We start from the raw sequence: 71,780 nt of genomic DNA on the forward strand, positions 1-71,780 counted from the left end.
GAAGCATGGTGCTAAGTAAAAATATACATTAATAGGCTTAGTTATTTCCTATGAAATAGACGACATCTTACCATTTCTAGTCCAAGCAGATGTGCCTTATCTCCTTGGCAGCAGATGTGTGCATGTCTATTGTGTCTATTGTGGGATATATTTGTTTTCCTGAACAGTTGTATACAATATGATCATGCCCACTTCCCATGCCATCCTATCCCTCCCCTGGAGTGTTTTCAATACTTAAGTTTTGCAAGTTCTGCTGATGCTAATGCCCAGAAACTGAATCACACTAACCCTATTCGTTGACATGCACCCCAGGAGCACAAGCATTGCAGTTAGGCATATGTGCTTGTGTAGAGAGCACCATCAGTTTGCGCTCCTCATAACACCCTATGGAAGTTGCTCCTTCTTGCTTCACAAAGTGTGGATCTCCATCCTGCACAGGTGCTCTAAGGGAGAGGAATGAACTGAATTGAGAAATGAGTTGAAGCTCCCTCCACTTTGCAAAGGCTCGTTAGGCTTTCACTGGATGACCTGCTGCACAACACACAGCCTGACGAGTTTCTGCTGTCTGCTGGGCTGTGTGGCATGGCTTGCTGCACTTCTTTGGCCTGGCCAAGCATGCAGCATCCAGCAAAATAACTGCCTTTTGGCTGCCTAGCATCAGCTTGAAATCAAATCAGCATGCAGGGAAAACATTGTGCTTGTGGCTCTAGTGATTTTAGTAGAAATAGGGTCCCTAGAGCATGGGTGGATTGGAGCAATCGGTTGTCTGTTTTCCCCCATGACTTCTGTGGAAAAGTGTTTGTCAATCAGTGGCTCTACCAGTTTTATGGAAATACATGAGAAGTGTATGATATTACCTATGCTTAAGCAGAATTAAGTGAATGTAATGTAGATACAGGCATCCAGGGATAGCTACAGGGAGAAGTTATCTACTACATTTCGTACATCACTGACTGTCTGCTAATTGTTACATATGCAACCCCCATTTGTCCATTCTACAGGTTGTTTTAGGGCACTTCGAAATCCAGGACACTGCTCAGGAAGACCTTAATTTTCACACGTAGTGACAGCAGACTCTGCATCATGTGTGCCTCAAACTGTTAGGTACTGTCTTGCAGCTCGCTGACAGGGGGATGTTGGGCATCTTCCTTCTCTTAAGCCTTTCTAAGGCTGCTGGCTGCAAGGGTGAGTGTGGTTTGTGGCACCCAGTGACAGCAGCCCTGCTGTGAACCAGCTCTGGGTAAGCCAAAGGCCAGATGAGCGTCCTCACTATTGACCTGGAATAACTTACTTCTTCAGCTGGGTTTCACATAGGGTCTCGTCTCATGCTGTGCAATCCTAGCGGGCTAGGCAGTGAGGTGTGTATAGGTGAGAGTCTCATTAGTACTTAAATGTGAAAGTAGCTACTTTGTGGTATCAAGGCACAATCTGAACTAGACCTTTTCAGCAGGAGTTTCTAGGTGTGCGGGCTTTTCTGCCAGCAAGAATACACTTGCTGCCAGCAGGAACTCACAACATCATGGGATGAGGTGAGAAAGAAGTAGGGATTTGAGGAGTGGGGTTCCAGATGGAGGCACTCAATGCAGCAGCACTGGTAGATTAATTTTATGGATACAGAAACACAGTACATTGGAGACGTAAGAGGGAGAAATTTCAGCCCTGTTGAAGTGAATGTCCTAGATGTCCTTGTTTTCAGTGGGTTATCGTGTTCCCCTGGAGAACAGGACTTGGTGCCAGACACCTCTCTCTTCATTGGACTGACTGATCTAACTGTGTTTACAGGGACTCATTCTGCTACAGAATGGTAATTAATAAGAAACATGGTTTACTGCTGCTGCCCAGCCCTTACACCTGCAGGTGGTAGAATATGAGGAGCTTGCACAAGGATATTGCTTATTTCTGTGACTGATTGATCACAACCTCCTTCTTTCTCTTAATGAACAAACGCAGATATCTTCAGCACACCCACAGGAACAAAACCTGGGATATGTTAGCCAAGGAGTACAAGTCTCTCCTACAGAACATGGTGGTGGCAGCAGTAAGAGCCAGGAGGATAAGCAGTAACTACAATACCTTCAGAGTGGCCAACCATCTTCTGTAAGCTGAGATGTCTGGGTTTTGGGAGGAATCTGCGGTGAACATGTGAAAACCAGGAAGTTGTTAAATATCTGGGCTGCCATCGGATGCCTACTTGAAAGACACAATCAAATCAAAAAGAAAATTTATCAAGGTTCTTGAGGGCTTCTGCTAATTCACTGTTACCATTATGAGTCATTAGGTGTAGCTTTTACTAAATCAATGTTAAAGATTTGGAACAGAGGAAAATAGTTATTTGGAGGGATTGGGTGTCTTGGGGAGGCATCTTTTGCTAGACCTCTGGAATTACTGTTATCTCTGTCAGAGGCAGTCTTTTGCTAGACCTCTGGAGTTACCTTTATCTCTGTCATGTTACAAGCAGGTGAGAAGATGGTCCTCGGCATCTGTTCTCCGCTGGATTCAGTGATTCCAGTGGCTTTGGCTGGGGACTGCGACATGACGTATCCCTTCTTATATTGGCTCATGAAGGCTAATGAGTCAAAGAGGCCTGCCCCAAAGCCTGGTCTGTGAGAGGCTGCAGTCTGACCTCCCTCCAGATTTAAAAGGGAAGGGGTTGAGCCCAGCTTCCTAATTAATAGGCCAATACAGTGCCGAAGGCACTGAGCAAAGGACATGGTGTAAGAGCCAGTTCTTACTATGCCATAAAGGCAGAACAGAAACCCTGAATTCCCTGTTGTTTAACATGAAGTCTCAAAAAATGAATGAAGGGGTGAACCTTGGATTTTAAACCGTTAAGGGTTGTCTTGGGTTTGAGTAAATACTATTTGCTAGCAAAAAGAGAATGTGCTCTGTGTGTAGAGACTGGGGGAAGCTGGGAGCAAGAAAAGGCTGCATGTGGGGTCAAGCCGGTTCCTTGCAAATGAGAAGGGAAGTCCCAGGCAGGTGAAGGTCACTGTACATGCGAGCAAGGGAGCACGTAATTTACTTCACTGCAGCAGTAATCCTTGGGATGTGAACAGGTGCCCAGTGCTGCCCTCTCGTAATGCCACGTCTGTGGTCCTGCTTGCTGGACTGCCTGGGCAAAGAGCACTGCTGTTTACTGTAGTGCTGGTGTGAGGGCAAACTCCCACTGGGAACGCTGGCATGCTGGAGTGATGGCAAGCGTGGCATTAATGGGAAACCGCCATAAGGAAAGCTCCAGTGTGAGGGAAGGTGATTAATGAACTAGCAGAGAGGGAATGCTTTATTACAAACCCATGACGACTCTCTGTGAACGGAAGTGCAGTGAATTTTCAAGCTCTCCACATGCTTATTTACACAGATGGCAGGCATGGCGAGATTATGTTTTCTGTCTATTCTCCTGCATCTGTTATCTGTTTCATACAATAGCTGAACTAATGAAGCTTGAGATTAAATTACCTCTTATACACTGTGTTCACTTGGAAGTATATTATTTGGTTGTCTGGCTCTGGAAGTAAAAATATATTGTCACGTTATAATACATGGGAGCCTGAATCAGACTCATAACAAACAGTGCTGGCTTATAAAACTACTGTCCTTTGCTGCAACACCTACTATTTGAAAGCTAGTTGAATGGCGTTTTTCTCCAGAGGAAAACTGCAAATTCTTTTCTGTACGTCCCCGTCCCTAGTCCTAGCCTTCATGGGACACAGCCCTGGCCCTGGTAGCCAAAGCAAGTCACTGGAATAACTAACGCACTGAAAGACCAGTGATATTCTGCCCCCAGCTAAAAGCAAGCTGTGCCAGACCCTGCACCCAGCAGCCGTGGACCTAGATGAAAAGTGACTGACTTTACTGCTCTTGCCCATCTCACGAGATGTTAGGCCCAGCTGGTCTTGGCTTCACAGCCATGTAAAATTGAAGTTATTGCATCTGAGCTGAGGGGAGGCCATGAGCATCCTCGGGCTCCGGCGTGAAGCAGGAGTTTGCTTACAGCAGACGTCCCCCTTCTTAGCAAGTGCTCCCTGCGTGTGACCTGGAAGTTGACAGGTCCCTGTTGCTCCCGGGTCACTTCATTTCTATTCATGCCTGTCTTCTGAGTGTGTGTTTATGCAGGGAGGCAGAGGGGATGTTGCAGCAGCCAGACCCCGCTGGAGTTAATGGGAGCAGAAATGGGTCTTGGTAATTATTGTAGTTACACGTTCAGCTAACTTGATTTTGGTTGAAGTTTCCTGCTGGCTCCTGCTCCTCTCCCACAAGGGACACATGGTCTGATTGACAAGAGTACCCTCATTTATATTGGGACCCTGCTGGGAGGAGGCAGTGCTGGCGTAAAACCCGTGCAAGGATGCTGGGGCTTTTGATCTGCTGCTCCTTTGCCTCTTCAACACCCTCTCAGGCTCAGCTGCAATCCACTTGACCTGCATTCACCCTCCGCATGGGCAATGTGTCTTTAACCCCTTGTTGGACTCATGGCATCCAAAAGAGTGGTGAGATGGGGAACACAAAAACATTCTCTGCCGAGCTCAACAAATCTTTCGAGCAACCCATGTCTCTGGGTTCACTGACTGCTGTTGTTACAAGTATGTGAGGAGGCAAAAAGTGTCCACTAACACAAAGGAAGCTTTGTCCAGGGAGCTTTTATGCTGCTGCTGTGACTGACAAGGCCATGACCCTTATTGGGCCTGAAACTGCAGAAAGGTAATCAAGACCAGAGTTGAAATTTTCCATCTGCTACAGCCAATCACCCTTGCCCTTGGTGCAGAATGAGTTTGTCTGTGAAGTTTTTGTTAAGCAGCGATGGGGACAAACTATGCTAGAAAGTTTAGTTGCTGAAAAGTGGAGTACTGAAGTGTCTGAAACCTTTTGCACATGAAGTCAGTTTCTGTGAGAAATCATGAATGATGTCAAAACTGATAATTTTGATATTTCTGAAAGGAAGTGTTTCTGTTGGGGAATGTAGGTGGGCGCTGTTCACAGGCAGAAACTGTATTGGGTGGTTCATCCATCAGCTGCCACTTGCGTGGAGTTCACATTTGGATCAGGTACCTAGCTGCAACTTGGTGTGAGTGCCGTAAGCGCGGGTTTGTGCAGGATGGCAGAGTGGTCCCTTTCCAGTCTTTCCTCTTGACAGAGTTTTCCAATATGTAGTGACAATTATGGCAGCATAATGTGATATTTGGGGCTGTCAGCTGAGAGGAAAGAGCATTCTCCTCTCCAGTGCACAGGGAAACATCTCAGTTTCATCTTGACCCTAGATGATCTTTTTTTTTTAATAAATAATCTGTCAGCTGAGGAAGAAACAGTTACTCAGAAAACCTATTTATTTTCTGGTGGCCAGACACACTGTCCTGGTTTTATACAGGAAATCTGCTGAGCACGAAGCTGAAAGTTGTTGGTTTCACCAGGTACGTTTTACTAGCTGACGGCCAAGGCCAGTTGATGCTGAAATGGCCCAGTAAGCAATTACCGAAAGTCCCCAAACAGATTTATAGCATATGTCTGACTGACTCCCATTGTTTCTGCATACATAGGGCTGTCATGCTTGAGCCTGAAGACCTTTTATGGGGGAAACAATAAAATAAGTCTCTGAGGAAAGAACATTGCATATCGTCTGCAATAGCCCGTGCCACCTCTCCCTCTCAGATGGGTGTTGCCTGCTGAGATGAAAATATGCCGTTTATGGAGTGCAAAATCCACTGTAGATTAGAGCTACACGGGCAGTGGGTTTCCTTCTTCTCTTTCATCATCTTTATATATTGGTTTCCTTTACATTTGGTGAATGACTGTGAATATTTAGCCCTAGATCAGTGAATTAAAGTTGCTAGTAAGAGGACTGTTGCATCCTTAATAGTACTTGTTCTGATCAAAGGAGAAGTATGTTCTTAATCTGAGCTATGTGGAGGTTTGTGTCCCAGTGAAATCAACACATCTTCTTGTTTGCTTATGAGTTGGGCTGCTAGGATGACTGAAACTGCCAATGTTTCGTTTCTACACATTTTTAAGCTTTGTGCCTTTTGCTAGCTGCAATTTTTGTGCCTTCTACTTCCAACCTCAGGACTGTGCTCTTTCTTTCAGTGCCAGGAATAGGTGCAGCCTCCATTAGAAACGTGTTCCACAGAGAGGTGCTTGCAAACTTTGGTCAAATCACCTCTCTGTCTTCCCTTAAATGAAATAAATGCACTGAGTTTCTTCAGTTATTCCAAGGTGTATTTTATGGACTTCAATTTTTTCTGTTCTGTTTTTGAACCCTTAAAAATTTTACTTTGAAGTGCAGACACATAAACTTGCTACAGTATTGCAAATCTGGTCTTGCCACTGCACGCAGCATTGGTATGCTATTACTTTTTCAGGGTCATATTTTATTTATTACAGCTCTAGCAGTAGGTTATAAACATAAACTGAGTTGGTCGTTTGCCATTACTATGCTGCTATTTTCCAGAAGTCATGAACTTCAGCATACAGCCCCTTTCTTATATATGACCTCTCATCTTTGCTTTTACTTTTTCTTCCTTTATGAAAGCAGATCTCTAAATTCCACTGACTTAACAAGTGACCCAGTTCACCCTACCTAACCAATTTCCCTCATTTACTGTCTCGCCAATTTTTGTGTCATCTGCAAATAGTCTCAGCACTGATTTTCTGTTTTCTTCCAGATCACCAATAAAGATGTTTAATGGCAGGAATATGTCTCTACAGCAATGAAAGTGTTTAGCTGATGTTTCCCTTGTATATTATTTTTATGATGAATTCTGAATGTGCTTGTGTTTAACATAGTGGTAGTTCAAAAAACCAAAATACTGCATGGGGCAAAACAAAATTTTTCACGGGTATCTTTTGTCCAGTCCAGCCAAGCTCTTTGTCTGTTGGAGGGAAACTATGAGTTTGACAAAAGCTATGATTTGACCAAAACCAACCTAGTAAAAGCCACAACCCTAACCTTTGTCTTACTGAAGTTTCAGCCTGAAGGCACACTCAAAACATGCTCAACAACAGCTTCTTTGATCTCAGCTTTCTGTTAGCGTAACCATTGAGACATCTTTGGGTCAGCTGGCCGGTTGCTGTCTTAAACATCCAAAATGGGAAGAAAGCAAAATAAGAGACTTGTAGAGGAGATCTATTGCATGACATGCTTCTCTGTTGCCTTTTGACACTTCTAATTATGCATTTGGAATCATAGGAATTTTGAAAACTTAAGCAGCTGCTGTTCCAACCAGCTGCAGACGAGTGCATGGGAACAGCGAGACTCTGGGAATTTGTAACAGCAGAGGAAAAACTTCATCTGGCTTCTCTTCACACTGATAGCTGATATGCTGACTGTAAAGCGTCCACTTACAGATGTTCCTAGGGCATCCCCTGAAGCTGTCTGCCAGGAACGTGCGGGCCCAGTGTTTACAGCTGGATGAAGCCTGGCTATGAAAGCACCTGAACTTCATGGAGTGAGGATAGTAATGATGTGTCCCTAGGGGTTACACACCTTGTTTCTGTAGACGTGTGCCGAGACACAGCAGCAAAAAACCTATTGCTTCTGAAGTGTGGCAGCAGCAACAGGGACCTCCAGGGAGTTGTGTGTGCTTGCAGCTTTCCTGGATCCAGGCAGGAGCACTGTATCCTTGCAGAGCCCAGGCTGAGCAACCTTTTATGGAGGATTATGAGGCGGAGGGGAATTATGATGTGGGAGATCCTGATTTTGAAAGTCTTCCTGAGCCAATACTTCTATGTGCCTGAAGATTTGATCAGCAGGGGAGCCTGCAATGGGAGACGCTGTGCTCCAGCCTCCTGTTAGAAAAGGTGCATCCCAACCCCAGGCTGCCACCTTGGTGCAGGCAGGTGTTAATCCAGAGCCTCCCCACTCTTCCCCAAGGGGCCAGTAGTAAAACCAAATTGAGGAGGGAAAGCTGGCAAGGGAGCTGGCTGTCCTTATCGCTGCTTTAATTGAGCAAATAATCCTAAAGATCTGTATAGCTAAAGCCAGGAACAGAGCTGCTTTTGATCTAGGGAGACTAGTCTGGCTCAGTAACAGCTTAGAAGGGAAAGTATATTGGTTTATAAGCAGATCCAGCTAGTGCTAGTTTGGAGGGAAAAGAAGAAGGCAACTTGGAGTGCCAGAGATTTGTGAGAGGAGGCAGGTGACAATGACCTTGTTACAAATCCAGGTGCTCTTTGGACTTGCTTGCCTGTGTAGTGCTGAGCTGTGATCACTCCGGATGGATCCTAAAAGTGCAGCCTTAGTCTTGTGGTCAGGCAAAACGTCCACGGACAACTCCAAAGCAGTGGTTATTATTGATGACTGATAAAACGAAGTCAAAATGTGTGCAGTTTTCACAAGAGAAGGAATTTCATTGTCTCAGAGAAGGACTTGCCACTTTCCCCTTGTGTCACCACTGTGTAAGCTTGTGAACAAGGAATAATTTGCCTCTGAATAGACAATTTTGGGAATGTTTATCTTCAATGATCTGAGCTCACTCTCTGTTTAGCCATTTTATGACGGAAAATGCCACCTTCTATATGAACTAATATCAGATATTATTTCAACTGTCAACGGTATCTAGTTTATAAAATAACTGCTGGACTCTGAATCTCTAGACAGTTCAGAACTGGAGCTGGTCAGGAGTTTTTTAATGGGTAAAAAGAGACTTCACTGAAGATATTTTGTTCAATTTTGGGAAGCTCAGAATTCATTTTTTTAAATTACGTATTTTAGAATAAATGACATCTTATTAGACAAAGACAATTAGAATATTGCCATAGCTAACATCTTCCTTTCAAAGTAAAGTCTTGGCAAAGTTGTAGCTATTAGTGGAAAGCTGACAAGCTATCAAAACCTTGAACTATGTCTATTTGTTTGAACCTGTGTGTGATCCTAGCAACTACTGAGAAATAACACATTTCTGAAATGATGGTGTTAACTCCGATGTCCTGTCTAATTTCCTTTCTGTGCCTACATTTCCCTCCCCCATAAAGATTGGAGGAATACTGCATGGTAACTGATGAGCTGTGCTATCATTCATTATTGTTGTTCACTGTTAAGTAGACTTTATATGCTATATGTTATATGGCACTGGATGTTATTTATTAACATATGCAACTTCAAATCATGATTCGTATGAAATTGCTGTCTCTGAGATCTGAAGAGAGTCCTAAAATGATGTGTTGAACATGATTTCTACCTCAAATACCAAGTCATGCAACTTTCAAGAGGCAGCTGAATAAAGCGTAACAGCAATTCATAATATTTTCATCAGCAGAAGCTTGCCCTATCCCCATTTTTTTTAATTAGAAACAAAACCATAATTGCTTTACAACGTATTTTTTCTTGAAATTCAATCCATGTTCACAGAAAAGCTTTGCAAAGCTTTGAACAATTTTGAATGAAGCTTCAGGTGTTCAGCTAAGTATCCCTTGGACAAGATTTGCATGACTGTAAGTTCCCAATTTGAAAACTCTTCTGATAATAGTGCAGGGTTTTTTTCTGACAAATGGCTGTGTGTGCATCCTTTTACAATATCCTTTTCAGTCTCCAGCTCGATTCTTCTAGCCACCTGCTACTGATTTTGTTCCCATCATATCTGAAGCAGTGTGTGTGATACCTCCCTGACAGACTTCCTTCATCATCTCTGTGGCCCTTGACGGGACTCCAGTACGTCCATGTCTCTTCTACTGGCGAGCCCAGCACTGGACGCAGACTCCAGGTGTGTCTCACCAGCCTGAGCAGAGGGGAAGAAGGATCACCTCCCTTGATCTGCTAGCAATGCTCTGCCTAATGCAGCCCAGGGTGCTGTTGGCTGCCTTTGCTGCAAGGGCACATTGCTGGCACATGTTCACCTTGCCCACCTGATTCCCAGACTGCTTTCCAGTCAATCGGCCCCCAGCCTGTACTGGTGCTGGGGGTTATCTGCCCCCAGGTGCAGGACTTTGCATTTCCCTCTGTTGAACTGCCTGGGGTTCCCATTTCTGCTGCCTATTGTCCCTCTGAATGGTGGCCCAACCACTCCGGTGTATCAGCCACTTCTCCCAGTGCAAACCTGCTGAGGGTGCACTTTGTCCCATCACCCAGATCATTAATGAAGATGTTAAAAACTACAGGGGCCCTGGTATCAGCCTCAAGGCACACCGCTGGTCACTGCCCTCCAGCTGGACTTTGTGCTGCTAATCACAACCCTTTTAGCCTGACAGTTCAGCCACTTTTCAGTCTACCTCGCACCCACTTATCTTGTCCATACTTCATCACTTTGTCAATGAGGATGTTACAGAAGACAGTAGCAAAAGCCCTACTAAAGTTGAGATAGACAGCAGGTAGGTGTTCAGGTAGGTGAATTCAGAACACTGATTCGCTTGACTGATGGTAGCCCAGTTAAAGACGCACTCACAAAAATCTCTCTGCTGACAGTGCCCGTGATTGCAACCTGAAGCAAAAATGCTGTCAAAAGTAATTACGGACTAGAAATACATTCAGCAAGCTCAGCCCTTTACAGAGTGTAGGTAACTGAAACAAATAATGTCTTGTCTTTCTTGACGAAATTCAGTCCTCAATCTTCTCACTCTGCATTTACAAAAGGGTAATTGAGAGTTAAACGTTGTTTGCAGCTGAGACGGAGAAAAGAAAACCAGCCTGTCTTGCACTGATTTGTATCTGAGGTTGAAAACTATTGGGCTGCAGGTCTTTAATGAGGTTTGTTTTTATCTCGTGTGCTGCTATTATAGCAGGTAATCCTTGCAGAGGGTTGTGATGCTGCCCTTCCCACCCAACACCTCCCCTTTACCAGCTCTTCCCATTTCTTGAGTGGCAATGGTTCTTGTCAAGTATAAATGCCTTTTTTATGATGCTACAGAAAACCAACAATAACAAAGAGCTGTGGAGAGAAAAATCTCTCCACCTCTACCATGAAGACTGAAAACTGTTTGAGGGAGGGAGGGAAAAAGTAAATTGCTAGCTATAAGGCTTTTGATGCTTTCGCCTTTTCTAGTGATAATATAGATCTTCCTGCACACTCCAGAGCTGTGTAGCAACATCTTCATTGCTCACCCAATTTCTGAAGCTGCTTTTGTGGAACAGAAGAGAAAGGAGAAAAAGAGTCACTGATAAATTACTGGGGAGAGAGATCAAGCCTTTGTGAGTGGCTCAGAGGGATCTTCCAGCTGCCAAAGTTGGTGCCACTCTACAGGATTACCTACCTGCAAAACCCTGGCACACATGCATCTCCCTCTAGAATTATGCTTGATCATGATGTGTGATGAAAACAGCCTGCTTGGTGGGTGTACCGGGCCTGAAGGCCCTGCTGGTGAACTGTGGGTGAGAAGTGAACAGTGGGTTAGAATTTTTTGTCTTTTTTTCCAGACTTTGTTATCTGTGATAGTTTATGAAGACTGTTGTATTCTGAAGAACTGAAGACCTTTTATAGATAATAACCATTTAAAAGCACTGGTGATATTTTGAGCACTGAATCAGTAATGGGCCTGAAATACCATAAGCCAAGGTAGACCAGAGAAGGACTTATTGATTTTTTTCCTTTTGCAGCTTTTGAAGCAGCACCTCTCTGGGCTCCCAGGGCTCCTCTTGCCATCTGGGCAACATGGCCCTTGCGAGAGTGCTCTTTCCTGCGGACCCCGAGACATAGCCAGTACAGTCCAGAGGAACAGGTCGTGCAGGGCCGTACACAGCGGGTGACACGGACGGGGCTGGGTGACAAACGCCTGGTCAGCCAGTGTCCAGAAGAGGCAAACGCTTGATCCTGCTGTCAGCGTTAGCAGGGGTAACACTGCCGCCCTGCAGGGCCCCGGTGCTTCGCTGAATTGGCCTCAAAGGGGTACTGTGAGTATCTACAAATGCTGGGCAGCTGCTGGACCAGCACCTCAAGGCTGGGGAAAGAAGGCGTTAAAGATTTGGGGGGAAGGCGGTCCCACTGGGAACAGGGAGTCACTGTCTCAATCCACAATGCTACAGCATTTAGTGCATTGCCACAGGGCCTCGGAACAGGGCTTTTTACAGCTGCAATTTAAACAGCAGAGGAGCTCCATCCTTTTCAAGTTAAAAAGTTTTGACCACATTTCTCTTTCTGTGGCTGATAGCGTGGTTCACTTACTGCTCTGACGCGAAACACTGGGTCAGTGAGTACTGGCAGCTGCTAAAAATGAGTGGTGCAAGAAACAGCAATCCCCTTGTGCCACGCCTGTCTGCAGTGGTGCAGACAGGCTCTGCACACATACACACATGCATGGTTGCTCTTTCTTCTGACAAATGCAATCTAATTAAAAATGCTACTTGGCAAAGCAAACAGAAGAGGCAGTGTGGCGTGGGGAGCAGAGCCCTCATTTGCAAGCCTGAAGGTCCCGTTCTGCCAGGGGTTAGCTGAGTGACACCGGGTAGGTCACCGCAGTGCTCTGCACTCCTGGTGCCCCCTGTAATTAAATCACTGGCTCCTCAGAGCAGAGGCTGCCTGTGTACAGCTTTGAACAATGAGGGTTTGATCTTGTTTGAGGTCCCTTGGTGCTGCATTAATACCATTACATTAATCATATTATATGATTTACTGCCACATCACCAGGACACTTTTTAAGAGGAATGACCCTGCGATGAAGGGACAGAGCTCAGGATGGGAAGTTAAAACTTCTAGTCCAGATTTCTGTTATAATTTTGAGCTTAGCATTTATTCCTTCAACTGGCATAAAGCCCTGGCTTGCACAAGTTAGCTATCAGTGAACTAAGATTTGTAGAAATTCTCTTTAGGTTGCTCTGTTGGTTGCTGTTATTTATTTTGTCTCTGGCTGTGACACAGATAATCCATTTAAGCTCATGTTCAAAAAGAAGCTACATAACAAAAGCACTATAAATTACTGTTCATAAGCAAATAATATTCTCCCAGGGGTTTGAAGCTGAGAATGAACGGGCTGCTCAGCCGCGGCAGGGAAGAAAGGGAGCTGCAGAGAGGACCCACTTGGCAGCTCTCGGCACATACAAGAACGGAGATTTCTCTGTCCTTGTTTTGGGTTGACACATGCAGCTGAACTTCAAATCATTTCTTTTGTCATCAAGATGGCATCTGTGCTACAAGAGCGGGGACAGCAAATCCCGCCACTCCATGAGCCCTCACACAGACACTTGTGCTTTCCTAATATAGCACCCCCTAATATGGCAAGCCCAGAAATACTTGTCTGAACAAGCATGATTGATTAGCTGTGAATGTATGGTAATTAAACCATGCTCAGCACGTTGGCTGAGGCTCTGGTCCATAACATTCTACAAAGTCTGCAGGTCAGCATCTTATTCGGCACAGCCCAGCATTAGCCCTCTGCTCAGGGAGGGCTGGGCACGCTGGGGGAGGCAGCTGGAGGACGCTGCTGTCAGGAGGCAGCGGTGGGCACGGCATCTTCGGTTGTGGGAAGGAAAAGAGAGTTTTGGCCTTGGAGTCGGAAAATAGTTCCTGACACAATTTATTTTATAGGTGAGGCAGTTGTGGAGGAGGTTCTCCATGAGCCAGGGACTCTGGGTGAAGGCTGGAAGGGAAAATTGCAACGGGTCTGAGTTTCGGAAGTTGCTCGGTAGACTCTGGGTTGGGATATTGGAAAAGCCTCCCTGGGTCATCCTCACACAGGCCTCAGTCATTTCAGGTGTAATTGTTGCAGCGGTTGGACAAAGCCTGTTTGTGGAAGTGAAAGCGAAGAGGAAAGCAAACCATGCAAATAAAAGGCTTCTGAGAGCTTGGCCTCGCCTTGTGCTGACAGCAAAATGGCACAGGAATGTAAGCGGGCAGGTAACAGCTCTCTTTCCCCATTCCAGGTCTGAGTCTAAAACCTCTTTGCTCCTTGCTGTCTCCTCCATTCCTTGTCCTTCCCTCACACAATTCCTGCAGCTTTACCCTTTTCTTGCTTCATGATCTCAGCTCAAGCCATGATTTAGATACTGCATGATTGCCTCCTGTTTGCTCTTCAGGAAAACAAATGCGCTTTGTGGCAGTTTTCCAGCACTGGCAGCGCTTTATCCTGGTTACAGCAGGGTGGGATAAGAATGGTGTCAGTGTTTTGACCTTCAGCAGGTTCTTCATCTACTGTGATGAGACTAGTGCTCCACATGAGATACCTGCTGATACTTCTCTCCATCTTAAGTTTTAATGGGTGGTGCAAGAGAGATGTTTCTAAGCAATGCAATACTTGCTTTTCTTCTTTGACATGGAAGGAAAATTGCATTATTTGGTGTATCTTAATTCATGTGCAGACTGATGTCACAAACTATAGCTGCTGCTTTCTTCCATTCACTCGGAAACACTGCTAGACAGAGTGACAGCTTGCTGTAATGTTCCTGCACTATCTTCCATACATAAGGATGATTGAAATTACCTTATCAGTGGTTTATGATAATTGTCCTGATGAGTTTGATATCTGGAATATATTGATTATCCTGAAAACAGAGTATTGGTTTGCAAAGTATTCTTCCGTTGAAAACACAAAGACATACACCACATCATTGCACCCTGTGCTCCACCAGCTCTACGTGGAGCATCTTGAAAACTCAGTAGTTGATTGCTGGGAATTCAAGATTCATTAAAGCAGAAATAGTAAAGAAAGATCCTAACTTTATACGCTGGTGGTGAGAAGAGAGTAGCTCCTTCCTGTAAAGTAGAAATGTGTTTGAAACCCCCAATAAGAGTCCCAGATCTACTAGACAGCAGAGCCAGGTCTTGTTTTCTGTATTTCAATTAATCATAGAATCATTAAGGTTAGAAAAGACCTCTAAGATCATTGAGTCCAACCGTCAACCCAACACACCATGCCCACTACACCATGTCCCTAAGGGCCTCATCTACACGTCTTTTAAATACTTCCAGGGATGGTGACTCCACCACTTCCCTGTGCAGCCTGTTCCAAGGCCTGACCACTCTTTCAGTAAAGAAATTTCTCCTAATGTCCAATCTAAACCTCCCTTGGTGCAACTTGAGGCCATTTCCTCTCGTCCTATCGCTGTTACTTGGGAGAAGAGACCGACCCCCACCTCACTACAACCTTTCAGGGAGTTGTAGAGCGCGATGAGGTCTCCCCTCAGCCTCCTCTTCTCCAGGCTAAACAACCCCAGTTCCCTCAGCCGCTCCTCATAAGACTTGTGCTCCAGGCCCTTCACCAGCTTCGTTGCCCTTCTCTGGACACGCTCCAGCACCTCCATGTCCTTCTTGCAGCGAGGGGCCCAAAACTGAACACAGTATTCGAGGTGCGGCCTCACCAGTGCCGAGTACAGGGGCACGATCACCTCCCTGCTCCTGCTGGCCACACTATTTCTGATACAGGCCAGGATGCCGTTGGCCTTCTTGGCCACCTGGGCACACTGCTGGCTCATGTTCAGCCGGCTGTCAACCAGCACCCCCAGGTCCTTTCCCTCTGGGCAGCTTTCCATCAACTCCTCCCCAAGCCTGTAGCATTGCCTGGGGTTGTTGTGGCTGAAGTGCAGGACCCGGCACTTGGCCTTGTTGAACCTCATACAGTTGGCCTTGGCCCATGGATCCAGCCTGTCCAGGTCCCTCTGCAGAGCCTTCCTACCCTCCAGCAGATCAACACTCCTGCCCAACTTGGTGTCCTCTGCAAACTGACTGAGGGAGCACTCGATCCCCTCATCCAGATCATTGATAAAGATATTGAACAGGACGGGCCCCAAAACTGAGCCCTGGGGAACACCGCTCGTGACCAGCCGCCAACTGGATTTAACTCCATTCGCCACATTTCCTTACTCTCTTCCCTTTTCTTGTGTCTTTTTCTATATCGGAGAGACCCCCAACCTCACAATATGCTTTTCTTTGGATGTTGGGGATTTGGGTTTGAATCCCCTCAGGCAGAGGAGGGAACCAGATGGGGGATGCCACTTCTGGGACAGGGATTCAGTGCATGGCAAGTGGGGAGTTTCAAGATGAGTAAGACATTGCCTCTATGGTTTAGGTACTTCAGGGCCAGGCAGCAGCTGGTTGCAGAATCAGTTATGGGCTCTAGTTTCCACTTGAGTCCCACTCTAGATGCTGAGATTTTTCTTGAATTCAGTTGCAAGAGCTGAGTTTTTTAAACAGCTCTTTTTGCCGGCTTTCCAATCAATGGGTTGTTGTCCTTTCCAAACCAGCCAGGCTAAATGTTGGATTCCTCTGACAGCCTGTACGTGAAATCTGAAAGAATTATCGAGCTCTAGTTTGACGGAGCTGAGCCCTGAAAAAAACAGCTCTGAATTTCTTTAAAATAATGTGCTCTTTGTTCCTCCTTAGGTCCAAGTTCCCCACCTGCAAATCCAGAATGATACAAGTTCAGATATCATACAATGAAATGGAGATTTGTTGTTTGATGGTCATTTCTAGTCAGATCTTGAAAATCTTATTCTGTGGAAAAAGTCTTATACTGAAAAAACAAAACAAACTTGTCATTGGAAACTAAAACCCAAACATTCTGAAATTATTTTTATTTCCACCCTGTGAACAATCTCAGAAAAATCTCTGGCAATGAAAGATATGAATAGCTCAGCCTCCTGATGCTGAGGAGTGTAGGGAAATCTGCCTTTCAGTGTGAGGAAGAGAAATCTTGGTAGTAAAGTGGATGTACAATCTGCCCAGTGATGACCTGCTCAAAGACTTACAGTGGTTTAAAAATCCTAAAGAAAGAAATCTTACTGCTAAAGAAAGTCTCTGTTTGATCCCTTTGTCCTATTAGTATGACCTGAAGGTATTTGGACTCCACCTGATCCTTCTGCTGACACAATCTGTCTTGATGTGGAGGCCGGAACTCAGAATACAGCTGTGTGATGTGATTTCCCATAGCTAAGTGGAGTATTTATGAATTAATGTCATTGTATGATTATTAACTCTCAGCTGGCAATGCCTTCTTGGAAAGGTATGCTTAGTAATTCATCACATTTTTGACATTTCAGAGGCTGCACCAATAAAAGGTGTCTTTCCGTATTCATAGCTAAGTCCGTTGCTCAGTTCCTTCAAAGCTGTTCCAGTGTGCAGCCCGACATCCTTGCAGATATGCAGGGGTAGAGATTTCACATCCTTATGGGCCTTTATCCCATTAAACAAAAATACAGAGGAATTTTCCTTTTATTGCTAATGTGCTGTAGACACGTTACGGTTTGTCCCTGAAGTGTGCAATTGAGAAATCACATATTAAACGTGATTAGATTAGTGTCATTGTGCATTTAAGCTCTTGCAGAATATTAAGTTAGCTTGTGCTGATATTCCATACACACTCAGTGTTCAAGGGTTAGCTTTGAGGAGTATTCCCAAAATGAAGAGTCATGTTTCAGGAATGTAATAAATCAATAAATTTCTGGTTTATAAGCCTGCTTCTTCTTGTGATGGATAGCAAAAGGTGCTTTAAGTGTCAGGCCCAAACTGGGATGCAGTGAATACTCCTCTCTAATCTAGTGAGATAAGCCCATCACAGGGTGGGGTGCTTGAAACGCCAAGGAGCTTAATTGTACTTTGCATCCGGATGCCGGCAAGGAGAGCACTGCGTGTCTTTGTTCCATGCTTTCTTGCCTAATCTCTGCTCCCCTTTGCCAACTCTCGTCCCTGTTTCTGCTTCTCTCTTTGGGGATCCCAGAGAGGCAATTCCAAAGTCTTTAGGGAAGACAAGGCTGTCTCATGGTGCATTATGGATTCAGTTGTTGTGCCTCCATTCTAGTGGTCCCTACTACCTTATCTTTTAATACAGATAGATATATACAGTTGACTTGTGGAAGCCCTGTCATGTTTAACAGGCATAAATTTTTTTTTGTTGGGTGCTGAACACTTTGGGTTTGGTTGGTGGGGTTTCTTTCAGTTTTCACAGCTGCCCTCTGTGCATCTCAGAACATTTTCCTGTTTGCAGAAGAGCTTTGTGATCCAGTGGAAGATACTGTTTTGAGAGGGGTACAGATATCTTACGTATTGAAACTAGTTGTGTAGCCCAGATGATTTACCTTTAATGTCTGAGAACACTACAAAATGTCCCTGGCTGCCCCAGTTTAGCTGAGCGCATGTTCTTTGTAGTAATTTATCGGAAGATGTTAATGCATGCCTTGCTCCAGAGGCTCTCCTATGTGAAAAAACTTAACTTTGATACCAGTCCAAACGTAGCTCATTCTGTGCACGCATACTCGATCACAGTGGCTAACAAGGCAGCAACCGCAACCAGACAGCTGTGAAAGAACATTCCTGTCCAAGGCAGGTGGAAAACACTAGTATGAAGAAAGGCTGAGTGGTTTTGGAAATACTCTTTAAGCACCAAGCAGTATGTGCTGTCCTTTTTTTAATAAGCATAGCCTCTAGCAATACTTAATTTTCACAGCATCAGTTTACCATTATCAGATTTGAGGGCCAATTGCTTAGATCTTTGCCAGAATTGACTGCAATGAAGAAAAGGTGGAGAAGGCTAAGGCAATCAAGAAATTACACAGGGCATGAGCTGAAGGCCTGAAATGCATTTTCAAAGACCCCTTAATTTTGGCCTACTCTAACAAGGAAGAAGTCAGACTTGGCAAACTAATTTTCTTTTACCAGAAGGCTTGCATGGACTGGGTTTGGATGCAGTGGGAAAAAATGTCGTCAGGGCAAGACTGACCGTGTAAAGGTGCCTACACCAATTAACAATTTATCTTGCAGCTGGGTTCTCCCTAAAGGTGATGCTTCACTGCTTTTGGAGGAGTTGACATAACACTATTGAATCTGAATATTGAAACTGCATCAGGTTGTCCCAGTGGTGTAATCCAGGGAGTGGTATCAGCCACTGTGGGAATTTCATCCCAAGATGTGACAGGAAGAGTCCTAGTGGAATTACCCTTGGTCATGGCAGCGTCCGGATGGCTCTGGGCCAGGGGAAACTCTTTCAGGGGAGTTTGCAGAACCGAGGAGTTTCACAGAAAACTGAAAGCTGGCACAACGATTCCTGCCAGGTACAGAAATTCTTGCCAGGACTTATTTGTGTATACTTGGTTGATCTATCAGATTAGGTATTTTCCTTCCCTGTCATTCTGTGTGCCTCCTTCAGCGATTTGCTTTGAAATCTGCTTTAAGGTTATGAGCAAGCAAAACTTGCTGTGAAGTAAAGCAGCGCTGGCGCTGTACCTTATCAGCTACTCCACAGGAAATGCCCATGGCATGGAGGGGGCTGTGGTAAACAGGAGGTGATTTACATTCCCATGAAAACCTCTCTACGGATGTAGACTGAAAAACAAGCTGCAGGTGTTTTGTATTTCTCTTGCCTAATGCTGGTAAACAGAGCACGCTCTGCAGAACTGGAGAGGTGGCTTTCAGCCTTCTCAGACCCTGGAAAGAATTATACAAAGGCTTCTCTCCAGCTTGACAAGCGCTCCCACCATTAAGCTATGACACCTGCTTTAAGAGACGAGCACAGTACTTTGTCAGGAGCTTAGTCCTACCAAAGGCGATAAGCAGTGACCAAAGCCCGCTCGTCAGAGGACTTCTGGTTGAACCAAGACAGGGGATGTGCTGCTCGGGCCCGGCCAGCTCTGCTTCTGCGCACGTCCACAGCTCTCGGCAGCTGGAGAACTCAGAACAGCAGGGAGCATGAGTTTAGGTGGCACCTGAGTGCAGCATTGCATTGATCACAATTTGGACGTAGACACCTCGGTTCTGTCCACACCCTGCCGGAGGTATGTATTTTATTGGATTGTACCCTTAGGTGTCGGGTCTAGTAATGTATTCATATATGTACGTATGTATTGTTATATAGGTATTTAAAAGCATGATCTAAGTAAATGAGGTTTCTGCAGAAGGGTAACTTGTCCAAGACTGACTCCTACAGAGCCACACGCAGAGGTGGCGGGTGTCCTACAGCACCGGAATCTCGTTACACGACTAGAGCAGTTCCACGCTAGCGTGCCCAGGGATCCCTGCGGAAGAGAAGGCAGAGCGCTCCGCAAAGCGCAGCAAATACACCGGCCTAGTGGAAAGGTGGTTTGAGGCACGATTCCTAGAGAGAAACAGAGACGGTGGCTCCTTTTCCCTGGGGTACCAGTACTCTGGTTTTTCTTCAACATTTAATGAAGTCCTTCTGACCTAGGGACAGCTGACATCTGATTCCGCCATTTTGCACGAGCAACAGTCACTTCACAGCAAAGTAAAGCAGGTGTAAAATACAGAAAATAATAACCCACTTAACACTCAGCAAAATAATTTTGAAAACAGCAAGGCAGAGGAAAGTCAATCTCCCCTTTTTTTTCCACAGCAGTTGATGGAACATTTGTCTCAATGAACCAAAGGAAGAAGAAACAGATTTTGCTAAAAGTGGCTGGAGTTCTGGTCTGGTGAGACTGAATTCACAATGGGTTCAAGTGCTGATATAATGTTACCGTCAACCCTGAGAAAGACAGGTGAGAAAAGGCTAGATTAAATGCTTCCACTCAGGTAATAAAGGAAATGATGAGACCTGGAGGTTTTCAAAAAACACGATGGTTCAAACCTGTCCTCAGATTTGTCTGATCTTTGCTAAGGCTGTACCAATAGCTTTCTTTTTAAAAGAACAGTTATCAACCACCTTTGGAAGCTGTTCAGGTCCGTTAAGATTAGCAAAAAAAACCAAAACCAAAGCCAAAACACCTCAGACCATGATTTTATTTTTTGTCAGTGACAGACATTTCCCTCTTGTCAGCCAGATGTGCAAAAAAAACCCCCAAAACCAAACCCAAAACCAACTGATGAGATCCCTCAACTGTGAGATAGGAGGGGCTGCTAATTGACGGTGGTGCCCTGAACAAGAGGCTTGGGAAGGAAGTGTTGCGCTGAAGGGGACTGTACCTATTAAATTGAAAACCAGCATTTGTCTTAAAAAAATAATCATTATCCTTTTTAGTTCAGTACACTCTTGTTTCTGCTGTGACATATACAGCCTTATTGAAAGGACAGCTCAGGGATAAGAATAGAAACACTGTTCCCAAGAATCCCGGTCGTCTTAGCTGCCTCTTTGGCTCTGCTATGCCCCACCTCTTCCAGACAGTCTTATCCCCCTTCTACAGCTACAACGACCTTACCCTTAGGGCCAGCATATTTCAGAGAGTGCCTTTGACAAAGGGCGGTTGGCTTTGGTGAGCAGCTCGGTGCTCTGTGGCAGGCGGCCCCACGTCAGGAGTGTCGCGCAGTGAGAGCCGAGACGCTCCCAGAGGCACCAACGGCTATGGAAGTGGTATGGGAGACCTCTGTTCACTTCCCTGTTGATGTGACTGCAAACGGTTCAGTCAATATATTTAATTGCTGTAAGACCAGCAGACAAGACTGCAAGGTATCACTTTCCTTGGTAAAGGAGACACTCCAAAAGCTGCTGCAGCACTTGGTCACTATGTGGTTTCTTAAGCGTGAGGTCTTTTATTTAACTTTCACGAAAAACATTAGTTACCAAAATGTATTTTATTCTTAACAGGGTAGTTAGAATGCTATGGATATCCCTGATTAACATTTCCATTTTCCCTTGCAGCCACAGAAAGTAATTTCGTATTGCTTCATCTGTCATTCATCAGAGGCCAGGAAATTTTACTTCAAGGTTTGTGAAAAATTGGTTTTTACAAAAAGAAACGTTTCTGACTAAAGAAAAATCTCTGCTAAAATGAGCAAGAGGTCCACTGTGAAATATACGTCAAATCTGGTTCAGCACAAAAACTCTGTGGTTAACTGGATTAGGAAAACTAGAATCTTTTTTTATGCCAGGTAGGGAAGGTGGCACTAAAATTCCTCTTCAGCTTGTCTGGAGCGAGAGCATTTCAGTTCCAGCAGTCTCTCCACAGTGTCTGCAACAGTACGCTCACCATGCACCTTGTTATCTCGGGTGCGGATGTTAACTGTTCCACTCGCCTTCTCCTTTTCACCAACAACTAGAAACAACCAAGATGCAAAGGAATGAACCTAACATTTAGCAAGCTCTTTTTCCCCCCATTCTCTTAGGCATACTAAATTCTAAAAAAGCTTAGCAACCAACACTAAAATCCTTTGCCCTCCTCCCAGCTCCCCCCACTGAGATCTGTAACAGCCAATAGCCTTATTTCGTCTCATATAATTTAGTGGGTTTTAGTATGTTATGAACAGCAACTTAGCAAAATGTGAATAAAGAGAAAAGTAAACGTAGTAAGTCCAGCTGGACTGACTTCTTATTAGAACCACAAAGTCAAAGTGAGAAATAAACAGGAAGTACTTCACAGGCAAAGATTAGAAAGACAACTTGATTGTAAATAACTAATAGCTATTTGTTTTCTTTACAGAGACAGCAAGACAGTTTATTGGAAAGTCCCAAAGCTATTTTACTTAAACATTAAGATACAGATAGCAAGATAATATATGTATCTCTCATTACTAATATAAATTTTATATAATGTACTTGGAGATTGCTACAGGAGATTGTATTTCTCTGGTACCGAATCTGCATTCAGTGGGACAACTCTTTGAAATAACCTCTGAACATAAGTTAGGTGAGATTTTTTCTCTGATAGGCTGATCATCTGTTTGTGGTCTTGAAGGTAAAATGTGGTTGTGTCTTATTGGTATCGTATGCTTAAAGTTTTAAAGAACAGAAGAACCTTATTCATGATTCTATCAATTACTCTGAGTTTCTCTTTCTTGTCAAAGGCTCCTTCTCCTCTAACGGATCCCAGACAGTTTTAGGGTCAATGCTAGAGCCTCAATTTACATGACATGACTAATGTGGTGCTTCAAATCATATACCTCAGGGTCAGTTTCTAATTATCCCTGCATCACCCTCTCCTATGCATGCATGTATAGCTCGGAAGTGCACCACAGCTGAATGCAGTGAAAATTATGGTTCTTTTGCTACATTTGAAACAAGAGCATAAATTATTGCGGGCAATAGAAAAATCGCTTAACAATCTGACTGACAAAGGGCAAGAGATTTCATATATGTCTCCACATGGCTGACCAGAAGACAGCAAAGAACTTTTTCTAAAGCAGCAGGAATGCCTTGGCCTCAGTGATCTCCTTTCAGTGACAGCTATACAAGCCTATGAGGTAGGCAGGAGAGGCTCTCTGGAATGGAGACTCTTAGGAGCAAAGGGACCTAAAACACTACCACTCTCTGCCTTGCTCATAGAAGAAGGATCAAATCCTATAACCTATGCAAGAAAGTCAGTCAGGATAAGGTAACAAATGCACTATACATTACCCAGAATAAAGTTATACTGTGCAAGCTGAGCATTTCTGATCTTCTTGTTCAGCGTGCACCCAGGATCTACATCAACATCTGCCATTAATCCAGCATCGTGGAAGTGCTGCCTGACCTAGGAGAAAGTATTTAAATTGTCACTATAGGATATTCAGGACAATGAACTATTTATGACTTTAAACTTAAGGCAGTCCAGCTTATCTGACCCCTAAAACAAAGGCACCGTCATCGGCTCAGGCATTGGAGACGAGCCCAGTTCAAGAAATGAAAACAGGTCAGCTATCATGCAAGTACACACACACTAAATAACTAAGCAGTGATGTGAGTATCTAATGTTTTGGGCTGAACAGTGATTTGAGTTTGGTATTGTGAAAGGCAGCAGGATGGTGGAGCTTTCTGATTAGAAGATTTTTCTCTTTTATTTTGCAGACTATTTTATTTATGTATGAAAGAAACACAGGAGAAGGTCTGCTGGAAGCTAAATATGCAAAGACCTATCTTCATCTTTCTTACTGCTTTTGCAAGATGCACATGGCCCTGGGAGACTAGAACCTGAAGGGTAAGACAGTTTTTGAGCTAGAGAGAAAAATAAGTTTTCCAAAAATAAAAGCCTCACAAAGATCATCATTTGTTGTTTAGATACCCAAAATCGATTTCAGGTCCTCTTTAAGATACATCTACAACTTCAGCAGCTAATTGTCATTGTAATATAAAAATGATACAATGTAATATGCAAAGACTTACAACATTTATCTGGGATAAATACTATTAATCATTAATAACCAGTATAATAAGTATCTCAACTAAATACAATATACTGGAAAAAAAAGCCCCAAAATCATATACGTCACCTTTTGAGCATATTCATCACATGTTGGTCCCACTGGTACCACCATTACCTGCTGAGGGGACAGCCAGAGCGGCCTTCAATAAACAAACACAACAAGTTTATATAGCTTTCAGTATTTTTTTAGTATGAAAAATCCTCTTAACAGATAGGACTAAAATCTACACAGGAGATTCATAAAGCCAGCTGCTTAGATTGGGTTCAGAGGCAATGACAGCCCTATGCTCGTTACAATTTATCTACCCAAAGGAACTGAATGTCTAGAAGAATTTCAGTGTGGACAAAAGTTCTTTTTGACCCGAAGATTCAAGTTGTGTTTTACAACAGACAACAAATCATAATTGAGTTATTGAGCTTATTACTAACTAATCATGGGAAAACATTTACTTTTGAGTCTTGTTATAATCAGAGGGCTCATTCCCATCAGGTATTATACTGCAGCAGGTAAAGAAGATGACCTACAGAAATGACTCGTTGCAAGGCAGCCCAGCTGCAAAAGCAAAGGTGAGAGATACACACCTTGGGCAGACAAGCTGTATGCTGCACTGCATGAGTGGTACCATGTAGAGGCTACCATATCTAGAATTATTTAGTATCTAAGGAAGGTGGTTCGGAAGGAATTGCCCTGTGGTACACCCACGGCATGTCTCTGTAGCAAGCAAGTAGAACAAACCTTCTTCATTCTTGCATGCTTGGGGCTAATTTCTCTTCTACATAAAGTGTTTGCTCAAACTGGAATAATAAATCTACTTTTTCATGTTACCATTTGCCTCCATAGTTTTCAGTTAGAATGGCAATCATTCTCTCCACAGATCCCAAGATAGCCCGGTGAATGATAACTGGTCTCGTCTTGTCGTTACCATCATGGCTGTGAAGAAAGGTGGGGTTTTTTTAAATGTAAGGTTTTTTTCTTGATGTAAACTTCTGCCTGTAACTGACAGGAAAGTTAGATTATATAGCAATTAAAACCACAAGCCTCTCTGCTTACCTGACAAAGGTGAGGTTAAATCTGACTGGCAGCTGGAAGTCGAGCTGGATTGTAGCACATTGGTGGTAGCGGCCAATGGCATCTTTAATCTGAATGTCAATCTTAGAAACAGAAAGACACAAACTTTTACGACAGTTTAAGATACAAGCATGCCCCTCTGAAAGCAAACTCATTGTTTTAACATGGAAGGTTTCACTCAGTGCAGAGGAACTATATGTGGTTTTAGACAACATAATTTTACTTCAGCCCACATTAGGATTTAAATGCTTTGCAGGTTCTGGTGCAAAAATGTTAGAGCTAAAAACAGGGTGAGCAAGTAGAGAGACATTACTTCACGTGGGAACTACATTTAATAGCTCAGACTATTTTTTGTGAGTTTCAATCTGGGACTTTCACGGGTCTTTTAACTCAGTGAATTCAGCAGCACATAAGTGCAAGTGCAAGATCAGAACTGAACATGTCTCGCCCAAAATGAGATTTCTTGAACCTCAAACTAGCAAACTTACACTTCCTTTATTATGCAGAATTTGAATACTTTGTAGCTTATGTTACAAATTCAGGGCATGAACATGGAATGAGAATCCTACTGTTGAATAGTCCACTTACCAGTAGGGATCATATTAATCAATGACATTTGTTCTGACTGTAAGTATGTACAGTCAAGCCTATTCTTTCTATGGCATCTTACACTGTAACCCTGAGTACGCTTATGATACAAGTTAGACAGACAGATGAATAGAAAACAGTAGATTTATATTGTCCTGACCTTATTTATTTATCACACTGCTCTCTTATTCATCATTTTACCAGTATGGCTGGTAAATGCTGGGGCTGTGTGCCTTATTTTAATTTATGTATCAAACAAACAGATCAGTGTTTCATTAACTGAAGTTCTAAATGTCTTTCAATTTTGCATTCAGAAGCCAGAGTTTATCATAGTTCAGCTACTCAACAAAGAGCTTCTATCAAAAGAAATTATTTACAACCTTCTTTAATTTCAAATCACCCAGTTGAAAAAAAAATCCAAGTAGTTTAAAGGTACCCTAGATATAGAGCTTAACTTAAAAATGTAACTTTAACTAGTTTCCATTAAAACCAGTGCAAAATGCTGTTTGCTCACCTTACTTTGGCTAGAGTGTATCAGGAGCAAATACAAGGTTAGTTAAGGTTAACAAAGGTTCCTGTAGATATTTGCCTTCTTTCAAATCAACTGAGGAAATTACTAAATCTTGTTTGCATTTCACATTATGAATGATTAGCTGCTACAACACATTTCACCCACAACCCATAAAATGAAATTGATTCAATTAGCATACGAAGAGAGGAATCAGAACCAGTTTACTAGATGACTGAATATAGACATAAATGTAGTGTAGGTTTATTAGGGAAAGATTTACAAGTAATTTTGTAAGGCTCTCTGTCCTTATGCTCAAAGATATCAGGAAGTTTCTAGAAATCCCTACTTAATCTGTGCAAACTGAAGAGACAGCTTTAAGAAAACCCAACAAAATCGCAAAACCAACACAAGGGGCTTTTTAAAAAACCCACCAGCAACTCAATGCAGCTACAAAACTGTGCCAGTAAAAGCAATATTTTTCAAAAATTTGTTTTACCACTAAATTTATTTTTGTTTTTCTCATGACTTAGGATTCACTTATCGCCTAAAGGATTATTTCTAACGCAGCAATTGCTGTGGTAATACAGATCTTACAGTGCCACCTTCTGTTCATGTATCCCACTAAACGAATTAGCTCTTCTGTTTAAGGAGCAGACAAATAGTTTATACATGTAAACTGGGTTTAATTAATGAAATGAACATTAAAGCTATGTGAAAACCAGGATCACAGAGTATTATTTCCCTCGCAAGTATGTCAGAGCTTATGTATCTGGAAAAAACACAAAATATCAGCTGTAAAGCATCTTAAAGATAACTATAAAAAAAATCCCCTCTTCCTAATCCCAGCTTTTAATAAGCTCAACTTGTACCAGGTCGTCAGTTTTGTTCTATATCCTCCAGCCAAACCTAAACAGCACCAATGTTTTAGAAATGCATACTGACATTGAAAAATTTAGTTCTAACATTACATTGGAAGGGAATGTGCAGGACAGTAAGCGAAAAACAGAAGTTGTCTTTACCAAGAAGATCATGAATAAAACGCAAGAGCATGACCATACTATTTTCTCCCTCTTGCTCATAATAAGATATGAAAAAACATTCTTTATGTATTAAGAACATTTAGTGTCCATCTGTATTTTTTTAATTAACTTGGAGCAGAATGTTAACTAGATGGAGGCTTTGCCTTGGTCAGCTATCTGTTTGAAGTCATCTGGCAAACATTCTGCACAAATAGATGCCCAACACTTGTCTTTCTGGGGAAAGTGATATTCAGCATCATTTTGTAATCACATTAAGACTTTGGGTTTTTTCCTGCACTTTTGCTATACTGCAAAGAACAGTATTTGCATGCCACCCCTACTGCCAAGATTACGGTAGTATCAATGGAAAGCAAGGAATTTTGTAACTTTCATCTGCCTCATCCAAACAGAATTAAAAGCATAACCCAGCTAGGGGTTAGCAATGTACTAACCTTAGGTCCATAGAAAGCTCCATCACCAGGGTTTAACTCCCACTTCTCACCAAAGTCATTGAGGCTGTTTTCCAGTTGCTAGAGATAAAGGACATACACTCAGTGTTTCTCAAACATTTGCTGTCTTTCCATGTTACAGCATCAGGTCAGCCTGCTCCTACAGGTATGTGACACTACCAATTCTCAGTACTTCTCAGTTACTGCTGCAACTCATTTATTTTCTGAAAAAGGAAAGTTTTGGAGGAGCCCCAGCTAAAAAAAAATTTAGTCCAAATTTAAACAAGATTAATGCATTCATTTTGGAAGAGGCCAAACAAGCAGCATTAGCTAAGATGCAAGAAATTTTTATGCCAGATTTAAAGTTTGTAGATAATATTGAGAGGGGATCCACGCTGACACACCTCATGTCTATTCCTGCCCTATCTTCTCCCCAGCACTGCACCTGCAGGGGCTAACGCCATCCCTTTAATCATGAAAACAACCTGGCTTTTGGAAGATGGCTCTAAGTCTTATTACAGGGGCTGCCAGAATTGGTTCTCTTCCTCTTTTTAAATTATCAAAAAAATACAAGAAGTGAGAGATGGAGAGAGATATAATTTGATTTTGACATGGAGATTACTTCTGCTATTTACAGCAGCCAGACTGAATTGAAGACAGTTATATTGCTCATGCCCAGCTGCCAGTGTACCTCCCAGAAGCCAACATGTTCTTACAGGACTTCCAGCTGCAGCCTTGCTTTCATATAAAAAGTTAATAAAACTACCGTTTACCTTTTCAGCTTGATTCCACACTTCAATATCTCCCAGGTACTTTTCAGGACGAGTGGAGAGATTCAGTTTGAAGGAAAATCCAAAGACATCATACACGGTACGCAAGAACTGCAGACAACTCTTTATCTCTTCTTCAATCTTTATGAGAACAGAAATAAAGCCTCAAATATGGAAAAATCAGTTAATCCAATTTTAATACCCAATTTCATTTAACAGCAGCCCATACCTGCTCCATAGTACAGAATATGTGAGCATCGTCCTGCTGGAACCGACGTACTCGAGTGAGTCCTGTAAGAGCTCCTGACAGTTCATTGCGATGCAGAACACCAAAATCAGCCAACCGTAATGGCAGCTCACGCCATGATCTTGGACGATGATCAAACATAAGGCTGAAGGAAAAATTTATTATTTGCAGCTCATCCAGAATCAAAACTCTGCAAAGAACAGCCAATGAGAAGCAGCCAGTGCCTAAGTAGATGCCCATAATACCAATGATGTAATTTGAATACAACCATCATTCACATCTAGTGTTGCCAGGAAAACAAATTCAGATGTCCTTTTATAGCTGGTAGGCTTCCCCCACCCCACAGAGAGAAGATAAAACAGCTCCTAAAACTGAGCATTAAAACCTGAATTTGTGGCCTAAATTGCCACAAAATTGACAATGTATCTATTTTGGATATCCAGGTTTTGTAGTACCAAGGCAAGCTTCAGGTCTAAAACACGGTCACTGTAATGACGGAAAAACGAAATTTCTCAGTGTCTCAAGTAAAAAGAGCACGTAGACAAGACGACTCATAATTACATCACTCCTGACAGCATGTCACATCTGGATACCTGAAGACAGCCATCTTTACAATTAAGCAGACAAAAGAAACAGGTTTTTTTTTTTGGAATCAGCAGCATCTTTGGTGAACTGGATTTGCTATATACTTACCAGTGTCCTGGACAGTTCATAGGCTTCAGAGCAAAGATTTCTTTCTCCACTTCAAAGGAAAACATGTTGTCACTGTAATGCTGCCAGTGCCCTGAAGTCATCCATAGTTTGCTGTTGAAAACATTTGGAGTGACAACCTCCTGAAATCCACGTTTTCGATACTCACTCTAAAACAACAGACCCAGTATATAAAATAACTAATAAAGCAAACAAAAGTAATGGTACTCAGCCTTCAATGTGCACCCATAAAAATATACAGATGCTGCCCGACAAAAGTCCATGACTCACGAAGAGAAGAGGAGAGAAAAATTCAAGTTGGACATGCCAGGATACATCCCTTCCACCAGCACCACCCTTCCCCCAAACAATTCCTCTATAGTAAGCAAGAAGAACAAGTTTCCTCCCTGCAAGCAAAGCAGCAGTCTCTAATTATTCAATGACACTTGACAGTACATTACAGCCCAAATATACAATAATATGGTAGACTTTAAATATTATAACAGGAAGATCAGGATTTTTTTCCCTACACATAATTTCATAACAAATAGTTCTACAAGGCCAAATTTAATAAGTTTATTAAAACAAATCAATATGCATCAGTGGAACAGCTTAGTGTTAGCTTAGCTGTACTATTAGATGTCAAAGAATTCATATTATAAAGTATCATTATCACTGCTTTAACTGCAGGTATAAAGTATTGATAAGAACATAACTTAGCAGAGATTGTGACAAGACCAATTCAAAAGAAATCAGGTTTCTTTAGTTCCGTCGCTTACAGAACTAAGAGATTGAACTAACTGGAAATGAAGAGCTGTTAATATTGTTATACGTAGCATGCTGTTAGGTATTTTTCTAAAATTAAGCAATTTCTTCTACAAGAAGATTTCCGAAAGACATTACTTACCCGGATGAATTCAATTAATGTGTTATAAATGTAAGCTCCTTTCGGCAAGAAAAAACAGCTACCAGGGCTGAGCTCGTGAAAGAAAAACAGTTCTTGGTCCTGCAGAAAAATAATATTTGAAAAACTTAGTATTTGTACACTACCTTTTTCACTTACGTTCACAAATGAATTACTACTGACCGGGCATCACTAATCAAAGTTTGTTTTGTTTTTTTTTTTTTTAAAAAAAAATTTCACTAATATTTATAATCTCTTATCAATACTTACAGGGGAAGGAGATTGTTCAGTTTCCTGTTTCATTACTGGCACTCCAAAACTTCACGTTTATGTGTAACTCCTAACTGTGCCCCCACAGCTCCCTTTGTACATTGACAAGTAATGTTTAGTTCTGCTTCTGCAGCTCTCTAATTACTTGCACATGAACTGAATGTGTGAACTGTAGTTGGCTCATGTTGTGACAAACTGTGCACATGCTTGAGGACTGCATATAGCGAATTCTTCTGTATGTTTTCCTGTTGTCCTAGCAGCAGACCTTGTAACAGTGTTCAGGACTATCAATTATCTGACAGGGGTTTCCATCTAAAAAACAAAACCAAAACCCAACCAACCAAAAAACCAGAGAAGTGTATTACGGATTGTGAAATCACACAGAAGAAAAGGATTGTGAGTGAACAGGCTGCACAAACTCCAGGAATGAGCACTGCCTGCAGACTGAACTGTTCATGTTTTGCAGACTGAAGTGTTCATGTTCTGTTCAAATTGATCTGTGGAATAAGGATGTCATTGTGTTTAAAACAGCAAAAAGTCTAAAGAGAAGTTATTTGCTATAGGACTTTTCATGCTCTTCGAGAGAAAAGTACCTGACTTTGCAACTCAACTGAAAATATAATTGTGTCACATCTTGGTTGTGGCAGCAAGTATACACCGTCTTCAAGATGTTTCTAGTTAAGGGGTTAGATCCACACAGTGTTTGTGAAATACATTACCAGAAAAACTGTCTCACCCGCCCAATTTTTCTGTGATCTCTGCTTTTAGCCTCCTCCTGGAATTTCTCCCATTCCTTCAGCATTTTTGCATCTGGGAATGAAATTCCATAGATCCGCTGGAGGGATTCCATATCAGCCTTGCCTTCCCAATAGGTAGAAGAATTCTGCATGCAAAAAATAAATGAAACATTGAAGAAAAGGAGGAGCCTCCACATTTTACTACTACTGCCTGCTATGAAAAGGCATGCAATTATTAATAAACCACTGTACTTAATGTAGAACAGCTAAGGCATAAGGAGATTTTTAATCTGAAATTCAGAGCACTGATTAGAAAAATCCAGAAAGAACAGATGAACAGCATATGTAAAAATGGTTTCAAGCTCTCTAGTCTTTTTCTTAAGCCTATTTGCTTTCTTTGTAGCCATCCTAGTCCAACTGTTTATTTACAGCTATAACCATCAGCTGAGCGAAAACAATAAACTCTAACTGATATGGTTCAACCAAGCCTTAAGCCACACTCACGTCCCTACCTACTTCACCCACCAACTCAGGTGCTGGAAGTGCAGGCCCTGGACACCTAGTTGGGCTTCACACCGTTTGAGTATTACTCTAGCACACAACCCTTTTCCAATTTGTAACACTGAGTTTTCGGCCACGTTACCCATTACATTCTTGGATAAGCCACCATCGTATCGCCCAAAGACAGCAATGCATTTTCAGTGAAAACATTGGTCTAAGGCAGTTTCAGCACTTACCTTATGAATTTTTATGGTCTTTATCTTGCCAGTATGTCTGACATGAGGCCCTCTGCATAAATCTATCAAGGGACCACACCTAAGAATAGGAAAACATTCACTTGGTATATTTCATCCTAGAAAGATATATCCAGTAATATTATGATGCACGCGTAATTACCTGTATACTGTTGTAGTTGGAGTATTGACCTTCTCATTCAGGATGCGACACTTGAATTTATTATACTGAGAAGAAAAGCAGCACACGTATTTGTTAACTCCTTGTTAAGCAAGAGAATTGGCCAGCAGTTTAAATTATTTGCAAACCTGATGCTATGCTGCATCAAAAGAGGATTGTAAAAGATAGACAGAAAGATAGTCAAGTAGTGGAGCAAGCTGCCCAGCAAGCAGGTTGTGCAGTCTCCGTCCTTAGAAGTTATAGTATCACTACAGCATTTTACTAACAGCCAATATAATATAGGCATATAACATAACTGCACATAATATATTGCAAATTTACATCTGTGGGAAATAAATGAAGAGTGCAGCTTCAAACGTTTTGCCAAGGTCACCCATGGGAAGAATGAGAATTCTAACAGTTGCAGAAAATCTAATCCACATTACACCTTCACTCATTTTTTTTGTTAAATATCACAAACGAGCTTATAAGAACATATCACCCTAAAAAGTTAATTTGATAGACCTTCCTGTACCACCAACAGAAAATGTAGCTAAAGTAACAAATACTTAAATAACTGCACGATGCTAGAAACAACCTTCTAAAACAGCCTACCTTAAACATTTCAAGTAGTGTTTCCTTCTTAACTTCCAGTCTTTCAAAGACTTGTTTTTCCTTCATTATCTTTTTGCATAATGTTTCCAAAGCAGAGAAGTCATTACTTGATACACCCCTAAAATAAACACACACAAAAATGTGAATCATTCTTGCTTTTACTTGCAATTTCTGATCCAGTTGCAATGCACTAGCTTGTGGATGGGACACACTGCAAAGAACAAAGCAATCTGCAGTAGTGCAGATGACTGTGTTCCGGGAACAAGCAGATAACAGAAATTTTGCTGTGACTACCATCTCCCTGCTCCTAAAAAGAAAAATACAAAACCTACCCTTCCTCAAGGAACATGTCATAATAAAATCCATTTTCTATTGGTGGGCCATAGCACAAACAGCCACCATAGATTCGCTCCATAGCTTCACCCATTATGTGAGCACTTGAGTGCCAGTATACCTAATGGAAGTAAGAAAAGAGGGGATCAGTCTGAATATGCACAATACATTTCTGAGTATTTTATTTAAAACCTTTCCTGAAACACTTGCTTTTAAGGATACTTGATGCAGATACCATATTAGAGCAGTCTGCAGAAGAGAAGTGACCTGCCCAGCAACACTCTCACCCTAAGCACCAATATTTCCAAAAGATAACACTGGAAAATTGTTTACAGCTTGGTAGCAAATAATTCTTATTTTCAACTATTGTTGAAATGATTCAATTATTGTCAAGAAGTCAGGAAACTAATTCAGAAACTTTTTTCTTCTATGAACTTCAATCAATCAGCTCTGCATAAAGACCAAAAGGTGCACTTTGAACATAAGGCTGTGGTCCTAATCCGAAGATTTTATGCATGGGAAATCCTGCACTAAATAGAACAGTTCATAAAGTTAAAAATTACACTCCACCTTGTAGTACACCTGAAGTTTTGACAAATTAAACCCAAATCTATAGGACTTCAGACTGCTTTTATTTGCACAGACCAGAAAATAAAAATCTCACAGGAGCCATAATGTAGCCAATATGAAAACCCTACGTTTGAATGCAAGACCTCTGTGATGAGTTTGACTGACAGCTTCTTGTACCAAATGATTTTTTCTAACGGGAGTATTTACAAGTTTACTAAATATCCACATTTATCTGAATGAGTAGCCAAAATAAAGTATATACTTTTGCATGTTCAAAGTAAAAGAGCAGCCTGCTCAGTACTTTTATGATTGTACATAGACAGTACTTTTGTACTCAGTATTGTTTTTAATGTCAGTGCTAAAGAGATCAGTTCAAAAGACCTACTTTACATTAACATGAAGGTTGCAAATATAAACTTTTAATGAGAACAGACTTGACAAACTACAGCAACTGCTAGCAGTCTCGGCTAAAAATACACAGCAGATTGTACAGTATCTGTAGTACCGCATCTCCCTCATAAGGAACTATTAGAAAATGCAGATGTACCTACACAGCAAACCTGTTCCCATCTCCTCATCTTTTGAATAAAGTACAGATGCAAATAACTACTCAAGGCTGAGTTTAATGCAAATCCAAGGGCAAACAAATTTTGGCAGAAGATACTCACTGCTTGAGCCTCTTCATCTTCAAACTTAAGCAGCTCCAGGGTACAATCCTCCTCCAAAGGACGGTCTAGATCCCAAACCATCTTGTTCACTTTAGCAATAACAGTGTTGTCAGCTAAGCCCTGACTACAGAATAAATACACGGTATATAATCTTTTGAAATCAGCAAGTAGAAGTTTCCCAAATTTGCCCTCCATGTTGAGTAAGTCAGGAGTGCTCAGAGTGCGTACAATGTCATAAATAAATTCCAAATAAAAAAGAGCAGTTTAGCCAGTCTTGAACATTCATGAAAATCCTATTCACATCTCAGAGAGGAGGGAGGAAAACTGTGCTGTATAGTCAACATTCATACATTTGTTAACATATTTGACTTAACGGTAGCCACCTCAAAGAACTAACCTGACTTCAAAATCCTATTGCAATAAAAGACAGAGCTTCTCGTTTAAAAATTATCAAATACCATTTCTGATGTAGTAACTTTACAATTTTGTGTCCACTAGGCAAAAACCCTTTTTCCTTGACCCCAAATCATAAAAGCAGAGAAGGTTCCAATGACAAGGCACCTAAGCATGAAAAAAAAAATGGCATTCCACCTCTAGGATCACCCAGTTTTTGTAATTTTAACTGTCAGGGTGTCTGATGTGTATTGTTCAAATCTGCTCCACACCAAGTCTGAGTAACCCAGAGATATGCAATGGTCTTTTTGATGGGTATCTCCCATGCAAGTAAAAATGCAGTTAAGTGAAAGATATTCATACTGTTAACTGTCTCCGAAATCAACTGAAACATCACTCAGCAGTCATCTTCCCCAGGTCGATGCAAATTGGTTTGCATGTGCTGACATTCAATCCAATACAGTAAATTTGTTAGGAGATTAGTTCTTAATGCAACGACAGTACTTATGGGGAAAAATATACAAGTAATGTATGTCTAAAAGATCTCAATTATATTCTTACTTAATTTTAGAAACTGTATCTTCATAAGGCAAAAAAATTACACTCCAGAACTCAAACCCCATTGCTTACTTCCACTTTATTATATACAAGACGCCTTGAGAAGAGTTGAGATAAATGACTATGAGAGAAATTATACATTACCTGTACCCTCACAGCCACAACCTGCAGACATAAAGCTGTCTGAAAATGATTGAGTGTACCACAGAATAGAATCATACCTAATTCCACAAGCGATTTGATAAGGAGTAGTCTTCCAAGATTCAGCATCAACCTGCTTGCCATCAGGTAATGTAACTTTAATGGGTTTACTGTCATTTGCAGCTCTTTCTGCAAGGAGTGCATCATGTTCAGCTTTAAGTTTATTGTACATCTCTAAACGCTCATTGATAAATGCAGGCCAGGGATTCAGCTATATATAATGAATAAAGAGAAAGGAAAAAATCAACAGATTATTAGAATAACCTAGTATCACATTATGTCAAGAATGCAAACAGAATGGATATACTTTTCACAAGCATCTATGTGACCATATCTGTATATGTGCTATATCTAACAAATAATCATTATTATTACAGATTAATTATATATATTGATTATATAGTAATGTCATAAGACTTCACCTTAATAAAAATTATTTACAATAAAAATTATTTGAAATGTACCACTGTACACCTGTTCAATAAACTACACATATGTTAATAAGCTACTACATAGTTTATTAAACACCTGTTTAATAAGCTACACAAAGACAAAAATCAATTTGAAAAGATTGTAGAAGTTCAACATAAAATACATTTTTCTTACTAGGTCAAAAAACTGAGGAAACACCTCTACTCTGAGCCACTCGGAAAGGAACTGACTCCAACCTACACGTCATATAATGACGTCAAGACTATCAGGTTGGGCATAACCAAGGTTATACAGCTATGCAGTTGGCTCAGGATTAGTGCTGGCTAGCAGCTGGCTCTCTCTGTGCAGTCAGAGGGATCTGTGTTTGCCCACCATGAAGATGGAAAACACAAAGGCAGGCTTTCCTCATCCCAGAGATCCACTGCCTACCTCCTGGCGCAAACGGGCACAGTGAAAAGCATCACCAAGCAGCAGCTATGGAAATCTGAGCTGCTCTCCCATTACACCAATAAAAAGCAACACAGTCACTTCATGGCAAGTATTTGGAAAATAAGAGAGTGTGGGAGAAAGAGTAACTGTAAGGCCAGATAAAATACGTCAGGGGGATGAACTGCAGCAATGCCAGCAGCACACAAGGCAGCAACCAGGAGACCGCATTTTCAAGCCCCCGTGGCCCAAGGGCAGCTCACCTCCGTCCGCCCTCCATCGCCGGCCTCTTCCTTCATTTTCTTCTTTCCGCAGTCTGCCTTTTTTTCTTCCCCAGCATTTACCTGAGGAGGGCGAGCACCATTTCCTCATTCTCCAGCAGCCGCTCACACCTACAGCGCTTCAACCCCCTCCCAGCCCCACACACCAGGGAAGAAACCCGACCTCTTCGCCGCGGAAACCCCAGCCCAGCTCCCTGCTCTTTCACCTTCAGCTAAATGCCACCGCCTTTCGACCCTGCTCCCCCGGAGCTGGGGAAACCCCCGGCGACCCGCTGTAAGGGTGACGGGGAAGAGGCCTAGCTCCCTCCTGCCGCCAGCACCCGTCCTCCTGACAGGGCCGCCCCCCCCACCCCAGGCCTGACGGGGGAAGAAGGGGATGCCCCGCCTCGGGAGGGGGGTGTGTGTGAGGGGGAGCCGCGCGGTGAGGGGTAGCCGCGCTGAGGAGAGAGCCGGTGCTCGGGCGCGGCCCGCCGCCGCTCCGGTGCCGGTCCCACCTGGCTGTCAGCGCCCGCCATTGCTGCACGCGGAACCTCCCGGCGCAACGGGGAAGGGGCGGGAACGGCCCCGCGCAGGCGCCTCCCGGCCGCCGCAGCTGATGCAACCGGGGGCGGCCGCACCGACCCAGTCCTGGGCCGCCACGGCCGGGCCAATGGGGCACGAGGGCCGCGCCGGGCCGGGCCGCCCTAGGGGGTGTGGCCGGGCGGCGGCGCAGCGGGAGTGGAGGCGGCCTGTGAGGGGCCCCAGCAGCTCAAGATGGCGGAGCCCCTGCCAGCACTTGTGAGGCTGGGAAGCGCGGCCCGCCCGTGTCCCCACACCCCTGCTCCCCTCGCTCCCGCGGGGAGAAGCATAACCAGCCTTCCCCCGCCAGCAGGGCCGTAGGGCCCCACGAGGGTGGCAAGGAGCTGAGGAACGGAGTGGCACTCGGGGAGACCTACCTACTGTTCCCCTGAGGCAGAGATTCAGTCAAAGATGGATCAACTGATGGGAGTACTCTTTGCAAAGGAGAATAAAAATAAAATAAAATGAAAATCATATTGACCAATGTCTGATTTCCCAGGGGGAAAAAAGTGGAAGAGATGCTGAGGAGATTCTGCCAGGCCTGGACTGCGGGAGTGCGGCTGCTTTGCTTAGCCCTGTCCTGAGGGGAGGCTCGGCATCGGGGGGTTGGAGGCTACCGACATTTGTAAGAAAAGGCTGTGATATTCAGGCACAGCTTTTTGCTTTGTAACTATCCTCCCCTCTTCTCCCCACTGTTGGTTTTATATAATAATAAATAATATTTTCATTTAGGAAGGTTACTTTCCGCACATTCTCATGGTGGCCCTGGGCTCCCAGAACGGTCTGTCCCAAGGCTCTTGGTTCTTTGGTGAACTCGTAGCCTAGTTTAAGAATGGTGTTTATGACGAGATTTCATGTTTTCAAGAAATCCTAGCATAGCATCCTTACTTTGAAGAGTCTAAATCAGGGGTCAGGGCTATGGCTTGGCTTGGACCTCTGCAGAGCAGACAACACTTCTGCCTCCTGTAATAGCCGCTTCCTCTTCACCTGCAGCAATGATCTGGGATTTTGGAGTGTTTCAGTCAGCTAAAATGTGCTTAGAGGGACATCAGAGACTCCACAGACTTAAGTACTGTTAAGAAAAAAGTTCAGGAAAAATAGGCAGCTTTGTATAGCTCTCAAATACTGGTTATGTAAGGGTGAAAGATGGTTGAGAGGACATCACCATGTTACTTGACCACAAATGTAGGAGCTTAAAACTAATGTAAATGTTTTTATATTTTTTAAAATATGAAAATGGGAAGGTGTAGTAAATGTGAACTTAAAGAGAGAATCAGATCCAGACCTGAATAATTTATTTGCTGTCTGAAAGTAAAATACGAGCAGTATAGGTGGCAAAAACATTTCTTGAACAGCTATATTTAATAATACATGTAAGATGTTGTGTAGCAATATGATGTTTAGTAATACAAAGGGTATTTGGTTTTAAATACTAATTTTTAGATTTGCAATATCTTCTAAAATCTTTTTGTGTGAACGAATTGCAACCGGCTAAGAGACAGCACATTGCAAAACTTATAGATAAATTACCTAACCCCAAAATGAGCAAAACCCTGTACTGATATAGATTATTAAATATTTCAAAAGCAATAGGGAGAACTGCTGGAGAACTGTCCTTTTTGCCAGAAGATGGCAGCAGCGAAACACGCTGTGCTGACGAGAAACTAATTCTGCAGGATGCCCTGCTCACAGCTCTTGGCTTTGGATAACAGGATTTATGGCATAAAATTCGAAACTAAATGAGTGTTTTACTGGATTCGCTCTTAAGCAGCGTAATTAAAGATGTGTGACTGAACTCAACCGTACTTTAAGCCAGTGTAAATTGATTTCAGTGTGCTTTAATGATTATCACCAAGTGAATGAACAGATGTTTCTGCTTCATTTGAAGTTTGTTGGAAATAACATGGTCAGAAAGTTCGATTGGAATTGCAATGTTATTTGGCTTATATTTCATTTAGGAAAACTAAAAATCAAAATGAAATAAAAATTTAAAAAATTTTAAAAATGAATCAAAATTTAAGAAAAGAAAATCTAAAAAAAAAGCTAATCAGAATTTTTAAAAGGAGAAGAGAATAAAAAAGAGTGAGAAACAAGAGGTAAATGAACATACAAGGACCTGAGGAAGGGGAAAGAGATGATATTTTAAGAAAAATATTTCACAACCTATAACACATCTATACCATTTACTTGCACCAGCTGCTCTAGGGAAACCCATCTCAATTGTGATGCAGCGCTGGCCTTTCTGTAAAGTGTCTGGGTTTGTTTATATTTGGTGTACATTAAATCAACTCTATTCACTGTAGAGTATTTCCTAACTTTGCAAACACCCAACTATTTTGAAAATCAAACTGTATGAAAGCCATCCATTTACATCCAGGGTTCAAAATATATCATTTGAATCCAAGGCCTAATGGATTTCCATAAGCCCACATCAGCAAAGAGCTATCAGCTCCCATTATAAAATCATGCAAATATAGCCATCTCAGCTTTGAGAATTGAAATCTTTTTGGGCAGTTTTCTGCTGTATTAATTTCACCTGGGCTGATACAACAAAGCAGTAGACTTCTAAGAAGTCCAGTAGAGCAAGCTTAGAAGCGTAGATTCAGAAATTTAACAACATGTGAAGTTAAATAAAAAAATAAAGAAAGTTGACATTAAATTAAAATACCTGTGATTCAAACTGGAACATGCTAGGAAAACTGAATCTAAGCCTTGGTTTTTGGTATTTTTTCAACTTTCGCGGCCTTATTATTAACAGAAAATAGTTAACTTTTTAGGAGGATAAGAAAAATAACTGATATTTCATGTAAAGGAGGCCAGTTTTATTTTGTTTCTATATCCATGACAGCTTCGTGTAGAGCCACTACAGTATGTAGTCCAGGAGTCTTGATGGTGCCAAGGGGTTTGCCATATATACCAGGCATTTTTCTGCTTCTTCCAGAAGAGATGCGTTGTTTGTGCTTGCTAGGAAGAAAATCCTTACTAACAGCAGAAATCCCATGGACCTTTTGTAGATTAGAAGCACACTGCACAGTGACAGCTTTGTCCCACCTGTGTCCCAGGGTGCAGGTCCTCTTCAATTTCCCCTCTTGCCACCGTTTTTTCATTCCTGCAACTGTGGAGATAATGCATTCAAATAACTCAGGTCCAGTTTGTTCTCTACTACCAGGCAGGTTTTTTGAGTAAAACACAATAAGGTTGTATTTGGTCAAATGTAGGAGACATCCAGTTTCAGTGCTCATAGTTATAGATGCTGGGATCACAGGTTACAAATTCTAGGTGAAACTTAAAACCAGGGTTCATTCCCTGACATCAAAAGAGCATCAGACTTCTACTAGGAATCCTTAGGTCTTTTAAAGAAACGAGATGCTGGGTGATTTTTTTTTCCTTTTTTCTCTAACGAAACTAGATTTGGCTTTCTGCTTCTTTGTAACAAACACAGCAATGATAACTAATGTCTCATAGTTCCCGTGCCTCTCAGATTTACCCCTACTTCACTTGGCTAAAAAGTTTTAGCATGCTTATAGTTGAGTCAACAATATCTTGTCATGACTCACATAATGAAAAATAGTAGGTGTGCATACATTCAATTAAATGCAGATCTTTCCTGTGTTATTTTCATAGAGCTCATATGTATTGTTTTGGGGGGCACATTATTAACCCAAGTGACATACCTAGGATTAAGATACTTTTCCAAACCTTTGCCTTGAGGATAAACTGCGCCTCCTTCACAGTATTACTCCTATTCTGCAGTAAGATTTGCACCTAAAAACATAAAACCATTGTTTGGTTTTCATTTAAAATCTTTTTTGGATACTGGTCTCAAAAAGATGTGCTGTCTGTAGTTGTGCGGATCTGTGACTCCCATTCTGGTCTCTACTCTTAGTCTTGTGACTGGGCTGTGAGATGGGGATTCAGAGCTCCTGCCTTCCATTTCTTATTCTTTGGTTAAGATAAAACAGTGAGGCAGCAGTCATTTAAAAAGGCAGATAAAATGTTAGCAATTTCATATACTGAGCAGGGGTGATAAACTGAAAAAAATAAAATCACATGTCCTTAACTGTCCTTAATCACAACTTAAACTATTATAATGAACTAATGTTAAAAATCCAATTGATACAACATTTCTCCCAAACTTCTGGCTCTTGGACACACCCTCGGTTTTTGTACCTAAATTTAAACTAGCTTTTACTATAACTGAACATCACCAAGCTATTCTATTATATGAAACTTTTTGCCCATATATGGAATTTTCTAGAATCCAAAATACTTTTTGGTAACCTTTTTTCCCTTAGAAAAAACTATTATGATTCATTTTAGCGTGTCTTTCAGAATTTAAAGTCTGAAAGTGTGATTTATTTCAGATATTTTTGTAATAATGGAGTTCCAATTTCTGAAGAGCTTTTTTTCCCCTATAGATATCACTGATATTTTTTCCCTGATAATAGTCTTTTCTGTGCCTGTAACAGCAGACCACGGATATATTTTCATAATGCCTATACAACGAAAAGTTAAATTTCATAATGTATGAAATTTAAAAAATAATTAGCGGAAAAAATAATTAGCCTGATCAGACATCCTTCCTGATACTCTTACCAGAAAAATTAGTGATTTGCACGTTACGGAGAGCAAACTGTTCCTTCATCTTCTCTGTGAGCAGAGTCCTCCACACCATGGCATGACATGACACATGGAGGAATTCTGTACATAACGCGATTAGAAGCAAGAAATGCATTTCCACATCATTCAATTGCTACAGTCCATAACCATCGAATTTCCAAATTCAATTTAACTCCAAGCAATCTCAATCATACTCTATAGCACCGGAAATTATCTCCAAATACCAAAGGACAAAAGATTCTTGCATTAGCTTCTTCTGCCAGTCCTCCATCAGACCATTTTCGGGGGAAATGGCAGACTACACAGGGAAAACAGATGTTTTACTCTAGGATTTTGTTTCCTTTGACCGTATTTTTCATTGCAGTTATGACTTAATTTCACACGTTTCCAGTGAAAGTAATTTTATTTGAAAAGTATGTTCTCCGTTTCTCTTTTTAGCCATGACTCAAATGTTCTGGTGATCTTCTCATTAACATCCCTTTTTAATGATGTTTCATGGACACAATCCAATAACATTGCTTCAAATAAAGAAACACATGAAAGCTGACGAAAACAGGGACATCTTAACTGTGAATTTTGTCAAACTGCTTGTGACATGTTATATAAAGGCTTTTTTCTTTGTGTCCTTTTCAGTTGAAAGTATTTGGAATCTTACTAAAAATAATACTAAACTGGTAAATCATTTCAAGGGATAGAGGACAGAAAACTTTCCTTACTTAGGAGTAGCTGCCAGAAGATGGATTCCTGCGGGACTCCATTGTTAGATGCTGATCAGAGAAAAAAAGATACTCCAAGGGGAGATAAAAAGTTTTATTTATTCACAGTTTACCTGGAAGAATGGGATGGGATGGCTTGGCAATAGCATGGAACAGAAAAAACAACTGATCACTATCTTTAAAACATCTGCTCTGTATGGAAGGACCACAGCATCTCTTTTCAGTCTTCTGTTTTCTAGACTAAGCAAACTTAACTTTTGAACCTGTCTCAGGGGGACACGCTTCCAGACTCTGGTTCTTCCCTTCTGAACTCTCCAGTTTGTCTGTCTTTCAAAATGATAATGCTCAAAGCAAACATAGTACCCCTGCAGAGTGGAGAGGACTCTTGCTCAGACCTGACACACAGGTGCTAATATAGCAGCATCCTACTGCTCACTCATCTTCAGTCTGTGGCTCTTTAGGATGACCAGAATCTTTTCTGCAGCACTATTCTGTACTGTATTCTGCTTTTCTGTATGCTTTCCTGAAAGGCAAAGCACCGGACATTATTAAATTGATCGACTTCAAACGACCTCTTCACTTTGTTACGATCACCAAAATTTTAAAGTATTTGTCAGCTCTCTTTCATCTTGACATGTTCACAGATTTTTAACGTGGACTCTTTCCTCCTTTATACACTTAATGACTTTTTGGACAAGAATCAAACACAGGACAGAATCAGCTTGAAATATCCTTCTGGTTTAACACAGGCTGACTGATAGCTGCTCTCCAAGTGTATTTTTTTCAAACATTTATGCCAGTTTCATCTAATCACACAAGTGTTCAATAAACTAATGCAGCCTATACTAATACAGACCTTTTTGTTTCAATAAAGCGATTATTGTCACGGCTATCTGCACTTCTCATTGCTCTCATGTCTCCCCATTCATTTGTCACGATTCTGGCTCTGTCTTCATGTGGTTCTCCCATACCTGGAGAGAACGTAGCACATATTTATACAGCCTATCCTGCTAGGCTCTGTACATAAAGCTTTCCTTTCACAAACATTACAGGGTCAATCACCCCTTTAAACCAAGGTACTGTTTCACATTGGCACCAAGGGTAAACCACAAGAGAAAGAAAGATAGTAAAAAAAGATATTGTCTACATATATGTTTATTTTATCTTCTAGATCACCTGAGCCCAATATGCCATCTTGGGTGCAGCTGCCTTGGGATAAGAAATTAGTTATTGCAGCTCACCTGGAGCTGTTTTCTCCACTACACCAGAAATTATCACCCCCTCCAGTCTCTTGGCATTTATTCACGTGGAGCCCCTCCCTAGCCCGGTTCTGTCAAATGACCTAGTTTAGCAGAAACGCCTTTTACACTCAAATCATACTGACAGAATGGGGGTAAGTAGCAATTACACATGCAGTTGTCATGCCATATCTGGAAAGGCAGTAAAGTCTGGCAGCAGGACCCAGCCAGCCAGCCAGCTAGGGGCTGGAGACCAGTGCCCAAAGCCCCTTCTTTCAGATCAGCTACTGCCAGAATGCATGTGACCTCAAGCCATTTTTTTGCCCTTTTTTTTTGACAGTCCAATTGATTTCCGTAAGAACAGTTGTACACAAAAACCAGAACAGTCCTACTGCAGCTACAAATTACATTCGGATCTTGCGCTGCTCTGTCCTACATTGGACCAGCTCCCGACTGCCTTTGAGAGAACAAAGTTGGCCAAACTCATCTTCCTGAAAAGGTCTGTCTGGTATTAAAAAAGAATGGTGTAACAATTAAAGTTGAAGAAAAAAAGAATTAAAACCTGATATTTTCTGTCCTTGTTTTCTTATGTGAACACTGCCGGGAAAATTTAAGAGGAGAAAAGAAGTGTAAAACCGCTTACTTCTTCAGAAAGAGGTCTAATTCCTGCGAACATTTCCACAAGTGCATATGTTTGCTCTTTCTGTCTGCTTTGACAGCAAAAGACATGGAAGAGGTATTTTTTTTTTCAAATATAAGGAATGTTTCTGTCCTTGTGACCTTATTCTACAAGTGCACATACAGGAGAATGAGTTAAACATTTTCAAGCAGTCATTTTTTTTATGTGTGTCTGTATGTCATAAAAGCATTTACTCATGCTGTCAGCAAATGCAAAATGCACAACTAAAGGAAAGAACAAGTAGGCTTTTAGGAAATACATGGTAAACTGCGCATAAAGAAGACATCACTTCCTAGAGGTCTCTGTTGTCAGTGCGCAAATAGAAGCCACACTTCCAAAAGGCCTCTCTGCCTTTGCAGAGAGGATGAGGATACCTCCATTTCCTCTTCCTCTGCTTCTGGCAGCTTGAAGAAGTGATCTGTTCTGCAGTGCCAAGTTCCTGCATTCTAGCAGGAGCTAGAACCTGTGAACCTCTGTCCATTTTTTTTGTCGACCTCTTACCCATCTTGGTCAAATTAAATTACATTAACTGATTAATGAAATGACCAGTTCCTCATTAAGTGTAAGATCTCCTTTTTTGACTTGCTTTGGTGCATAACACTTTATTGACTACTGCTATCCCACTTTCTGCTCTGTGGCATTTGCATTACTCTGCCGTGTCTTCCTCCGTCCAACCATATGTTCCTGGAGCCTTCATCCTTCTTTCTCGGTAATCTCATTTGTTCCCATTCCAAGATGTGATGACAAATGACAAATGTTTATTCCATACATCGATTTTTTACCACACTAGTACTTTAATAAACTGGAAATGACTGAACTCCTGAAGGACATATTTATATTTAATAAAATATTTTAAATATTTTAAAAATTAACTCACTGGAACAAGATCTGTCAATAGTATTAAAAGTGTATTTTTCCACACTTTTCTCATAATTTAATCATTAATTAACATGTAAGAGAAAAGACATACAGAGATTTCAGTGCTAATGCCAACTTTAAGGACTTCCTGCCTCCCATCTCTGGCAGCTTGCTCCTGTCCTCTCAGATCTCTTGCTCTGAAATGCCAACACAACTGCAAACCATATCAATGAACTGATCTGGCTTAAAAAATAAACCACATTTTCCCTCAGAATATTCTTAAAGATTAATCAGTTCCTGGGCTGTTATTACTATGTAAACTGATACGGTCTGTAGTGCTGAATATCCAGCCAAAGCGTAGATGTCTGGTTTCTTTATGTCGTGAGACTTCTGTTCCATTTATATGGGAATGCATGTGAAAGTAGCACACCAGAATAGTTCCTGTCTTGAGATTACACGTAACAGCTCTTTGGTTGACAGTGGATCTGGGATGTCTGTTCCCAACTCTCTTTTTGAGGGACACCATGACAATATTTCTAACATTTCTTTTACAAGCAATACAGGTACCTATTGTAGAATTACTAAATCTCGAGCAGAAATGATCTTTGCTCTCCAAAGCCTTTTAAGTTGTCTGGACAGAATTGCTATGGTGTTGGTAAGGCACAGCAGACATTTGTATTTCAGCACTCGCTACTTATCTCAAACTATGGTATGGTTCTTTGATGGAGGCAAATGCACATGAGGAACAAGGTGGCCATTGTCCTGTGCACTTCAGCAGTGACCATTCAAGGCTGAACTGAGCCCAGGAAAGAGTCCGAAGTATTTACATTAGTAAAATCCCAGGGACAAATCTTGCAGATGGTGGTCTGAAACATGGAAATGAAAACAAAAGTGAAAATCACAGCATCACTTTGATCCAAACCAAGATGATTTATCCTTCTAATTTAGTTCAGTTAGCATAAAGAGTCTGTTCTATATCCAGATATTACGTATACCCAGGTATTATCTATAAATGTAGAAATTGGTTGCCTAAAGAGATGTAGCCTAGGCAGAACAGGAAGGTGCATTTTGGAGAGAGGCAACATGAGTCAGGGGTACTTTACAAGGTTACACTTTTAAAAAGAAGGCAGTAATTGCTTCCTCAATATTTCATCTTAGAAATAAAAGCTGTCTTGAAGGTTTTGTTGTCAACTTATGATCAGTATGTCCTTCCATAGGCTTCCGTGGAACCATGCATGTGCTGTAAAAAACTAACGACTAATGTAAATAACATTTGCTGTGTATAAAGCTGCATTTTGCCCATGTTGTATGTTGTCTGGGGTTGCAGGCAGCGGACAAGAAGTATTATTCCTCCTTGAACAGCCATGACAAGAATTTTAATCTTTACTGTTTATGGAAGAGAAAGGAAAGATAATGTTCTCTCTGTGAAAATCCAACACTTCCGAGGAGTAACCTTGTAGAGCTCAAATCAAGTCAGTGGAGCCTGGCGCACTGGCCTCTCATTTCTGTGGAGATACAGTTTGTTTACTGGAGGCACCTGCTTCCAGTTGTTCAGGGTATTGGTCTCTTTTCTTACAGAATGACAATAGGAGTCCTGTTGTGCACTGCATTTTGCTGTCACTAGGGATTTTTAGAGCAAAAGATAGAAGAGACATACTTTTTCACCTAGCAAAAGGAACTAGACAAGATTTCATCTGAAGTATAATGCAAGAATTCCATGTAATTCATCTTTGCTCTTGAAGTTTCAGGCATGGGTTTAGTCTGTGGCCCTATAAACAAGGAGCTTCTTCTGCAAAGACTTTCAGGGGGGAAAATCCACATTTTTCGGTTTTTCTTTGTAATTTTAATCTTGCTGCAAAAAAGTGGAACTCCACTGTTCTGTCTTTTTTGGGAATTCTGTTCCTTTTTTCTTGAAGTCCAGTTGATGACAGATCACTTGATCAGGCATAGCTTTCCAATGGCAGTACCACATTACGTGTTTTCAAGAGATAAAGCAAATTAAAATCCTGAATTTTGTTGCTGGTTGAATTTATACTTGGATTACACTTAGCGTTTTACAAGTAATTCCCATATAAATAAAGAAAAAATTTAAACTCTCTTGACAAACACCTGGGTCTGGCTCAAAATTAAGATCCCTGTTTTACCGTCTCTGTTAACTGTTTTCAACACACCACAAAACAACTTTCACAGTAGAGCATTGTATTACTCATAGATTTGCAATGAACCCAAAAGAGCACTGGCTCTTGTTTGTATGTGGTTCAGAAATGACGCCTGCACCACATAATAACTGTGCCATACCATCAGTGCACTTTTTCATTTGTGGATTGATGAGTAATGCCATACTCCATTGCCCTTGAGGCCAAACCCTCTTATTTCCACTTGTGACCTGGGTTACGCTCAGCCTGATCGGTCATTTCAGATTTCCTCTTTTGTCTTACGGGGAAGCTCACAAGCGTTGCACTGCTTCTGAGTGTTTGTCCACCTTGTCTGGCTCCATGTTTGGCACTGCTTCAACACTGCGCAAGCTCTTCTGCAGCGCAACACTCACACACCACACACAGACAAGCCACCTGCCAAACTTTAGCGTGAGAAGAGGAGTGACTTGCATTTGAATGGGTGTTCTTGGCTTTTATTGGCAGCTAATTACCTTCAAAGTCAATGCTGGCAATTGATGCTCAGCTGGTTCTTTTTAACATGTTAACAAATGAGTCCATGATTTCTGGTTGGCTTTTGAACTCTTACACCTTTACTTGTTCTGCTGCTTGCTGCTAGTATAATTTCAGAGGTTATGGTTTGTGCATGCCGGATTGAGATTGAGACACATCTATACATAGTAACAAGACTAAGTTCTCCCTAGCACAGTTTTATAACAACTATAGCACACTTTCTTGTTACTAATCAGAATCATTTAAAAAATTGGTCCAAACTGAATGTTGCCCAAACTGAATATAAAACATAAGGATCCGTTCCTGTTATCCAGGGTGTTTTCTTTCTGTGAAGCATGTGAAGTGCTTTGGGAAACCTGTGGTAGGACACAGATAGGAGTTGCTGTGCCCAGCTGTCCCTAGAGAATTGCCAGTGCTGCGATGTCTCAGGAGGAGTCAGAAGAAGCAGTCCAGCTTTCCCCTGGACTATACAAGGAAAACAAAATGAGGCTTCCCAGTGTTACTTCTGGTACCCTCACCCAGCAGTCTGGAGCAGCTGAGATCCCTCAAAGTCCTGGCCCAAAGCAAGTGTATTCATCCCTGTGTATGTGCCATTGGGTCACCGGTTGGTCAGGGTTGGGGTGGGGATAAAGCTCGGTTGCTGGGGGTGGACAGTGCAGGTACAATGTGATAAGCAAGTTGCAAGGGGATGGTGCACATGTAGGGGAGAGGATTTATGCTGTTAACCTTTTGCTGCTTGGAGGACTGCTTATAGGAACATCGCTCTTTCTAACCTTAGAATTCACACCTGGTTAAATGCAAACACATTTTCATGTGCCTGTCCCTCACACATAGGCTTCCCCCCTCCCCCACCCCAAATTGAAGGGCCAAAGGCAAAAAGAAGTTGCCAGAGTTTTTTATAGGTGTAAGGCAATGAATATTTCCTTAATCTAATGAGGAATGGCCAAGATTTTCCAGCTGAAGTTAGAATAAGGACAACAAAAAAATGACATGGTAGACACACATGCTGAAAACATGAACCCAAACTGTTAATGTTCAACTAAAATGATAAGCAACTGAAAACAGTGTTAGTTTATATATAATGGCTGTGTATAATGCCATTATATAAAGGGCAATATCAAGCAGGCTAGAGTAGGTAGAGCTAACAACACTATAATAGCTAAGATATGTTATTGCTGTGTTTGTTGAAAACTATGGACCTTTTTTCTAGTCATGTCTTTTATAGCTTTCTTTCATTTTAGAAATGAAAAGCATAGGCATGGCAAAGTTCTGTTGCAGCTGCAGACATGCCGTGACTGCAGAAGTACAGGTAATTATTTTTTCATTAATACTAGTTATAGGGGAGCAAAGAAAACTGTGCTTTTTAATAATCCCTAAAGCAACTACTTCAATTTGGACGTGGTAGGACTACTGAAGAGAAATTAACTTCCAATAGCTATATAATCTTGTGTACACTGTTCTTATTTTGAAACACTTCAAAAGATGATTTTGCCTGCCCCACATAGTACTTGCAGTGTTTCTTCCTGCGGTTATCAGAGGATAACCTTCCCAAGACGGGTGATGAGTTATTAGAAACTGAAAAATGCTATACACAATTCATGACAATTTTAGTGGCATCATAGAAATGAAAAACTATTTCTCCGTATTTTAAAACTAACATGAATCTGAATGAGGCCTATATTTCCTTGGCAATGTATGATATATTTGGACATATTCATTAGTAAGGTAGACAGTTTATTGTTCATGCAGACTAGGGCATTAATTGGAAAGGAAACACGGAATGTAATTCCAACGTGCTGTCTTGATGGGCTGCTGCTGTAAAATAGGGTTATTCTTGCAACTTCACAAGCAGATCTATTGCCTCTCTTCAGCTTTTTCTTACATAAAATATGTCAGAGCTGATTTATCCCTGCTATAATGCCAGGTGGATTGACCTGAAAAGGAAGAGGAGAAGAAATGAGGTGGCTGAAAGTGTATCATGGAACAGCTAATGAGACTTCTTTAGTTTAAGGTCATTAATATTGTTCCTGCATGCAGTGAAGGGCAGTGCTTCAGGGAGTCTCCAAAGTCTTCTGAAGGAAATGAAGGTATGGATCCAGTTCCTTTGCTATAACTATATGGGGCGCAGAAATAAGACTATTACAAGACACATTTGCTGACTGTGATTTATACTGCATCACTTCCAAGGTATTAATTTGGGCCCTCCTGAAGTTGCTATAACTCATACCAGTTGTCAATAATTTAATTTTGGTAAATCAAGGTATGTCCTAACATGCGTATCTGCCATAATTCTTCTTATGCCAGACTGGGACCTCCTAAGAAAATTCTGAGAGCCGGAATTTTGTGTAAGCCACGGCAGCCCTCCTGCATTTTGCCTTGAATGTTGAATCTCTGCAGTTTTCCTGATTTGCTGTCTTTCACCCTGTTACCTCACATTCAATATTGTCCATAGACGTGTGGAAACACAGCAAATACTGATCGGATTACATTGGGTTGTGAGGTTGAGTTTTAGCCCCATGACTTGTATGCTTTAGAAGAGTACGTGCTTTTGAAATACTCTCTGGGAGCATGAGCACGATCTGCAACTACTTGGGGGTCAGTCTTTTTCATCGTAGCATCTGCTTTTACATAACTGAACAGCACCTCTCTCATGGGGCTGCATCTCAGCTCACCTTTCAGTATTGGTGGAAAAGGATGGGTAGGTATAGGACTGTGTGACTGTTGAGGACCATCAAGCCAGGATTTTAGGAGCAGTAGTGAAGACAAGCAGTGCAATAGAGGGATGATCTTGACATCACCCTAGACTTCTGGGACATCACAGTTTGCCTTCCCAAGTTCTGTTCTCCCCATTTGTAATATAAAAATGACATCCACCTGCCTGCCTTTACCTTACTTTGTGTTGTGAAGTGGAAGCTGTTAAGATAGCAAGAGTAGCGAGTTCTGCAAAGTGTATTACTGTATGTATGTATGCTCACGTTTTGTGTGTGTAGTTTTGTCATCTTGTAGTTCTTGTACACATATCTACACAGAAGTTGGTGTCTCTTAAAAGAAAAGCAAGTAAATATGTCCCCTTTCCATTTATTTTTTTAGCATTGGATCAGCTCAAGTTTTCATGCTGCAATATTTTCACCTAAAAGCTGTGTTGCATTTTTACATAAGTATACAAAGGTAAGACCACAAAACACAAGAAGAGACACCCAGATACATCACGTCGCACTAAGAAATCCCTTAGGTGTGTTCCAGAAGAGTATAGATTCCTTGAAATAAAAAGAGAAAAGATTTCTTGAAAAACAAGGAAAGAATTTGAAAGTCTGAATGGCAGGATGTATTTGCAGTACAGATGATGTCAAAATATTTCATCTTTTCAACCTCTAGGGGGGACTATGTTTTCAGTGAACCTGCCTGTGAAGAATTTTCTCAATCTGCAGCAGGCAGTTCAGACTATTGCTAATGCTAGTTGGTGCGAGTCAAGTGATTCTTGATTTGTGTGTGAGTTATTTCTGGGGGGAATATAACCTGTATCTGAAATGACTTTAGTCGTAAAGGGCCAGCCTGAAATCTCTGCTCTTACTGCAGTACGTGGCCATTCTGCCTGCTACTGATTCACAACTACAGGATTTGTTCCTATTAAAAAGCATTTAGGTAGCCGAAAAACATGTCTGCGGAGAAATGCTGAATTTATAGCTATGGAAAATACTGTAAGAGAACTAATGATGAGGTGGATTAAGTGACATTTTTAATTGGGATTAACGAATTTTTGTGCATAACTTTCTGGGTCAGAAAAATGAATCAACCACAGGCTGGGATTCTTCATTATAAAACTGCTTAAGGTGAAGGGGAACAACTGAAATGTGTATGACACTTCGGGCCTGCAGAGACACCATGACTCCCATAGGGCTGAATGCAGTTGCTTAGGTGAGTAAGGACCACACACTGTGGGCCACATCTTTTTCTGAAAGCATCAAAATTGGTCTTTGACGCTGCTACTGCTACACAGTACGGGCTAGATGCCTTTTGTTCCTTTTTCCCCTCATGTTGTTCCTGCTTCTCCCACTCTTATTCATTCCCAGCAGTACTTTACCTCACAAAGAACAGGCAGTGTGAAGGGATGGCAGCCCTGTGATTTATGGGCTTACTATCTCTTCCGTTGTGTTTATACAGCTTACGCTCAAATAAGACAGCTAGGAGAGTATGGAGCTCACACGTAAAATGAAAAAGATATTCTGGTGGGGGAAGGAGGGAATCAAGAGAGATCCATCCAGATTTCGGTGTTGTAAACACATCTGTAGGGTCACCATAAAGCAGTGACTACAAAGGTCAGCATTTCAAAATGTGTCTTAAGAAAATGTTTTTCCAAGCTTTGTGGTGAAGATGGCTGGCGTGTTGTATATTGTAACATTCTGCTTAATCTCTGCTGTGTTATATGGAGTCATTTACAACAAAAAATGCCTGACATAACTTACAGTACAGGAACATACAAAACCAGCTTCACCAGGGTGGATGTTTATGTAATCTTCAAGAACACTCTGAAGTTCAATTCAGTAATCAAATAAAACTACATGAGAGGCACATTTCTCAGAGACGCTACCCATCTTTGAATTTCTGAGCTGCTTTATTTTACCGAGCCCCGTTGGATAAATGCTCCCGCAAAAAAGATTTTTTTTGGTGATTATTTCTGTACCTCGTGTTATCTTCTGTTTTCATTCCACTTCTCGGTTGTAATTACACAAGCGCTTCCAGCTTTCTTTTCTTTTTAATCAAGGCATCTTAAAGGTGAGCAGATGGTCACCCCAGGAGCGCACGTTTCCCATTCATAGACTGCACAGTGAAGGCAGCAACAAAAGTAAGTTTACACATACTGCCCTGACAACGACCTCTGTGCTGAACTAAACAAACTCCTTCTGTAAAGCCAGGAGCAGTTCCCTCACCTTTCGAATGCAAACCTGGCACTCTCTGAGTAACCATAAAACATCAAACCACGCAGGCCTGCTCTGGGTTTGAGGATGCGTGCTGTTACGGGGCACAGAAAACTCCATAGAGAGCCACCCTTTAGGATTTTGCTGTCAAAAAGCATCAGGTATTCCGATGCCTCTTTCACAAAACACTTTGCACATTTTGCATTGATTTTATTTCAGAGCAGGAGTGTCCATTTTAAACGGACACTAACAAAATCTTAAGCATAGCAGCTTTACGGCCAGCAAGTAGAGCTGAACAGGGATGCATTTAACTTGCTCTGACTAGGCAGTGTTGTCAAGATAACTCAAAAAGTTATTTTGCTTTTTTTTCCCAAGAAAATAGAACAGGACTCGTCTGCTTCACTGGGGAAACCTCTGCTGGTTGGGGCATGAAATTGTGTCTCTCGGACACAGTGCGTGGGAAGCGACAGAAAACTGCATCTGAGCCTTCCTGGCATGCGGCTCTCAGAAAGACCCCAGAGGGATACGGGCAGGGGTCAGGGATCCAGTGCCGGCTTCCCCACAGGGTTATGCCGTCCCTGCGCACGGGCACCTTTCTGGGTGAGGAGACACGAGCCGGGCAGCCCCGCTTGTACCCTGCCGCAGCGCCCTTCAGGGCATCCCCCGTGCTGATGCTGCAACCCCCCCTCTCCCAAATCCCCCAGCCCTGCCGAGCACCCCCCCGAGCGCTCGGGGGGGGGAGCTCAAATGCTTCCCTTATGCAGTACAGTGCAGCTTAACCGGTCTGAAGGAACCCGAAAAAATATTTTAAAAAAATGGAAGTGCGATGGGATCCTTTACCGCCCGACCCCAACTGCAGGGACTCTCTTGCCGGGGAGGGCAGCAGCCGAGCAGAAGGTACATGAATATCCGCACATAAGCGTTCCATACGTGGTGAGGACACCCCCCGCCCCGCGGCCCCGGCGCTCACCGCGCTCGCAGCCCGCCCGCGGCCCCGGCCAGCGGCAGAGGTGTGCGGCCGCGGGGGGGCCGCCGGAGGGGGCGGGCGGGGCGGGCGGGAGCGGCCGGGCCGGCTCCTCCCTGCGCACAAACCCGGCCGCGCCGCGCCGGGCGTGCGGAGAACTGCCGCCGCTCCCGCGCTACTTAAGCGGGGAGGGCGCAGCCCGGCAGCCCCGCGGGGGGATCCGGCGGGGGGGGCGGGCGGGGGGAAAGGCAAAAAATAATAACAATAATAATAATACTCTATCTATCAGAAAAAAAGAAAAGCAGAGCCGAGATGCTCCGTCCGTAACCCGCAGGCTGGGGCAGGTTGTGAATTCGCCAAACACCCGAGAAATAAAGCACGACCGAACAATTTCGAGGCGGGCGGGAAAGGGGGGCGAAAAGTTTGCCGGAGCTCGGGCGTCTCGGGGGGGGCGGGCGCGATGCCGCCCTGGCTGCTCGGCAGCCTCTGCTGCGTGCTGGCGGCACGGGCGGCGCTGGGCGGCGACCCGGCGGGCGCGGAGGCGGCGGCGGAGGAGGAGAAGCTGATCCGGGTGCTGGTGCTGCTGCCGCAGGACGACGCCTACCTCTTCTCGCTGGGGCGGGTGCGGCCGGCCATCGAGTACGCGGTGCGGAGCCTGCGGGAGAGCGGCGCCGGCTTGCCGCCCGGCTACGCCTTCCAGCTCACCTACGAGGACTCGGCGTGCGGCAACCGCGCCCTCTTCAGCCTGGTGGACATGGTGGCCCTGCAGCGCCGCCGCCCCGACCTGCTGCTGGGGCCCGTCTGCGAGTACGCGGCCGCGCCGGTGGCGCGGCTGGCGGCGCACTGGGACGTGCCCATGCTGTCGGCGGGGGCGCTGGCCGCCGGCTTCGGCGCCAAGGGCGGCGAGTACTCGCACCTCACCCGCGTCGCCCCCGCCTACGCCAAGATGGGCGAGATGCTGCTGGCCCTCTTCCGCCACCACCAGTGGAGCCGGGCCACGCTGCTCTACAGCGACAGCAACCCCGAGCGCAGCTGCTACTTCGCCATGGAGGGCGTCCATGTGGTCTTCCAGGAGGAGGCCTTCCACATGGCCGTGCACAGCTTCGACGAGAGCAGCCGCCACCTCGACCTCGACGACGTCGTCCGCGCCCTCCAGACCGGCGAGCGGGGTGAGTGGCGGCGGGGCGCCCGGCTTGGCTCTTCGACGGCTTTCGGTGGCGGCCGGGGCCGCGGCCGGGGCGCCGGGGCAGTGGGAGCGCCGGGAGGGAAGGTCCCGCGGGAGGGGGGAGTCACGTCACGTCCCCGCCCGTGGGGAAGCTCGCTGCGGGACTGTGTCGGCATCCCCGGGCCAGGCATCCCCCGACGGGTGGGGACCAGCTGCCCCGAGCGAAAGCTGTGCCCGCCGGAGTTCATTGGAGCTTTGCCTCCCGCGGCGGGGAGGGAGGCTCGCCCTCGGGAACCGCGCTAGGAGGGTTTTGCGGCGTAGTTAAGAAATGAGCTTTCTGCCAGCGGTCTGGGTTACCCAAAATCGCCCGCATCTGCGGAGCAGCAAATCTGTTGCTTATTCTCCGAGATTTTTGAAGTGACTCTCTGTAAGTTCAAAGTCTAAGCAGAGATGTTTTCTTCTCACCCTGCTGTGTCTTGCCATGGGGATCCTTTTCCCTGTTGTTGGAAGCCCCGTCGAGTACTTCATAAATAACAAATGCATTTAGGGGAAGCGGTCATTTCGGGGGATGTGTGGATGCAAAACCCGTGAGTGTGTGCAGTAATATTGCCACCAACTGTTAGCAAAATACTGTGGAGATAAATGGCTTGTAAAACATCTTAGAAAGTCGCCCCTGGGCTGGATGAACTGGGTTTGCATCATGAAGTAATAAAACGCTCAAAGTGCTTTGGGACCTGCAAATTTGTAGTTAGATGTGCTTTAAAGTGAGATCTCGCTGAGCAATGCATGGATACATGGGCTTATCAAAACGGCATTTTCTCTTAGAGGCTTTTACCAGCCATAGGCTTCCCCAGTAAGTTATTGCAAAAAAAGAAAAGGTGTATTCTAGGAGTGGACCGCAGGATTAAGTTAAAGAAAGTCCTTAGCTGTTTTCCAAAAGAGGCGTAGATGTACAAAGCACTTTTTTACGTCCCTGGTTGTAGAATTTTAAAATAGCATCAAAATCATGTGGTGCGTGACTGGCACAACTGGTGTTACGATGCTGTAGGCTGTGGACGGAGCAGCCTTGCACTGCTGATTTCGTTACGCTGCTGTGAAATCCTTAATGTGCACAGGAGCGTGTGTGAGATAGCTGAGGTCTAATAGCATATGGCTCTTTAATTCTCTCTTCACTGAAGCAGGTGCTTAAAATAGAGCTTTCCTAATAGGTACTGTTCGGGGAAATAAACTGAATGGAGAGAAAGAAATGTGTAAGTGCTAGAGGAAACCGCTATGTGGGGAAAGATGCTTTTCTTTTTTAATCAGCCTTTTGTGTGTGTTTGACTTTCCTGATGCTAAGAGCATAACAGCATGGCAGGAAAAGACGAGTGTTCACCCTTAGCCAAAGGGAGCTGTGGCCGTGCTGTGGGAACGTGACTGATGGCTAAAGGCAAACCCCACACTTCTGACTGCTGGCAGTCAGGGAAGAGAAGCTTGCTTTCAGCTCACTTAAATGCTTTGCTGAGCTGAGATCTTTGGTCTTACATCATTCTGTAACTTGCAAGTGACTGAACAAAAGCAGCCCTCTGTCTTACTTCCTTCCCCCCCTGTGCCCGCTGGGGACCCCTTCCTCCATCTCACCTCTTCATTTGTCCTCTGGCTCATGCTGCTACTGCGAAATGCAGCAAGTGGGGCGCTTCCGCCTCCACTTGTGCCTTTCTGACTTTAAAGACTGACCACAGGACTCGCCTTGCACATTCCTCTAGGCCTGAGGGGTGGTCCTGCTGCTCACAGCATCTTTCAGGTTGTCACAATATTTTCAAAGTCACATATCATGTGAAGGATGCACCATGTGCCTTAGCTGACCAGATGAGGTCTTCATTTCTGCTGGGGACTCCTTGGAGGTCCCCCACGGGGCAGCAGGGCTGGTGGGCAATGTGGCACTGTCCAGAGCACTTCCTAGAAACATTTTTGTTTGGTTGATTGGTTTTCTCACCAGTTTTTAAGGATTCCTGTGTCGCATCTACCGTGACACCATCCTGTGCTCTGACCCTGCACCCTCTCTGATTCCGGAGATCGCTGCTGGTGGTGATCCCACCTGAGTGGTTGGGCTTCCTTGAGCTGCTCTGAGTGGGAGTGGGCTTTCAAGCAGATCAGGATACATGCTCAAAACTCTCCCGGGGCTGAGAAAGAAGCTGCTCCATCAGCTGGCCCGTGGGGACCCGGGGCAGAGGTTGGCCCCGTGGGTTAGGTTGCTGCTGGCTGGGGGTTTGCACTGAGCTCTCGGGGGTCTGGAAGGCAGGGGCACACTCAGCCACACACCCATATTTGCCAGTGGCTCCCTGCTCAGTGCCTGGAGCCACTTCAAAAGACTGAAGTCCTGGAGCCACAATAAAATCATGATGAAAAATATGATGATAAAGTTAACCACTTGTCTTTAATGAATTTTATTAGTAGTTCAAACTCCCTTGTAGGCTCAGTTAGCCACACTGCAGACTTGATGCTGTAGGCTCAGGTTTACTATAATGGTCAGAAACCCAGGACTGTGCTTAAATACGTTCTGCATAAGCATGTAGTCCAAGGGATGCGCATAGCAAAGGGAATGCTTACTCCTTTAAGTGGAATTAAACTCTTAAGTATTTGCAGGATGAGTCAATAATCCTAGTCAATAAATTCAGAATATTAGTATTAGAATTACTGTGGTCTGCGTGTTTTATACTGGAGGGGGAACATTTTGTATATGTTTGCACATACACATTTGTATGTACACAATAGTAAGGTGCAGATTAAATACACAGATGCAGATTAAATACACATAATTTACATTTTTGGAAGATTGTGAGAGACATGCCCATAGCTTATTTGCTTCAAAATCTTGAAATATGTAATCTTTGCTCTCCTGCTGGGTTAAAAACCACATCCAAATAGTTAATATTACTTCCCTTACATTCCTTCAGAGGCTTACAAAATATGACTTAATGTACTTTAAAGTAGGGGTTTTTCCCCCACTCTTTTTTTTATTCCTTTTGCTCCAGATCTTTTACTGGTGTTGTGGGAATCTCTTTGCTTCCATCTACAGATTATGATTTTATGATAGATGTGAATTATAAACGTGAAGTCAAGGGAGAATTGGGAGGGCAGCAAGGAAATGTTTCAAAAGGGAATCTCTCACCTATGCTGAAATTAGAAACAGTGAGACAAATTCATTCCTGATGTGCATCTGGAAAAGATTTGATCCAAATTTTATTGTAAGAAAATTTTTTTTCTTCTTCTTTTCCTTCATGCTAATATACTTCACAATGGTCATGAAATATGTCTTGCTCTGTTGCTCTGGAAATTATTATATTGCTCTGCTATAATCGGGAGGACAGAGCTATGCATGGTATAACTCTCCTGAAGCATGGGGATGTACCGAACGTGACTCACCCCGGAGGCGCATCTGGAGCTTTATGCCTGTGATGGCATCCAACCAGAAAAGCGATGGGAGAAGATTCATTGTGTGCGAAAAGATTTGGCCTGTTTGGCCTTTTCATTTCTTATAATAGCAAACACTTCTACCCAGAAAAGCTGAATGTGGTTTTGATTCAGTTTTATTGTTGGGGTGAAAATATTTGCGTACATTATTGCAGCTTTTGAGCCCTGCCATGCGTGACGGCGTTCTTGGAAATGTGCGTGCAGTTGGTTTTGAATCATTGTCCCAATAGGATCTCTTACGACTTTGCTGCAGGATGTAGCCCCGAAGCAGACACTGGTACAATACTTTGCTGCTCCCTCTGATGTCGATAGCTTCATACCCATAGTCTTGTGAGCCTAGGTGAAAGTTTATGGTATAATGTGCTCAGTGTGGGAGGTGTCTCCCCATTGCTGAAGACTGTGCCCGAGTTCCTGCTTTCCCTTTGCAGAGGGGAGGGCAGCAAGGGGCATAGTTCCCCCTGCCCAGCAGGTTGGGGAAGAGCCCTCTCAACCCCCGTTGATGCAGTGTGGATCACGGTGCCCACCTGCGGGCTTGTAGGTCCTGCTGAAGCAGCAGAGCCCCTGCTTAGCTCTTGGTCTGTGGTAAATGAGGCTCTGTGGCATTTAATCTTGTAACCACCTTTAATCTTCACGCTCAGAGAGTGGCACTTGCTTTTCCCCTTTCTGAGCATTAAGCGTCCCATCAAAGGTTGTTGCCTAGGCTTATTGTGTAGTCTCTGGGGAGAAAGTCACGTCCTGGAAAGATTCACACCACTGTCCCTAGACAGCTGCAGAGATGCTGCTTTCCATTAACTGTAGAGAGGCAACAAATTCTAGATCAGATATCTAAATTTTAGACAGCTGAGGTGTAGGCGAAATGAATCTACACCAAACTCTTCAATGGAATGGAAATTAGAATGGTAATGGCATTGTGTCACCTTAATTCTTCATCTTCAGATTGTCTTATGCCCACTTGGAAGTAACAACAGAGCTTATGGTTGCAGTTGACTCTACAAATATGTGCAGCTGAAGAAATTTGAAGGCAGAACTTAGCACACATCGCAGGGGTAAAAAAACGTAGATCACACACAGGCTCTGTTTAGTTATTTTCAGAGGAGACAAGGGAGTAGGAAGGCTCTCTGTGTTTGGTACCTGTCTTCTGTCAGCTGTTGAGGAAATCGGCTTTGTTTGCCGTCTGCGTTGTCGTGTTTGTTGCAACACTGGGGGGACAGCTGGGGTCACTGTCTCTGGCAGCATTCATGCTTAACAGCCTGTTCCCTGAAGTTCTTGAACTGCTCCTTATCTGTGTTTTTCATTTTCTTCCACCAGTTGTAATCATGTGTGCCAGCGGTGACACAATCAGGAACATCATGTTGGCTGCTCATCGGCAAGGAATGACCAACGGGGACTACGCTTTCTTCAATATTGAACTCTTCAACAGCTCGTCATATGGTAATGTTTTTTCCTGCCCAAGTATGTTGCAAAGTCTTCTGTAAGCCTGGTAATATTTTTAGATTTGTTAGCCTCAAAATACGCCGCACTGAGTCACAGAATACACCACCGTCTCTCCTGTCGTTGCCGTTGCCTTGTAGGAAAGGACCTCGTGGCTATAGTTGCCTCTGGGTGGATCACAAGATGCCAAATACACTGTGAGCGTTGCTTATTTAGTTACTTGCGGGGGAAGCAGCACCAGGTGGAGACGTTGCTTACAGCAGCCAGGCGTGGGTACCCCGTGCTGCAGTGTGCGCTCAGCTCGAGGTGGCTGGCACCATCCCCAGCCTTGTGACTGCCGGATCTCCGGGCCGGGGTGTTCCTGGCTGCCCGGTGGCCTGCGGTGCAGATGGCTGGGGGAAGCCGTTAGCAACGGCTGGGGCCGTGGTCAGGGCCTGGATCTCCAGAAGTCATCTCTCTGCTGGGGGATCCACACGTCTAATTTGTCTCAGCTTTTGATCAGAAACTGCATCTGCGAAAATATTCAGCGGTGGTGTGCTGAAGGGAAAGCACTGGCTGGGACGTGGACAGTTCAAATAGACTAGAGCAGGGTGGATAACAGTGGCTGATTCCACCCCTAAGTAAAAAGGATCAGATTTGTCAAATTAAAACATGACTTTAAAATGTAAATTAAATACATTTGCTTTCTGAAATATGCCTGCTTTCAGTTGCATTTGATAACGTGGCAATGCAGAGCAGGGACTAAACCTGCTCTCAGCTGCTACAGCTGTCTCAGTTAAATTCAAGGTAATACTGGAGCAACACATTTGCTGAGTTTTAAACAATGTCAGATGGCTGAAGCTGAGGCAAGTTCCTGCCTGGGAACTAGGTTTTGTCGAAGTGTCAACACTCCTTTTGAAAGGAGCAGCCTCTTTTACAGGTGCAGAGAAAATAATTTCCCCCCTGCAGGCTGCCTTAACTAATCCACTACAATAACAAATTCATTTCAAATTGAAAACCAAGTGGGAGTTGAGAAAGAAGGAAAACTTCTTGGTTTTTTTTTCTTTCAAGCCTCAAAAAGCTGATGAACAGGAACAATTGAATACACGAAAGGACAATGTATTTTGTTTAATAAATCAGTTAATTGTAAGTTAAATTCTTCTGCATAAACTTTTTGTTATCCATCTACCGCCTCTGAGATTATTTTTACAATAAACAGTGCGATTTGTTGAAAAGCTCTATAATGAACATATATAGAGAGAGATACAGGAGTACAGATACCGCTACATGTATCTTCAAGGTTAGCTAAAGAAGTTCTGCCAGTAGTAGGGAAATCACTTAAATAACTAAAAGATAAAGTGGCAGAACAAGATCAAAGCCAATGGTTTTAATCAAGGTTTTCTTTTTCTTGAGTTAAATTTGGAGTGACTTCATCCCTTGTGGCACAAGCAAAACCATTTGGCATTGCAGCCTTAAGCAGGACCAGAGTAAAAAGCTGAAGGTCTACCCGTGTCAGCAATCACAAAACCCTGAAGTTTCAGCCCTTCTGTAGAACATGGGAGCTTCCCAGGGTTGAATTTAATAGAAACCACTGATCAAATGACCCCTCTGGCTGCCGGTGCTGGCTCGTTACCCCCGCACTGCTGCTGCATTTCATCTCACAGAATAGAAATGAGTCAGAAGTGATTCATCTGGCTGTGGGTACAAGTCTGCGTGTGAGCTGGACTCCCTTTGGAGTCACAGGAGAGAAGTAGGCACCCTGGATGGCGATTCACCTCACACTTAAGTGTCCGAAATGGCTCAGATGAATCGTCCCCTACAACTGATGGTTTCCTTGGTTTGGCTGAAATGGGCGCTCGGTGACTACCTGGGCAGCGCTGAAGCTGGCCGGTACAGTTGGTACCCAACGTTCTCCTTGAGCAGGGGATGCTCATGTAAGAGCAGCGGCTGCGGGAGACGGGCGGCTGCGTTTGTGATGGTTTTGTTTTCCAGGATGGTATTTGCTAGGAGGTAGCGGTGGCTGCAGGAGGCAGTGTTGCAATCCCCAGGCTCAGGGCCCGGCCCCAGGCGGGACCCTGGCATCCCAGCTGAGGTGGGGTGGGTGTCCCCAGTGATGCAGACCCCAGCAGATGGCACTTTGTTCAGCCGTGTACAGGGCAGTGCTGTGCCACCCTGGCGTGGGACCTCCATGCGACATGGTGATGGGGGCAATACCCGTTTGCCCGGCAGTCGTGTGGGAGACTCGGCACCATCCTCCTCTGCGTCACAGGTAGTCCAGTCTTCTTGTAGCTTTTCCAAGGGATTAGTGAAAACTGTCTGTCTTCTGATGCAGTGTAGTTAGAATGTGGTATTTCATGGCATTTCTAAGTAATTATTCTTTTAAACCAATTTTTCTGTTTCTTTTTGGATATGTTTCCCATGAAGAGCGAAATGACTGTGCATCAGAAGCTGATTTTTGTGCAGATGGTCATCACATGCGGAAAGCAAGCATAAAAGAGAAATTTAGAGAAATTCTCCCAGAATTCCTTGTTCCCAGTGCCTGGAGATACTAGATTTTGTACCTTATAAAACGTACAAATGCTAAGAGTGGGTGTGATTGGCAAATGGGCACATTGCCTTTAAGTTCAGATGACCATATTGCAGTTTGTTGTTGCCCTCTGTTCTGAATATTTTTGATTTTTCAGAAGAGCAGGCGTATTAAACGCCAAGGCTGCAATAATTGCACATAAGTACTGTGGCAAGATGACCTCCCACAAAATAATCCATGAAGGAATTTAAATATGTAAATTATTCTAGGAACGCGGTTATGCAAGTGTACCTTCCCTGCTCCCAGGGTCAGAATTTTTAAAAATAAATATGTGTAGTGTCCAGGACAGAAACTTATTCACATTCTACCAGCACTACCAGTTTTTTTTTAATATAATCTCACTCTTTTTAGCCATCTCCATTTGTAAATGCAGAGCTATAGCTATGCAAAACTACAGCCCACTGTGCTGTAGTCTCTGCTGTACTTCTTGAATACTTCACCTCTGAAATGCAGGTACCCAGCTGGGGCAGAGGTTTTTCAGCTTCGAGACTCCGGCAAGGCTTGTATCTTCCCGTGGGCAAGTGAGCAAGACGTGCTAGCTTACAATTGCCAGATGTGCATTGCTTTCATTTTGAAAGCAGCAGCAAGGAGAGGGTGCCGGCATTGAAGGGAAGAGTGCTGCCTCTGAGGGCAAAATCAGATGGTGGGATGTTAGTTGCTCTGCAGTGTTTCCATCAAATCCGATGAATAGGGTCCTGACGTAAGTCATTTTGACCAGTTAAACTTTGTATTGGGGAAGAAATCCCTAAACCAAGGGAGACGTATCTAGAGCTTCTTCATAAAAGAATGAAATAACTGCCCAAAAAAAAAAAAAAGAAAAAAAATTGAGGATTAGCAAGGTTCATGATGTTCATAAAGATTGCAGTCCTAGCTGGTGCTGAGCTGTGGTAAATAAGACTTTCCTGAGGTGGAAAAGAGAGGTAAAAGGGCTCAGGTGGTCCTGTGCCTCCTGCCCTGTGCTGGGAGCGACGGGAGCTGCCAAAAGCAGCACGAGGAAAGACTTGTCCTCTGGAGAAGTGCACGTCCTTCGTTCCTTCCCCTGTGCTCTCTGAGGAAGGAGAGCAATTCTCCAATTACATTTATTGTCAAAAACAAAGACGAAAAAAAAGAAGTCCTAGCAGCAGTGCCGGGATACTGGGAGGACAAATCACAGGCTCTGTATTCACCTGCTTCGGGGGGACTGGGGTGGTCTGCCCATGAATTTGCTCTTGTGGGCGTGTGATGCAGCTGGTAGTGCCACGCAAGGAGCACCATGGGTTTGGTGCCTGGACTCCATCTCCATTAGCATCTCCACTCCCAAACCACTTGCTTCTCTTGTCCAAATGGCACCATGGTCCTCAACCCAAGCAGAGCAGCTGCATCCTCTCTCATCTCAGGGTCCCACGTGCCTCCAGGTCGCCCTTGAGAGCTTAGCGTTAGTCTTCGTCTTGGCTCATTTAACCGTGATGGGGTTTGTTGCTATTGTTCGAAAAATAAAATGACTGTCTAGCTTTTAATTATTTGTAAGCATTTAAAGGCACACTGCTGAGGGCTACCACTGTTCCCTCTAGGTCTCTTTTATTTATCATTTACGTAGAATAGCACAAAACCTGGTTCATGGCCATGTGAAGCTTTCCACTGATCTTGTGAAGCTTTGGCTCAGGGTCTCCAGACATGCTAAGATCAGGCCCTGTAAGGCGGGAGGGCTCCTCTGCTAATTAACCAGTCAGCTATCCTGGTTTTTAAAAATCTGATTACTTTCCTGGTGGTCTGAGTTAAATCATTCCCCTGCTGTGACACAAAACACATGTAAATACAGCATAGGCGCAGGGTCCCATTTTATTTCTAAGTGTTTCTTTTTCACTAAGAGCAGGGCTGGTCTAGCAGGCACTGCACACATGGTTTTCTCCTTGACCACAGTGGGAGAGCTGTGGGAGAAGTAGCTGCACCATCTGCCTCCCATTCGAGGTGGTGATCATACTATTGACTTTACTGGTGCTTTTCTGACTGTCCAAGAGTGCCGCTCGTGGGGTGATATGGAAAAAAACTTTGTGGTCGGATCCTCCCTCACTTGTTCTAACTTAAATATCTCTGCGTTCAAGATCTGGCACACGTTTTTTGCTCTGAGATGTCTTCTCACGCTTAGGCTTCATCCCACCCTTTAAAAATAAGCAAGCACAGCATGAGAGTAAAGTTGTCTTTCTGTTTGCACATTTACTTCCCACCAGCCGTTCCTCCCTGCCTGCTTTCCTGCACATCTTGGAGCAGGTTCAGTTCTCCCTTGTACTCTGCCATCTCCCCAAGGTGCAGGAGAGGGGACTTCGGGGTAGAAAAAGGAAGGCAATCCTGTAATGGTACCTAATTTGGAGTTGGAAATATGCTTGTTTTCGCCTTAGGAAATGGCTCTTGGAGAAGAGGAGACAAACATGACCTTGAAGCCAAGAAGGCATACTCGTATCTCCAAACCGTCACTCTGCTGAGGACCGTGAAGCCTGAGTTTGAGAAGTTTTCCCTGGAGGTGAAAAGTTCCGTTCAGAAGCAAGGTCTGCATGAGGATGACTACGTAAGTACTTGACAACAGGCTTCAGGTCTTAGCATCTTCAAAAACACGCACCTAATTAAAGCAAAAGTAGCAGTGAGCCCTTCTCAGGACAGAATCACCTTGGTTCAGTTGTAAAAGCCCACTGTTGCCTATATAATCTCTTTTCCTTTTTTTTTTTTTTTTGAGGATGATGCAAATAGCAGCAAGAATAGACTTGGTGTAGGTGCACTATGTCCGTGCATCACCATCCATGAGCAGTTGTCCTGTGCTTGTCCCCTTGTTCATCAGCAGGAGGGTTGGGGAAAAGCATATTGCCAGGTCTCTCTCCCTCCTCCACCAATCACTTGTCTTTTTTTCACAGGCAAAGAATTATATTCTTCGTCTTTGTTCGCTCCCAATACTTTTTTTTGGTAGAATCAGATCTCAGAAAGTTACACTCTCTGTATTGCATCTGATGAAGTTTTTCTTGATGCAAATGAGAAAAGAGGTCTTATTCCCCAACTAACTATATTTAGGTTATTGCTGTTGTTTATTTTAAACTGTCTAAAATATCACTGTAGTCCTTGCAAGTTGTTTTAAACCTAGGGGAATGCCACTGTCCCCCAGAGATGGATGTGGGAAAGTATGTATTTTTTTAATTTTTCAAAATGTAGGAGGAAGATGCCTCTGAAAATTGCTTTTGAGCTACCACAAAGCTAGTTCATTAGGGATTTTCACAGAAAAGTGTTCTGTGAAAGCAAGAATGTATAGCACATTCCTATAGGGATTTCTTCGTGCTGATATAAGTACTTCCCGGACAGTCAGCCTTCCAAATACCCTTAGAAAGAAAAGATGCTCGAAGAGAGCTTGGTCAATCTTTAGCTGTAGGAAACAAGAGGTGTAATACGAACAATTCCTTAGGAAAAGTGACTATCAAGAAAGACGTAAATCTCTTGCAGTTAAGAGCATGAGACAAAACTTCTTCCGCTATCATCGCTATACATGCCTACAAATAGAGGAATAATGAACCCATAAAGACAGAAAGAAATTTTGGCTTGATAGACTAAGGCACTATATTACATTGTTTTTCAAGCAAATTCAAATGTTGCTGTGAAGTGCACTCTGTGAAATCAAGGTGCTGCAGCAAGGGTAAATTTGCTTGAAAGCTGTTACCTTGGGTGAAGGGAAAAGGACTGGTGCATCCAGAGCACCTGCTTTAACTCCTAAAGGAAGGTTTGGGGGAATTTGTGCCCAAAACTCAAGCAGCTCAAACCCCTCATTGGCCAGCTCCCACTTAGGCACCTACCTCAGCTCTTTGTTTAAGCATTGTGTGTTCCCCGGGTGGAGGCATCGTCTTTAGTTCAAAGCATGAGCAGATGAACTTGAAGGTTGTGTTAATAAATGACCTTTCCTGCAGTTTATTGCATAATCTCATCTGTCTTCAGAAAACCTGTGCTTCTTAGAATTTGCATGTATTTTATTTAAATATTTTATTTAAAATGTAATGTTGAATCATATCAGTGGCTTGTATTTTTCCCATGAAACTTTCAAAGCCTAGGCAGGCAGAAATAGTCTTTTGTTGGTGTTCTTTGCCTCGGGTTAGTAGAGAAACCCCAACTGCCAAGTTCAAGGTGCTGCTCTCTGACGAACCTGCTAAATGAGTTTTGAACAAGGCATGGGACTGTAATTTGTGCTGTTCCTCCCTTTTCCCTCTGTGTGCCCTTTTGCAGATGTCACTTAGCAAGATGGTTGGTGGGAAATGTGATTTTGAATGTTAAAGATCCAGTCATCCCCAGTTTTGTGGCTTTTCTAGTGTGACATTTCAATGTTAAACTGTGGAGAGCTCAGGATGCTGTCTGTGGGCCATTCGGAGGCGGGCAAGGGGAAGCTTTGCTGTTATTTAGGATGGGGACCACTGCAAACCCTATGCAAGTTCAGCGTTGATAGACGCTGGATAGATGCAAGCCCAGTTATGGTCAAGCAGAATTGGATCCATGAGAGAGCGAATCCCCCTGTGCCAGCAGGGGGGAGATTTTGCAGGCTAACGTGTTTGTTGGGGAGATTCCTTGCACAGCTGCGTACCCGTGGCCAGAAGTCCTCTCTTCTCTTTCCTCACACCATGGTTGCTTGTGCAATCGGACCTTCATGCTGGCAGTGCTCCTGGCTGTCCCAGGGCAGCTACGCGGGTGCCTGGCTCCCTACCGCCTCGTCCTTGACCTTCTTCTGCCTGGCTCTGAGGGCTGCCTCTTCCTGTATCCCATTCCCACCTGTGATCCAGAGCTTTTCATCCTGTTGCAAGCACTCCCTCACCCAAAAACGTCAGCTTTTGCTCGGGCCGGGCAGCGGCACGGGGCCCCTCCTGCTGCTGCTGCTGCCCCTCTGCTCCTCTTCCTGCTCTTCCCTTCCCACCTGGCTTTCTGCACTCTTCCCAGCCTCTTCTTCTCGGGGCAGAGGGAGGACTTGTGATCTAGCTACACCTACCACAGTTTCCTGCCGTTTGAAACGTCAATGCTTGACTCACGGGAAGCTTGTGCTGGAGGCCGTAGGGATCTGGGGCTCCTTGTGGAGGATCCCGGCTATGGGGGAGGGAGGTTTGGTTTCACATGCAGCGTGTCCCGGTATTACATGAATGCTTAACTTACACAGATCTCAGCAGAGCCTCCCCTACCTGCTTTCTCACAGCTTCCTAACCCAGTGGGAAAATAAAACTTGTTTAAGAGAGGTAGCCTTGGGTTGAGCACAGCAAAAAACATTAGCTGTGTTACTTCGTTAACAGCGTGTGAATTCTATCTATCTGGTTTGCTTTTCATCATTTACGATGAATTTTACATTTCCGCACTTTGGACAGTGGGAAAGAGATGCTTCATATTCCCTTAACTGATTGTCCTGCTACCGTGTTCAGAGGAGAAACATTTTGGGGCAGCCTTCAGGCGGAAGAAAAATACCCATTTTAGAAACTAACGGGGAAAAATAAAAAGCCAAACTGCGGGCCAGTTCCTTCCTCTCTGAGAGATGTGTGGCTAGTGGGCACCTCATTAACGATGCTTCTTTTGGCAGCATGGGAAGAAAGTGGCAACGTTGGCCTGGTGGCATGCTAAGCAAGGCTGTGTCCTCCAAGGGAAGCTTGGGAGGGAGAGGGCCTTCAGCTGCGTGGGTGGGAAGCGACAGGGATGGATTTTCTTTGCTGGATTTTGCTCCTAAAAACAAAAACTCTGGGGAAAGATAGTTGGTGGTACGGACCATCTCAAGTCCTGTCCACGGGTGTTGAAATAGAATCCTCATTCTCTTCTGCAAGCCATGTCCCAAGAGGATGAACTCAGGGAGGTTTGGATTTGAAGCATTCAGTGTTTCTGCTTCTCTGTGTGGATTTTTCCAGTGTCATGGGAAAACGGGGCCCTTGGTCCGTGGTCTAAATTATCTCGCAGTGATCCTAACTCAAACAAAAGTTGTTAGCGCTGCCATTTTGTCCTGGCCGCTTGCCAGCACTATTCCTAAAGGCATTATTATCTACCAAAAAAGAAATCATAAAAATAGAAAATAACAGATGACAGAAGGGAAGATAAGGGAGACAGAAAGGGCAAAGTCCTAAAGCAGCAGCTGTCCAATTGCCGGACTGGAGAACACATACAGCCCTTGGAGGAGGAACAGGTCAAAGAGTGTTGTTGGCCGTCTTCATCTCCAGATGTGAAATCACACAGAAGAGAGAAAAACGTGTTGTGAGTGTGTCTTTCCCCGGTCAGAAACTGCTCTTGTTTCTGCATGGGTGCTATAGGGAAGGTAGAAGAGCCGGCGCCTTGTGAGTGAGCAGGAAAGTGTGGAAAAGGCAATTTCTTTGACTTCTCCAGGAATCTCGCTTGTGAAGAAGAAGGTTTCCTTAAGCACCTTCCAACTAAATAGCATAGAAAATAAGAGTGGCAGAGAGGTTCTGAGAAAGCATCTTAAAAGTATTTGAGTAAGTAATAATTGCACAGGATGGGGCTAAAAATGCTCATGTTCCCTGCCTGCAACGTCCCATTGCAACATCCCCTTGCAACAGCTGCCTGAGGGTCAGCGCAGCCTGTTAGCAAATATCATTAGTTTGCTTGGTCACCGCTTTCAGCCGTTACTGTCTTGTTAATGTAACCCAAAGAATGTGGGCTGAAGCATCAGATCTGTTCAGCCCTCGTTTCAGCATTCAGTGGTGTCATGATTTTTTTTCAAGAAACGTCCTGTAGTTCTGTAGAAAGCTTGACCATTTTATTTCGTGCCTACCTGGAGACCGACTTCTCTGATAAAATGGCCAAAAAAAGAGGATTTTTTTCAAAATCCATTCAAATTTGGGGTTCAGACATAAGGACGGTAGAATCACTTTAATGCTATTACACGAATTATAGCAGTTTTCTCACTTCTGTAACGTTAATGCGTTACCAAGACATTAACAGCAATGTGTCTTGGTCTCTATAAACCAATGAGATCCTTGGTTTAATTGCAAAATACAGGACAAGCTCTGCTTGCAGACTTAGAGCCTAGGTGAGGCAGGCAGCAATGGGAATTGCATGCATTTACTTGAAGGAAGAATTTGAAACTGTCTCTGAATTGGTGTGTGAATAACTCCCAACAGATACTCTAGTTAAAAATGTTTATGAATAAATAGCGTGTCAGTTACAGTATATGCATAAGCCATTTTTATTAAATAATGCCGAACACTTAATGAATTGGCGGTAGGCTGCAGTTTGGAAGCTCTTAATGCACCTTCTGTTCCTGACTCAGGCCTAGGATTCAATAAATGCTTTTTTTATGTCCAGCCCAGTATTCTGAGCTGGGATGATTTTACAGCCCGGGATATTTGCTCTTCTGAGGTTACAGACCACCCATGGCTTGTTTTTTCTTCTCATTTAAAAGCTGAAAATGTAACTAATTAAACAAATGTTTCTGCTGTGTTAACTACATGACAGCATTGTTCACGAGGTGGATGCATGGGTTTTATCCTATCCACAGCCCTTTTCACACCGAAAATGAGCAGCAGGAGAAGGGAACTGGAGCCCAATTTGCCTGTAAAGTTGTCTCAGTGAAAGAATGAGCCACGTAGATTAATTAGATCAGCGAGATGCTACTACCTATTAGAAAGGGCAAGTCTGTTTTATTTAACATTTTCAGCCCTCTGAAATGAGAAATGGTGCGCATAAGAGCAACTGTTCAAGCTCCAACAGTTAACTACAAAAGCTACGTGGGAGGTAGCTGTGCTCATAAAGTTTATCATCTCATCCATAACATCCGTGCCAGACTCTTCCCTGTGTGTATTCCTTACGTCAGCCTTTTAATTAGGATTGTACACCAGCTAAGATAAAGGTTGGGAGAAGTGAGCAATTCAGTCATGTCACTGAGAGAGATGCTGAAAATGTAACGTATTCAGCAGTGTACGCCCCACTTGTCTTTTTTCAGGCACAGGCAGGCAAGATTAATGACGAGCAGGCTTTTGTGTCTCTTCTGACTACACCAGGATGGGAGAGACTTTTGGGGAGATTTTTTTTTAAAAAAAACACCAAAACTCTGCCAGGGAATAATTTGTTCAAATGAATAGGTCTATTCAGCTGCTGGAGTGCTTTGCTAATTGTGTTCGAAAGAATAAAAGCAAACCACAAGCTGCTTTCAGCAGCCGGAAAAAACGGGTTCACATGCCAGCTCATTAACAAGATGAATTCTATTAGTAAAACATATTTAGGATTTTCACGACCAGTCCTTCACCCCTTGGAATTAATGAGAGTTTCTTCAATTTCCATAAGAGCAGTGTTGAACTCTGGACTGCTAAATTTGGTGAATACAGCAGATGCTTTTTTTTTTGCTGAAGTTAATGCTTTCTCAGTGATATGAAAGACTAGTGTCTTCCACGTTGGGGTCTTAGGCAAAACTACAGTGTAATAGTATGTTATTTGCAGTTAACAGATGTCATAAAAGACAGGAAAAGAAAGAAATTATTATTCTCTCTTCCAGTGGATTTCTGTTTAGTTTTTCTAGCCTGTCTAAGCATATTTTTGAAGCTGTCTTAAACCATGGAGGAGATAGTATAAAACCATAGGTATATCTGAAAATAGTAACATCTGAACTCTTCGGGAATGTAAAAGTTTAGAGTTGATCTTCATATATTATGTTGTATATTTTCCATAGCCCCATGTTTTTACTTGGGTTTCACAGATATTCACATTCCACTTTATTAAACAGACACTCAGACATCTATGGGCAAGGCGCTCTCCCTTTGAAGTACTTGCTAGAAATACATCTTGTTTTCCACTAATAAAGTGTGAAAAATATGTCTTCCAGCAAAGTTCATAACCTGTTTTTGTTTTTAAGGCCTCTCCATGCTATGTGCATTGCTAATGATCCAAAAACTAATTTGTCCCACTGAGGTCTTGTTTTTATGTAAATTCATAGGATTTTTGATGCTGGTATTAAATGGTCCTCAGGTTTGGCTCTGAGATGTTTGAATGAAGGCAAGGAAAGATTGTGTTCTTATTTTTCACAAAATAACCCTTTACAAATGAAAGACCATTGCTAACTTACTTTCTAGCAGCCTAATGCCTTCTACAAGCCGCGTTCCCCGAGTAGCTTGTGAAAATAACACTCAGTTGAAACTTTTCTTTTTAACTGAAAAAAACCCTCAACTTAACAAGGCACGAAGGGGGAGGTTTGGGTGAGCTGGTCCCGTGTCAGGGTGCCGTTGCAGCCAGCAGCAGGGTCCTGGACAGGCAGCTGGAAGCTCTTTCCTGGTGTCCTTGCCGGCTGGCCGACGGGCTGCTCCAGCCGCGGCGCCGCGGGGGTTCGCCCGCGCGGGTAGCCTCGCGCTGCGGTAACGTGGAGCGGGGTAGGAGTGTTTGAAATCTGGGTGAGCCAAACAGTTCAATCGGAGAGTTAGATCAGGAGGGTGTGGCAGGGGTTGGGGGGAA

At 43.3% G+C, this 71,780-nt stretch overlaps 2 protein-coding genes across 4 annotated transcripts in view; one reads left to right on the forward strand and one right to left on the reverse strand.

Moving 5' to 3' along the window:
- Positions 1-20,555: 20,555 nt before the first annotated feature.
- On the reverse strand, positions 20,556-37,139 carry TARS1 (threonyl-tRNA synthetase 1). 2 transcript variants are annotated; one of them, XM_075137801.1, is made up of 19 exons: positions 37,025-37,139; positions 36,513-36,593; positions 35,412-35,602; positions 34,240-34,363; positions 33,001-33,122; positions 32,669-32,786; positions 32,057-32,121; positions 31,897-31,975; positions 31,159-31,305; positions 30,156-30,254; positions 29,252-29,418; positions 28,541-28,703; positions 28,315-28,452; positions 27,545-27,622; positions 24,957-25,057; positions 24,732-24,836; positions 23,973-24,045; positions 23,122-23,236; positions 20,556-21,823 (listed from the first exon to the last, which is right to left on the reverse strand). In XM_075137801.1, exons 1-19 carry the CDS (start codon positions 37,043-37,045, stop codon positions 21,675-21,677), a joined length of 2,136 nt encoding a protein of 711 aa, XP_074993902.1. In that variant the 5' UTR covers positions 37,046-37,139; the 3' UTR covers positions 20,556-21,674. The 2 variants fall into 2 exon arrangements, with proteins under 2 accessions (XP_074993902.1, XP_074993901.1); XM_075137800.1 differs by lacking the exon at positions 37,025-37,139 and adding an exon at positions 36,737-36,860.
- A 16,447-nt stretch (positions 37,140-53,586) lies between these two features.
- The window catches only part of NPR3 (natriuretic peptide receptor 3), a 39,334-nt gene continuing 21,140 nt past the window's right edge, over positions 53,587-71,780 (forward strand). For both annotated transcript variants that reach the window (XM_075137803.1, XM_075137802.1), the window contains exons 1-3: positions 53,587-54,914; positions 59,672-59,794; positions 64,736-64,902. In XM_075137803.1, coding sequence (XP_074993904.1) covers positions 54,206-54,914; positions 59,672-59,794; positions 64,736-64,902 — 999 coding nt within the window. In that variant the 5' untranslated portion in view covers positions 53,587-54,205. The remainder of the gene's footprint in view (positions 54,915-59,671; positions 59,795-64,735; positions 64,903-71,780) is intronic.

This window comes from Calonectris borealis, chromosome Z, assembly GCF_964195595.1.
Source record: "Calonectris borealis chromosome Z, bCalBor7.hap1.2, whole genome shotgun sequence".
NCBI lineage: Eukaryota > Metazoa > Chordata > Aves > Procellariiformes > Procellariidae > Calonectris > Calonectris borealis.

Coding starts and splice junctions, on each gene's coding strand:
- TARS1 (XM_075137801.1), bottom strand. CDS start 37,045: ATGGCGGGCGCTGACAGCCAG. Junction 34,364..35,411: donor CAAATCGCTTGTGGAATTAG/GTATGATTCTAT, acceptor TTTATTCTGTAG/TCAGGGCTTAGCTGACAACA. Junction 24,837..24,956: donor TTTAACCTCACCTTTGTCAG/GTAAGCAGAGAG, acceptor CTTTCTTCACAG/CCATGATGGTAACGACAAGA.